Genomic DNA, 72,089 nt, shown 5'->3' with positions numbered 1-72,089 from the left:
TGCAAAACTTAATTTTGGTGTGTGTATGCCCTTATTGATGGTAGACAGCATAGAGATGACAAGAAACCAAAGACTGTCCCTGGCTGCATATGACAGAGGACATTGCAGTTCATGGATAGCACCACAATTTTTTTATCATTTTTTAAATGGTCTGATCGAACTGCTACCCGATCTAGTAAATAGGGTCAGTATAGGCCACAATTGTAATATGCGTTTCTATCTTTATTTGACAATATTCTCATTTATGGGAGGGTTGAGCTTCTTCTCATTCCGTGTGGCCTTCCCGTGCTGTTGCCGTAGACAGGCAGAGAGATGGATGAATCGGCTATTGTTTGGGGTGCACGTGGCATTTACGTCAGGGGACAGAGTAACTAGAGACAGACCCTCTCCACATCCCCACCAGGGATCTGAGCCAGAGAAACTCTAGTCACGTTCAAATAAATTCTTTCCTGTCCAAATTGACACCCTTCCGTTGCCATGGTGTGGCTTTGGTTTAGTTTACAGTAATTTGGAGTCTGGGTGGCACAGGAATGTGGTGCGGGACAGAGGCTTATGTAGCACTTAAGACATGCTCCAATTATGGGGTGGGTTTCCCAACACTTATCACTTTTCACAGATACAGAAGAGGTTTACCTGCTGCTAGAAAGAAGCAAGTAATTATTTAAAAAATAAATGTCAACAAAGCCATACTCTTGCTCTTTTGAAATTGAAATCTCTCCTTGTTCTCTCTCTGTAATAAAGGCTTAACTATTCATCACTCTGTCAAGATAATCACTGACCCATTGATCCCTTTTTCTTCATCAGTGCCAATGTTAGTATGTGTTGGTTAAATGACAGATGCTTCTTTTTTTCCCTAACACCTCAGACACACTGCCATTTAGTTGGACCAAAGTGGCATATAATGACCAACTTTAAGGTTAACTGAAGATGCTAACCTCATGTGAAACGTACTATTTTGTATCCAATATCAAGCAGATCCTATTTGAAGCTCCCTCAAAGCTCGACTACACCCATTCCCAGACAATGCATTTGTAACTAAAAATCAATAATCAACCTCACCACACCAAAAGTATTCAGCACTGGATAGTTTGTGCCAGCTACAGTATCGACAGCCCCACAGCAAGAGGGAACGCTCACATACCCATGAACAGTAAAGCAGGCCGACTCAATTTCAAACAATGATAGACCAACATGTGGTGCATTCTTCATTTCCAATAAGCAAGATCTAATAAGTGTCCGATGTACACAAGGAAGACAGACACATGGTGTTCATAAGCGACATAATGTCCTCCCTGCTGAAAGGTAATAGAATCCCTACTGCAAAGAGAAATGAAATACACATATGGATACATGCAGACATCTACAGCCAGATAGCGTCTCTTTTACTCACTGTCTGTTTCCTTGTCTCTTCCACACTTCTCTCCTGTCATATACTCATAATCTAGATCTTCAGCAGTCGATGCAAATTCCTGTTTTAATGTAAAGACCTTCATTCGGTGGTGTCTGGAATACACAGCTCTTATTTAACTCAGCATCCATCTTTCCTGCTATATTTAAAGAGAGGGCAAGTAAGGACCATCAGCACAGCATCCCTACAAATGACATTCACATACAAATGCAGGAAGCAGTATGCGCTAGCTGTAGTGAGGCAGAAAGTGAAGGTGTGAAGGCCAGGGTGGATTATGGGGAGGTAGCACGTCTTACTCTCATGCAGGGGACAAGAGTTAACATCTTGTCACAAACATGCAATGAACATTCACCTTTTTAGCAAGTGTAACCAACCGTAACAGTAACAAAGTGTTTTAGTTGCCACGCATATATATATATATATATATATATATATATATATATATATATATATATATTTTTTTTTTTTTTTTTTTTTTTTTTTTTGGCCATAATTTAGATTTTTCCCAAATTGCCAAATATTAAAAATTTTGTCTGGCAATAGGGTTTGAACAAACCCACTCATACATGGTTAGAAACACATGAAGATATGAGATATGTCCTTGTTTAGCAAGGCAGTGGGGAATGGACCAAGCATTTCCCTTCAGTATAGTCTATTGCAAATCGAGAGTTCTGCAGTGCAATGCAGTGGTTATGTTTTCCAGTCACATATTACTGTGGAAATGAAAGCAGTCTGACTTCACGCTCAAAAACCCTATGTAGCTGGGGAACAAGCAGAGGCCAGCTATACTTCAGTCAGCCGCTAACCCCAAACTGTTTCCAATGTCTGGAGGGAGGCTCCCAATGGAAGAGCTCATCAAAAAACAGCGTTCTCCAGATGAGAACTTTTTCTCTACAATCCAAACCATCCTCCATCTCCAACTGTGGAGCGCTGATGATGTCTGCAACACGGGCCACTGAGGGTTCCTATTGGTTTTAATAAGAGACTAGGCTGAATGTCGGTGTTTATAAAAGGAGGCCTATTATCATTATTACCATTGCGTATTTCCATATGTAGCTGCCCTGGCCATGACCGCTTTCAACCTGATTATTGTAATAAATCTCTCCAGAAACAAGACGCAGAGCAGTTAGTTTCTTTATGGCCATTGCTTGTCTTTCCAAGGCTAATCCCCACATAGAACAAAAGATCAAATGTGTAGCAAACGCAAGGCCATGACAGTTAATCTCTCTATTTGAAAGAGAGAAAAACTTCCCAAGTCACTAAAACACTAAAGAAATGAAGTGTGGAGTTTACAGTGTGCCAGTGGAACAATCCAGTCTTGCAGTGTGTGACAACATGGCCGGGTTACATGAAGCAAAGCTGGACGACTCTGAAAGATGCCAGCAGGAAGAAACACACAGTGCTGCTGGGAGATGAAGTGCCAAAGGAACAAGGCTGTTGTTTTTGTCTCTGCAGTCTTGAAGAGAAAAATGGGGTATAATCCGAAGACGTGTGGAAACTTGCCGTTTTCTTTACATTCTCCTTCAGAGTCGTTTTTATACAACCTCAAAGCTTAATACTCTACGCATCGATTCAAGTGGAGACACCCAATCGAGAAATTCCAAGGTAGCGGCATTAAATCAACTCTGCAGACAATCTTCAAACACACGCAGGGTGTTCGGAGGTCATGTTCACACAGTTCTGCAGGGGACAAAATAATCTGGGATCTCATGCAGTCTTTAAAATATATTGTTCAGGTCACTTTCAGATTCTCTAGTCTAGACTTGACTGCACAAAATTGCTACATTTATCAAAAATAAATTGCAAGTGCAACAATAGATGTATTTTTCACTTTGTCCCTCACTATCTGATTCTTTCTCTTTGGTGAATACTTGATTCATCTTTTTTGACTGGCAGAATGAGGATAGCGCCGGCTAATGTGTTGTGGGTGCAGTGGGAAGTTAACAAAGAGTAGAGGCCAGTAAAACAGCAGACGTTATTAAAACAGTTTTAATAGATCACAAAAAAAAAACGACCTGGCATTGGAGAAGATTTATATCTCCTCTCCTCTCCTGGAAGACTGCTCCAAAATGACACAAGGCTGAGAGTGGGCGCATTGAACTGTGTGCAGATTTGCATTTTTGCACACGGTTTGAGTTAATGACAATGTGTGTATCATTTTTATCTTGAGCCATTGCCTGAGTCTTTTGTGATGGTGGGTGGGAGCCAAGGCCTGGCTCCACTACTCCATGTGGGATCTGGCTCTGTTTACCTAGTCCTGATCGAGTCCAGATGGGCTTCCTATGACTCCTCTCTCCTTTACAGGCTTGCCGAGTCTGGACCGCTGATTCCAGCAGCCGGGCAGAGTTTGGAGGATCGTCTCGGGATGGGTGATGAAGAGGGTTCTTAATTGGGAGGCAAGAGACGGTTGATGTTCCATCATGGCAAAGCTAGATATACATTGTTTTGTCCAGCTAGGGATGGAGTGATATTATTCACCACAGGAAGTGACGCAAATAACTGGGCTTCGTTCCTTTGTGGGGTGAAGTTACATTGGTGGAGAACTGGTGGCTTACCTCAGTTCCATTAATAATGCAAATAACTTAAGTTTGACTGATACATGTAATGCATAAAATAATCCTTTTTTCACAGACCCTAAGGTGGCATTTTCTTTTCAGACTACACCAGACTTCTTCAGGCCAGGTTTCACACTCTTTACGGTTAGCCTCAAAAGCAAACCAGGCCTTCCTCTCCATGGAGAAGACAGGGAGCTTCAGGGGGAAAAAAAGCCCCTGGGCATAATGCAAAGCCCAGTTTCTCTCTGGAATAGCACTCCTAAGCCTTCAGTGTAATAGCTTCCATGTGCAGAGCCCCAATACTCCAAACAAAACTGTGATAACATGAAGAAAGATTCCATGCATGTTCTGATCTTCAAAGGCTGACACTTCAGCTTGTCTGAGAGATGCACCTCTGAGGCTATAATGTTACATCTGATTAGACAGGTCACCCAAAGCCTCTCATTACTCTCTCTTATATACATATGTCACAATCACTCATACTGTATGAGTAAAGCACAGCAAGCAACATATATGGTATAGCTGTAAGCCATCATGACCATTAAACATATATAGAATGAAAAATCCACCTCAGAAAATCTACATTTCCTTTATGGAAACTGTCATCGATATGCATGCATAACCATACAATGGAAGTGATTCTAAATTATTCATGACACAGGTCATCCTGCACAAAAAGGTACAGTACATAATGTATGTATCCTAACCTGACTGACCTTTATAGTAAAGTATGCACATAAACCTAACTGTCAAAAAAACTCCCTGTGATTACAAGCTGAAAGCTGGAATGACTACCCGAGTTCCGTAACAAATACAAGCTCGTCCTCTATTACAGGTATAATGGAATTGACACGATTCCAAATAAAACAAAAACACACCCTACCTTTGATACGACAAGTCCTCATTTTCCACCCAACCTATTTCTTTGCCACAGGCTGTTACTGTTGCTGATGTCTAAACTATACGAGCTATTGACATCAACTATAGAACACACCTTCACGAACGCATGCTTACATCAGTTGTGTACACAGAGCATCAGGGACTGTGTTAGTACATACACATACAGAGCAGAAAGTTCACCCCGGACACACACATTTTATTTTGAAATCCAATTATCTTGGCCTCGAAATCTGAGATTGTTGGGTCAGTAGGTAAAAATGTACAAATATGTACATGCATGTGTGCTCTATTAAATATCACTTATTGCACTCCCCTGCTTCCTCAGACACCTCTCGGCTCAGCTCTGTGCTCAGCATGATTTATCCACACTTTCACAAGCCACAACAACAAAGACCATGCTGACAGTAATCCAGATCACACTGGCCTGAGCCAGGTCAGTGTGCAGAGCGGCCTCCACATACATGAAGCTTGTCAGCAGGATCTGCGAAGGCTTGCAGTTGAAAATAGTTGTGACACTAGATTCCTGAAAGCAACAGTCAAACCTCTGGGTTGAATGTTGGCCTGTGAGCTTTGTGCCTTGCAACACAGAGCTGAGAATGAGTGCAGCCTCAGTTTGGCTCTGTATCATACAATAGAATTGGAGACAGACAATGGTGCTTATTGCATTCATGTGGTGACAGACACCGCCTTTATTTGTGTTTGTGCTGAATATATACATGATGTGCATATTAAGTGCATGTGCCACACAACTGTCCAGACCCTGCATTTAATTAACGAGCATGTTATTCATTTATGACACTATGCGGTTCACAGAGAACATTAACTGTTTCGATGACAACGATTACTTTGACCTCTTTATCCCCAAAGAGGTCCTTACATGTGGCAGCACTTCCAGCACACCCAGACTTGCACCCATGTCAAAAGAGCACTATTAAAGGGTCATTGTTTTAAGACCAACCAGAAGTAAGAACTGGCATGAGTTGATAGTTTGTGGGCTCGATGGAGGCAGTGTTGCAGATGGCTTATTAATCTGTCAGGCCCAATCATAACAAAAGACAATTTGTTGTTGTCACTTCATTTTCCTGAACAGATGATGTCAGAGTGCAGTCCACTGCCCTGCAAAAGCCACATCTGTGACCTCATAAGGCATCCAGCTCCAATGTCCCTCATCACTCCTCTCCTCTGAGCCGGTCTTCACCAGCCGACTCCCTCCCTAGTCATAAAGTCAAAGTGACAGACAGCCTGAGCACGAGTCATGCCCAAGACTTAAGGAAGGAACAAAACCAATAAAAATAATTGAAAAGGCATTCCACAATTTAATTGCATACATGGACGTTTATATATCTCAGTATTTAAGCCAGTTGGAGAAAGTAGGCAAGTGGTGCTGACACTTTCCATGAGTTCCCGCCACTACTTGACACCCATGTCCCGAGACGTTTACTCCGAACTCACTGGACTGGCCTGCAGGAGAGTCGCTGCCCAGGTATTTATACGAATGACGGGTAAATGGATATCCGCTCCTAATGCTCAACAGTTGCATGAGCAAACACAGTCTGGAGCGGTCCTTCTCACATATTAATGTCCCTGTTGAATCCTGTCTATTTTATTTTTTCTTTCAATTTCCTTTTGCTTTGCTTCATGCAAAAAAAATGAAAAGATTTGGCCTGAATCTGTGCCAAAGTTTGACATAAGTGATTGTTATTACAAAATCTGACAGATGACAAAAAAATACTGCACTCACTCAACCAACCCACCCACCTGCAGTTTTATGGCATGGATATTTCTGCACTGGCAAGTATATATTCCTTGTGGCCACCTCTACATCTACCGCTTACATAACCCGCTGTCATGTTGCTCCAGGAATATTTGTGAAAAATACTGCGAGACATTGGCTTACTGTAGCTGTGGAATGAGCAGAGTATCCAGGTGCACTCAGTCACCCTTCTGTTTTCAAGAACAACGACATCCCCATCCTTTCCCCAGATAATAATAGAATGATTGGATCTTCCTGAGCCACCAACCTGACTCCAAATTCCATCTGCAGGAGAATAGAGAATGTTTTCTTCTTTTAACACTCCAAAACAAACAGAGTAGGCGTTTTTCTTTATACAAAAAGGTCATTCTCTTTCAATTTGACCTCAGCAAGAAGGCCACTCTCCCTCTTCCTGAATGATATATTCTCTCTCTTGCACTGTCCCTGCATTTCTATTTCCTTTAAACGCTACCCCCTCCTTCACATCTTCTCTTTCATTTTGCTCTGAAATAACAACAGCTCTGAGTGGTTTAACACACCCAGGTCAAGTTCAAGCAACACCCAGTGTTTGCTGGTGACCTTCACAACAGCTGCAAATGCAAGTGCTTCAACAAACGGCAGGGTCAAAGATGCACTGACTGCCTAATCCCAGCTATCAGTGAGGAAGAGAACACATGCACATGTATGCAAACACACATGGCAAGTCATCTGGGTTGATCCAGCACCGAGAGGCAAACAACATATAGTCATATATGATGAGTTCGCCACACGCCCATCTCTGAAAATACAATCTACACCACATTTCTGACAGGTAGTAAGAGCTCTGTCAAAGTCCAGATGTTAATGTGAAAAGGGATTATTTTTCTACCTAACTGAGATCATGTTATAAAAGAATCTTAAAATGGGGACCATGAATGGAAAAGCTGAGTGAAATAGGAATTGCACCCGTCCAGGCCTTTTGATGTGTGAATCAGTGGAGCTTGAATCTGAAAATGGAGTTCAGCAAGTTCAAACACGAATGAAGACGGATCAAACTTATGACAAACATACAAGCGTGCCTTTACAGTAAAAAAAAAAAATGCAAACTCAAACAAGTATGATACACTGCTATGTCTCGTTGGTTAAATATAATGGCGTTTTATTCATGGTTACGAAATCAGCAAATGTAGAGGCCTGGGAACAGAACATTCCACAGTGTGTGTTTTTTTAGGTAAGCACGTGTCTCGAGATAATCATAAGTAGCTTCATATAATGATGTTGAGAAAAAAGGTCAAAGCAGGTCACCTCCGAATCAACAAATGGAGATTTTTATAGCAACTCTAAATGACAGATAGGGTAATTATTGCCGGTATTGGTGAAGGATCTTATTGGAGTATTTTCATTAGAGATTTGTTTGTAAGAGATTTACAGTTCCACCTTAATACACTGTGAGAAATGACCCTAGTTTGAACTTTTAGTCCGGTGTACTCACAGTACAATCCTGCCAACACAAGCAATAGAAGCCAATATATATCCCTTGAGAGTCAAAGTTGAAAAGTGTGACAATGGACCGTCAGTAGGAAACAATGGAAGAACTGTGGTTCTAGAAACAATAGGAGGAAAACATGTTGGGATAATACACAATGCAGAGATATGACTGCGGTGGTGTGGTGGGATCTTGGAGAAGGGATAATCATAGGGAGAAAACCAAAGACAGAAGCTGTGCAGTGTGTCTGAATATGTTGGAGTGTGATTATCAAGCTGAGTGATGGGGAAAGGCAGGGCTCTATAAATCTGCAGACACATCCAGAGGACATCAGAAAGCCCAGGTGTGCCCTGCACCCACACAGAGGCTTTTTGACATTGACCTACAGCAGATCATACAAAGCTCTTTATATGACATATCATGGCACGTGTTAACCGCATTTGTGATAGATTCTTGGAAAACATAACAGTATATAAAATTGGTGCGTGCAACCGTGTGTGTGTGTGTGTCTTCCAATAAGAAGGACATTAAACACAAACTGTTTATGATGGAACCTTATGATGCTGGCAACATTCAGATACAAATAATACTGTGAAATTCCAAACACTAATCCCCCGCTGTTGAGACTCACTCATCTACTTAAGATGTTGACTTCACTATTATCATTATTTACCATTACGGCTTGTGAAAATATTGGCGCAATTGGACAAAATTGAATGAAGGAACTCAAATGTGGATATATTTACCTCTACTACAAAATGGCTGATAAAGACATAATGCTTGCATGAACACAATTAATGAAGTAAAGATATTAATAAAAAAAGTTTTGAGAGTCATAACGGCTGGTCTTCTCAAGATGTGTATAACATTGTGAAAGTCCAACTTAATCCCAAACTTCCCTTCCTGCTGTCATGCTGTATTAGTGCATTTGGCTGTGGGAAGCTGCAAGCTGTTACTAATCAATCTCCTTTTCACTCTGCCATTTATTTTCCAATCTATCCTGAAAGACATTTGTCACACTCATCTTTTTTAAGGAGTCTGTTACTTCGTGGTTTGAAGTGGAACGACTGAAGAAATTACCAAGAAACCGTGCAGTTGATGGGCTAATAACTAGGTCCTTACAGGTAATGACCGGGGCCTCTTGAGTTTCACCTCCTCCCTCTCACAATGTGTTGTGCTTAAGTGCAGTTTGGGGTAGTGAGGGGTGTGACGGTGCATCTTTTCCTTTTGTGTTTAGGAGTGAAACCAAAACACAGCATGAAGACAGTCAGCTGAATCACATTCAGAGAATGTCCCTGGTCACTTGCTGAAACTGATCCAAGGCTTTGACAGTGAAAGAAAGCACCATATATGCGCTGAATGCCTACCCCCTTGTGGTCAAAAGGCATATTGCTCAGCATTGTAAAGTTTGCACATGAACAAAAACATGTTCAATCTGATGCAGGGCAATATAAAAAAGACAATGACATTTATTTATTTTATTCCAAACTAAATTCTATTTGATGTTAAAATATACAAATAGGCAAAGATGCAGAGGTGCAGTTGGTTTAACATGAATGCCAAAGTATGTTAATCCTCCAATCCCTACTTCTGCTCTCACTGGTTTTGTGAATACAACAACAGGTAAGGTACACTTTCATCATCCCAAGATAAACCTGTGGTTTGACTGTTCGTGCCAAGCAGCATTGCAAAGCTGTGAAGGCTGCCAAGTCCAAGCCCTACGGGCCCTCCTGTAAGCAGAGCAGCAATGTGTAATGAACCTGCTAACCTTCCGCTGCAAAAAGGAATAATCCCATTTATATCAATGTCACCACAATGCTCTATCTTAATGCATGCTATTCCAAGCATAGCAGAAGTGCCAACCCTCTCTCTTTCACACCAGCACACGTACGCTGTTTTCTTCATACACCTCTTACTCCCATCGGTCGAACTGAGAGTGAGGTTGGCAGAAAAAAACTCCACCAGGGAAAAAGGAGATCGGAAACGAGATTGCTCTAAAACCAATCCAGAACTTGGATAGGTCCAGACAGAGAAAGATAAAGTCCAGTAGAAACCAGACTAGACAGACATATGCTGTTTAGAACATCACACGGCTGTATGTAGGAGCGAAAGTGTTTGGATGCCTTTGGCAATGTGGTCAAAATCTGATACTGATCTTCAGAGCTGCTGCTTACAGTGACTTACTATAGCACAAACTTGGCATGGTTGAGCCATTAAACCAAGGCATTCTCTTGGCACATTTTCTACTCTGCCAGGATGCATTTGATTTGGGTATTCATTCTTTAAAACAGATGAACGATTCTTCAGTCAACCCAGTTAAATCTACTGTTGTAACGCACATCTCCAAACAGCTAATAATGCACATGGAGACCCAAATAAGTAAAAGTGAATAATAATTAAGTAAAAAAAGAAAGTGTTGCATACACAAGCCGTCCTTTAATAATGAATGTAGGGAGCAGTTTAAGTGTGTGGTTGATGGAGTATTCTAAAATAGACTTCATTCACACCATATTGTGACATATGCTAAGAACCATCTTGTGCTTCAGCATCTTGCTTTAATCAGAGACAGACAGATTCCAATCATTTGCCATTAAAATCCTCTCTTGGGACAGATGTGAAAGTGGTGTGCCATTTATCATGCAGACAAATTACATATTGGTCATTCTTAGAGCTCTTTGAAATCATTTTTGTTAATCATATTCATTTGTAATTTCTCTGGATGGAGGTTAATAGTAAAATGCATTACAGGCCAGGCATTGACGTTTCTTAAGAGACAAAAAATAAAAGAATAAACAAAGAAGGGCTCAAATAAAACTAAATATCCAGGCAGGTGTGGCCAGACATTAAGATCAAACATCATTCAAATGATAATTATTCGCAACCGTGAAAAAATGTGGATGTAGCTTCAAGGCAATGCAAAATAGAGATCATTTGTAAAACATAAGAGAAACCCTGTATGGATGAAGTAACCAACATGTGTATGAGCCCTAGAGTCTACATATGTGTGGATGTTTATGTAGCTGTATCTGTGTAATGACACTATGGATATCCGTGACAGTGCTGTGAACCCCATCACGCCACTGGCACGGAAAACAGGCGTCCCCAGGGAACCGGGCCCCGCCAGACCTCACATCAACTTTGAAAGCAAAACACATAAATAACAACAAGAACAATTACCCTCACCATCCCCAGTTTGCAGCAACCACAACAAAGGAAAAGTGGGATCTGGGGATCCTGGAGCAAATCCAAACCTACACTCTCTTTCCTGGGACGGTCCCAAGGCCTTGGTTATCTGCCTTCAAACCAGTATGATTCATCAGCAGTGGATGTTGATGTTGGCTGCGGGAAAAGTTCTTCATGTAACCCAGAAGTCCAGCAGAGATAGATGCCTTTCACATGACCGTACCTCAAACCCCATGTATGAGCAGTATTTGTGTTGATCATCTCATAACAGCTTGAGCAGGTGGAGCCCTCTCATTCTCCTTACTGAAGGAGCTTTACGTCAGACATAAAGGGATGACGCCACCACCAAACACACACAAAGAATGCCACTAGCTGTCAATCATTTTAACTGACCCGACCTCTCATATACCACAAACACAATCATCAGTGATCGTCAGTCGGAAGATCTGTAAAGCCTGGTGTTTAACCCGTCTAGACAGACTGGGGGACTGGCAGCCATGGGCATCTGAAGAGAGTATTGCACTCAGTTTAACCACAGATGAGAGCTCCACTGTCATTTAACACCGTAAATCAGCCCCTCGCACACAAAAAGTTGGGGTGTTGAGAAACCAATTTGAAGAGTAATCTGAAAACGAGGTTTCAAAGGATAAGAAGCTTGGCGAAGGAATTCCCTTTTGATCAAACACATTAGCGCACACCTGATTCCTGAGGCTAAACTGTGCCATGCAATAAATCATCAAGATGAAGCTAAAGTATAGTCTCTGTGGTTTCCATACCATGTTGGGAAAACAAGCTTCATGAATAGAATAAGACAGGGAAGAATTGAAGGTGAACTGAACTCCATCAATCCTGTTCCCCACCAGCAAACATTCCACCAAGGTGAACAGAACTACATTTTGACATGGTTATCTGGCGAATAAGAATAGTTCTTTCTGCGGGTAATGCACTCTTCTCTCCAAAACACAAATATTATTTCCCCCTTTTTAACTCACTCAGCACTGACAGAGGCATACTGTACTCTGCCTCTCCTCAGTGTTTCCAGCTGAAACCTCACTCAGACCTCAATTTAACATGGCACACAGTGATGCCTGGAAAAAATTATGCCACCACACATATTATCATATTAATTACCACAGTGTATTTTTGCTCACCAGGATGAGAAAGAATTCCAAAATAAAGAATCACAAAAATGAAAATGCTGTCTAGCCAGAGGAACTTGTTTACGCAGAGGTTATGAGGAAGGAGGGGAAACAGCAGAGAAACAGTCTTAAACATTAAAAAAAGATGTATTAAATACTACATTTTGCAAGATGGGCTTCAGAAAAAATAAAAGACTAATTGCAACATCAAGCTTGAACATCTGTTGGAAGATGGAGTAACACGCTGAGCTATGTGGGTGCTTTTCAAGAACACCAGACTTCTCCTGAATATACGGCTGTGACTGTACATTTGGGGTTCTACAATTGTAGATGAAGACACTGGGGGGAGGAATAACCTTCTGCACAGCTGTGACAAATCCACTAAACAGTGTGGCGGCTGTTGCTATGATGTGAACTGATAGCATCCATCCCGTCCAAAGCACTTCCACTGGATCCACTGCCATATCACTGGAAGGAAGTGGGCCTGTTATTGTTATGACCTAAAAGGCTTTGGGTGGTCCACATTCAGATGCATACAAATATGAAGAGAGAGAGAGAGAGAGAGAGAGAGAGAGAGACGAGACAGCAGGCACACGCAAATGTAACGATCCAAAACACTGATAGAGGCTCTCTCTAAACATCTGCAATTTCCGGTAACAGCACATACGTCGCTTCTTTCGTCCACATTTTCATTATTCAAAATGAATATCTGCAATGCTCTTTTTCCTTGGAAGCAATGCAAACTATTTACATTAAAAACATCTACACAGGCAACTTATCCAGTGATGATGCATATTACTTATAAACACATGCACACTGGTCCACAGGAAGATATCTACATTAGTCACAGGCTTATATAGTTTTCCACAGTATTCTGTCAGTGTGTGTGGCAGAGATTCATCATGGCCAGAGTACAACACAGACCTGTCCAAGCAATAACATGTTCAACCTCGCCCGAGAAAAGCAGCATCTCCACACAAAAGTCTCAAAGCTGAGCCCATCAGCACTACAAATCTGAGAAAACACCGAGGTGGTGCTCTTAGCAGGGCTTTGTTCAGCCTTTGGTTCTTTTTCTATTTAGGATTTCAGCTAATATCAGTACAATTGGTAACTTGGTTAAGTGTGTGTGGTGACATTTCAGTGACGCACTCAAAGTTGTTTCGTTTTAGAGTTCACATTGCTCTGTCTAAAATACTATCCATCAGCACCCAGCAGAGAGAAACATTACTGTATCCAGTTACCAGGAGAACAACTTTAGACTTGAGAGGACACGGGTCTCACACATGCAGACGGAAAAACACTCAGCCACCGGCAGGCCGACTGAAAGAGACACGCTCACATTGGCTTCAACAAACCAGCAGTCCCGTGCCCACGCACGCACGCACGCACGCACGCACACGCACACACACACACACACACACACACACACACAAACACACATGCACATATAGACAAATGGTGGCAATCAGTTGGTGGATGTCAGCCCCCAGACAGGAACTGCTCCCAGCATTTGTAACGCAGCTCATAAATCACTGTACACATTGGGGTAATGATCCATTGAGCAAGAGAGGTGTAACTCGCCTGTCAAACACATTGCCCCATTTTAAGACCACACCGCAGCATCCACAGCTCTGCTTTCATTAAAATGACTATCACTGTGAGCAGCTTTGATAAAACCTCAACACACAGAAGCAAAGCACAGATATACCAGATTGGACAAAGGTTGCAATACTTGCGTCGCTTCAGTGGCAGCTTTGTTGCCCTTTGCCGTACATTTACCATCAGTTATTCAAACGGTTAACTTTCAACATTGGAGCTTTTTGCACTGGTATATCTTATCAAACTCGTATTTTTAGATTATGTGCCAAAGGAAAACGTATATTTACAATGAAAATATGGTCTGAAAGTATGGACAAAATTACCATATAATGGAAAAGTATCCTTGGGTTTCAAAACTTTGTCTCAACATTTCATTCGGTTCATCTGCCATCCATTTAGCCTGTTATAACACAGCCTGATATAACACACTATTGAAGGTATTTTAAGTGCGTTTCCTTATTTTAAAACATTTCTGCAATGACTAACCGACTTCAATGAATTCCAAATGCATCAAAATTCAGTTCAGGGAAAAACTCCCTCCAGAGGAAAATATTTTGTTGCATTATATTCAACTGGGCACCGTTGTTGATACTGTGCTCTGTAAACTGTGTGAGACAGACCTTGAGGCTCGGAGGAAGTAGATCCCAAAACTGATCTGTTCATATTCTGCGGATCTCCTCCACGTTAATTTCATCAATTATGTATTCAACTGTAATCTGCAGGCTATCTGTTTTTCACAGCAGAAGAGGGGCACATCCTACCTGGTAGCAATTTAGACATTCAGATTTATGCAAACAGCTCTTTGAGGGCTAATCATAAAATCGGATTCAAGGGTGAAGTTCAACAAGAGACTAGTTACTCATGAGAGCAAATCGATGATTGTTTGATGATGTGTAGTAGCTAAAACATATACTATTACCTTTAAGTAGATCATCATCCATCTATGTATCTAAACTATTTCACCACATCACCTCTACTATACCACTGCCCCCCAGTGGCTGGACCTGATCACAGACCAGTGGGGAATATACTGGCCTGCTCTCCTCCAGTGGCACCTCAGCTCACCAGTTTCCACTGAATAGAGCACTCACGAGAGGGATGCTGACAGTGTGTGAAGCTGTCTGGTGATAAACGCTTAAACTTAAACACGTAGTCATTTCATACATGAAATTTGTTTTCTGCATTTAACCCATCCATATCAATTTCGACATGCAAACTATGGGGAGACTAAGGATCGAACCGGCTATCTTGTGGTTGCAAGACGACCACTCTCCCCATGAGCTACAGCTTCACAACAATCCTTTTGGCACATTCTGAGTGACACATTTCGAGTGACTTAGGCCAGAGTAGGAATGGAAAAGAGCTTGTTTTCCTGAACCAAAATTATGAGCAAGATTCACAGACACTGGGCTTTGACAGTTACTGTGAGGTCATATATTCTGTTATCTTTATCAGGCCAAAAAGTCATCATCTTTCCAAGAAGACTCACATCAGCTTCTACCCAGTTAATATTATATTCTCTGCTCACTCTGAACACTCAAGATGTGTCCTCTCTCCTTAGCTTTATTATCATTTATGAGTAAGCCATGGTGATCATAGAGTGTATACCTGTTCACAAATACTGCCAAGCTGAAGGCACTTTCACACTATTTTACATGAAAAGGGCAGGTGCTTAAAAACAAATAGCTTTATTCAGGAAATACTCTCCAGTTTTGATATAACTGATGTTGCAGCATCTACACCAACCTCTTCAGGAGTTGTTTTGAACGTTTTTTGTCTCCTTTCTGCGACATCCTGCACACACCTAAGCCATGGCTGTAGCTGCCAGTAGTTCCTCACAGGGCGCTGATTGGACACAAATGTATTACTTGAAGCCTGACCAGATGGATTTTCATGCGATATGTGATTCTGCAAGATCTCAATAAATTGCCAGAATCCAGCTGCCGTGCAAGGCCATTGTAAATAGACTGTGGACATTAAACGCATTACTGGTGTTACAGTACATCAGCCTGTGGCAGAATCTCACATGCTGGATACTTATTGAACGCTATACGTGGAAGTCAACCCAACTTCTGATGCCAAAATATATTTATAGAATCTGGCATGTAACACATTCTGAGGACCTTCCGACAGCTAAACTGTAGGTCAAAACAAAGTAGGCATCAGGGAATACGTATTAACGTTTTGCGTAATACTGTTTGCTATCAGCGGCAGACTATTGCACATAGTATTTGTGTTGTGTCCAGTCCAGCAAGACTCAGCATCAAACCTTAGGCGGCAAAACTTCTTCCTTCACCCTTTAATCATATGTTCAGTCTGGTCCAGACACACTAATACTTTCCTGTCACGCTTTTGACTCCTCATAAATCTGAAGCTGTGGCATATATAGAATATTTAACAGTTTATGGTAAAACAATGATTGTTTGGAACAGGCAGGATCAACAGTGCAGAAGTGGATCATTAGGATCAGTGAACGTTGAGAAGTTTTTTATGGACATATGGATATATACATGTTTTGACATGATTCTGCCATGACTAGAATAACTTATGACTGATTTTCAGATGACTAGAGCTTCCGTACTTCCAAAGACGTGAGCTGCAAACCTCAGAGCCACTTTTCAGGCACACAGTATTATTATTATGTATTTGATACTAAAAAGGTACATATGTGAGTGTCCCTCTACCACATGATACAGAAGGCTGTGTTTGTGTTTCTCAAGAACCTTTTCCATCACACTGAACCCCAGGAGAGATAATGATCTTTCTCCCCTGCTACCTGGCCATTTAAAACTGGTCAAATCTGCTGATACTGCCAAACATATATAATACACAAACTAATGAGCATGTCTCTGGTAAACACAAGATTTAAAGTGGTGCATTTGTGTGATTCTTTGGGGAGAAACTCAGTTTTACAGATCTGTCGATTAAATCAACTAATCGTTAAATCGACAAAATGTGTGCTAGTCGACGAAGAATTTCTTTAGTCGAGGACAGCCACTTGTATTGAGACTTCCTTCTCTCTGTATATTGGTGATGCATGCATGCAACATAAAAACACATACACAACATAATAACGATAGAGATCAAACATCCATCCATCCATCCATTATCAGCCGCTTATCCGGGGTCGGGTCGCGGTGGCAGCAGGTTCAGCAGGCCGACCCAGGCTTCCCTCTCACCCGCAACACTTTCCAGCTCATTCTGGGGGACCCCGAGGCGTTCCAAGGCCAGCCGGGAGATATAATCCCTCCAGCGTGTCCTCGGTCTTCCCCGGGGTCTCCTACCAGTTGGACGTGCCTGGAAAACCTCTAATGGGAGGCGTCCAGGAGGCATCCTGACTAGATGCCCGAACCACCTCAGCTGACTCCTTTCGACACGAAGGAGCAGCGACTCGACTCCAAGCTCCCTCCTGATGTCCGAGCTCCTTACCCTATCTCTAAGGGTGAGCCCGGCCACCCTGCGGAGGAAGCTCTTCGAGATCTCGTTCTTTCGGTCACGACCCAGAGTTCGTGACCATAGGTGAGGGTTGGAACATAGACCGACCAGTAAATGGAGAGCTTCGCCTTCCGGCTCAGCTCCCTCTTCACCAGGACGGACCGGTACAGCGCCTGTTTTATTGCTGCAGCCCGCACCGATCCGTCTGTCGATCTCCCGCTCCACCTTACCCTCACTCGTGAACAAGACCCCGAGATACTTGAACTCCTTCGCTTGGGGTAGGCAGTTTGTCCCCACCTGGAGGGAGCAATCCACCGGTTTCCGGCAGAGCACCATGGCCTCAGATTTGGAGGCGCTAACTCTCATCCCTGCCGCTTCACACTCGGCTGCAAAACGCCCCAGTGAATGCTGGAGGTCACAATCCGAGGAGGCAAACAGACCACATCATCCGCGAACAGCAGAGAGGCGATCCCGAGACTCCCGAACCGGATCCTCTCCGCCCCCTGGCTGCGCCTAGATATCCTGTCCATGAAAGTCACGAACAGGACCGGTGATAAAGGGCAGCCCTGGCGGAGGCCAACACCCACCGGGAACGTGTCTGACTTACTACCGAGGATACGAACACAGCTCCTACTGCAGGCGTACAAAGACCGGATAGCCCGTGCCAACGGGTCCGGCACCCCATACTCCCCGCAGCACCCCCCCACAAAAACCCCCGAGGGACCCGGTCGAAAGCCTTCTCCAAGTCCACCAAAGCACATGTAGACTGGTTGGGCAAACTCCCAGGACCCCTCCAGTAGTCTTGCAAGGGTAAAGAGCTGGTCCACTGTTCCACGACCGGGACGGAATCCGCACTGCTCGTCTTGAATCTGAGGTTCGACAAGCGGTCGGAGCCTCCCTTCCAGCACCCTGGCATAAGCTTTTCCCGGGAGGCTGAGCAGTGTGATGCCACGATAGGTTTGAGCACACTCTCCGGTCCCCCTTCTTGTAGATGGGAACCACCACCCCCGGTCTGCCAGTCCATGGGCACTGTTCCCGACCCCCATGCGACACTGAAAAGGCGTGTCAACCAAGACAGCCCAACAATGTCCAGCGCTTTCAGCATCTCAGGGCGGATCTCATCCACCCCTGGCGCCTTGCCACCAAGGAGCTTTTTGACTACCATAGCGACCTCTGCCAGGGATATGGGAGAAACCCACCCCAAAATCTTCCGGCGCTGCCCCCTCTCCGGGGGACATGTTAGCCGGGTTTAGGAGTTCCTCAAAGTGCTCTTTCCACCGCCCGACGATGTCCCCAGTCCGGGTCAGCAGTTCCCCCCCCCTGCTGAGAACAGCCTGGGGTAGGCCCTGCTTTCCCCTTCCTGAGCCGTCGGATGGTTTGCCAGAACTTCCTTGAGGCCAACCGAAAGTCCTTCTCCATGGCCTCCCCCGAACTCCTCCCATGCCCGAGTTTTAGCATTCCGCGACCATCGCAGCTGCAGCCCTTCTGGCCTGCCGGGTACCCGTCAGCTGCTTCAGGAGACCCCTGGGCCAGCCAGGCCCGAAAGGCCTCCTTCTTCAGTTTGACGGCTTCCCTCACCCCCGGTGTCCACCACCGGGTTCTCCGGGTTGCCGCCCACGACAGGCACCGATGACCTTCTGGCCACAGCTCCGAGCAGCCGCGTCCACAATAGAGGCTTTGAACATGGTCCACTCGGGTTCCATGTCCCCAGCCTCCCTCGGGATTTGTGAGAAGTTCTTCCGGAGGTGGGAGTTGAAGACCTCCCGGACAGGGTCCTCCGCCAGACGTTCCCAGTTCACCCTCACTACACGTTTGGGCTTGCCAGGTCTTTCTAGCCGACTCCCCCCGCCATCTGATCCAACTCACCACCAGGTGGTGATCAGTTGACAGCTCTGCTCCTCTCTTCACCCGAGTGTCCAAGACATACGGCCGCAGATCAGATGATACGACTACAAAGTCGATCATTGATCTCCGGCCTAAGGTGTTCTGGTACCAGGTACACTTATGAGCCACCTTATGCTCGAACATGGTGTTCGTTATGGACAAACTGTGGCTAGCACAGAAGTCCAACAACAAAACACCATTCGGGTTCAGATCGGGCAAGCCGTTCCTCCCAATCACGCCCCCGCCAGGTTTCTCTGTCATTGCCCACGTGAGCGTTGAAGTCTCCCCAGGAGAACTATGGAGTCGGCAGGCGGCGCCCTTTCCAGGACCCCTCCCACCGACTCCAAGAAGGCCGGATACTCCGAACTGCTGTTCGGTGCATAAGCACAGACAACAGTCAGAGCCTTACTCCCTGCAACCCGTAGGCGCAGGGAGGCGACCCTCTCGTTCTCCGGGGAAAACTCCAACATAGCGGCGCTCAGCCGGGGGCTCGTGAGTATCCCCACTCCCGCCCGGCGCCTCTCACCCTGGGCAACTCCAGAAAAGGACAAAGTCCAACCCTTCTCCAGGAGCTTGGTTCCAGAGCCCATGCTGTGCGTGGAGGTGAGCCCAACTAAATCTAGCTGGTACCGCTCCACCTCCTGCACCAGCTCCGGCTCTTTCCCCGCTAGCGAGGTGACGTTCCACGTCCCTAGAGCTAGTCTATGCTGCCGGCGATCGGCTCGCCCAGGTCTCCTGCCTGGCCCGCCGCCCGGTCTGCATAGCACCCGACCCCGATAATTCTCCCCGCGGGTGGTGGGTCCACGGGGTGACTGCTGCTCCATGTTGTTTCTTCGGGCTGAGCCCGACCGGGCCCCATGGGCGAAAGCCCGGCCACCAGACGCTCGCCGACGAGCTCCCCTCCTGGGTCTGGCTCCGGGAGGGTGCCCCGGTTTCCCTTGTCCGGGCGAGGTAACTTTAGTCCGTGGGCTGCAATTCATCAGGGTTTTTTGAATCGCTCTTAGTCTGGGCTCTCCCCCGAGACCTGTTTGCCTTGGGAGACCCTACCAGGGGCTGACGCCCCGGACAACATAGCTCCCAGGATCACTGAGCCACTCAAACTCCTCCACCACGTTAAGGTGGCGATTCATTGGAGGAGCAAATCATGCATCAAACTGATCAAACATGCAGTAGAAAATAATAATTAGTCATAACACATACTTCTATAATTCTGCACTTACTGTTTGAGTTTCTGTCAGAGTTGTATCTCTTTCTGCGGTTGCTCTCTGCTGCTTGGTCACGCTCTTCTATAAGAGACAATAATAGAAAAAAAAAAATTGTGTTTTTTTACCACTTTGGATGAAGGAATTGCGCACTACTGGCTCAATTAAGCACTCATAATAATAAGTCTGATACGTAAATTAAAAAAAAAAAGGTAGAGAAGCAAGGGTACCCACATACATCTGAATGAAAGACAAATACACACATCATTTATTAATAAATAATCACTGAGAAGATCCCAACAAAGCAACTCCCCTCAACTCCATGAGACAGCTTCTTGGACACACTTCAATAGTGGAATGAAAACCCTGAATATCTCTGGCAAGATAAACAATGCAGCAATGCAAACATAACACAAATCAATCAGGAAAATGACAACGCAATAGCCTGGCCCATTCATTGCAGTGATAGGAAACAGTATGCCGAACACTGGGTTCACTGTTCAGTCACAAAAAAGACCTGTGTGGACATGCTAAATGCATAGCAACGGCTAACAATTAACTCAAACATAAATATGATTTCAATGACCAACATCGATTTAAAAGCAAAACATTAGAATGTTTAGTAATGATGCATGAAACGATGGCAATCACACGAGTCAATCAAAATCAAGAGTTTCAAAAAGTGGGAGGGTGCCAATGAAAACAGTGGCTTTCACTGTTTACTTTGAATCTGTGCCCGCTCTATCAACCTGGAAATGTGTTCTTAAGAAGGGCTCCAATCGGGGTTCATTTATTCATGGGTTTACTTCGGGACAGTAACATATACAGTTGAGTAATACAAGACAATATGATAACAGATGCCAGTGTTTTAAAGCTCACTAAAACAGCTAAATATTTGGTAGGAGTCAGCTTTACTAAATAGAAGACAGCAGGATTATGAGATTTGGAAACTAGTAAGAAACGCATTGACACAGCTGCTTGTGAGAGCTTGCAAGGACCTTTAACTCGGCTTTGGTCTGAGGAACACAAAACGTATCTCGCCTGCAAACAGTAAAGAGTGATATATTCGTGGAAATGCTTCAACTTCTTTCCAACGGGACTCAGCCCAGCTGGATAGTGACAATCCGATTTCTCTCTGGTTGATTCTAAGAAAATTAAATCAAAACTTTAAAAAATAAAATGAAATTCAAATGATAAACCTGAAACCTAGATGCTTGGCACAGTGATGTGGCTGGTGGAATAATAAATCAGAGCAGTTTATTTATTTTTTCCAGGGGAGTCTTTATTAAACTGGATCAACACTGGCTCAACATAAATCTTTTTGGTCATAAAATCAACGACAGTGTCATGACAATGTCAATGCAGCGCCATACCACCTACTGAGTGTCGACTGGCAACATATCAGTCTTTCCTAATTATGGACAGAGTTGCTATATCTGTGCACAGCAAGGAAGACATGGCGCAGTCAACGGGATGCTTATGGTCAGGAGGCGACTCTTGAACATCGGTTTCTCAGACAATCCTGAGGAGAAAGCTATGATGGTAACAACTCCCACATATGGAAGACATTGTGGCCAATTACAGTACAGTAGTTGGGACACGCTATGCAATATGTACACAGTAAAGCCACAGCGGGCATTTAAGTTTAAAAGAGGACAGGGGCTCTATGAATGCTGGTAAACAAGGGTGAGGGTAAAACATGTGTCTCTGTGTCGTTAGCCAGAACTGGATAGCCTGAGCGATAGGGAAACACGGAACATAGATCAGCAACAGGGGAAGATGATGACGCAATATGAAGTGGCTTTACTACCCATACAGATTTGTTGTTGAGGACTATAGCCAATAGAGTGTTTCACTGATGCAAAGTGTATGTGTGGTGGATGGACAGTGGCACATGGTACATCACTTCTACAGTGTCATGTGTTTTGCACTCAGTCATATATAATCAGATTGTCTACAACAGGTTTGTACATCGGAACAAACAGCATATGTTTGTTTCCAACAATTGTGGTTTTGCCATCTAAATATTCATAGAGGCAAATAGGTCCCCCTCTGTAAAACAAGAGCTTTCGAGTCAGACCCTCGGGCCACACTGATTGAATCTAAATTCATTATGACAAGACAACTGCACATGCCACATAACAGACACTATTCTTTATAGACTGTGTTCTGAAAAAGCATTATCCTGTTTCATGCACATGGTTTGAATCAAGGTTGGATTGGCTGCTCAGTGTGTAGTTTTGGAAAGTTGTTATTTTCAAAGGCCCACGGGCCTCTTTTTTCCAGGTCCATGTACTGCACAATGTAACTTTCCCTGTCCAAACACAGGGATGTATCTCAAACAGACAGAATAGATTGGGTTCAGCAGAAACACTCGCTGCACATTAGAATACCCCGCTGCTCTCTAGCACCGTGCCAATGCAAAAATAGTGACACTCAAGCCAAAGAAACACTGCCAAAGCCTGTGTTGCACTTGGTTCTTATCAAACCACTGTGAACATTATTCTCAGGTTACCATGAACCGTGGAAGCAGAAAGCTATAGCCCCCAGATATGTGTTTTTTTTTCACACCCAAGAAACCAAATATCTTTAGCCTCTTTCAGTCAATTTGGGCGACGGTGTTCACACGCCTGACTTGGCTGGTCCGGTCATTTTTGAGCATTGTTATCTGAGAATGGAGCTTCTCACTGAGCGGAACGTTTTCTGAGGAATTGCAATCAAAAATATATGTGATATTCCCAGGGTTAACTGTATAACCTGATGAAATGGTAACAGGCAAAACAAAAAAGCTGTGCCAACAAATGTTCTGAATTATGAGAGAAAAAAGGATTACAACAAAAAAAGCACTGATTGCGGATTATGGCTTGGGTATGTAATGTTTTTTTGCACATCTGACACTTTCCATTATCCCGTGTGTAATTGTGTATGAATGATAAACAAAACAAAAAAGTCCAACTGGCTCAGGAAACTCAAAACAGTTTTGTAAAAAAAAAAAAAAAAACACTCCCAGATGCAAAGAAAGGATGCAACAAATGAAAATATGATGATGATTCAAATGAGTCTCTTGTAGGCCGGTTGTTCTCATTGTCCTCAGAAGTTTAGTCCTTCACCACAGTCAGGTCAGCTAGCCTGGGAGACGAGCAGAGCACATCAACAAACAGCTTATCCGTCATATGATAATACTGCCGGCCATTTTCAGTGGAAAATGGTGGTGTGACAGTTTTTGTGTGTTCAAAAACAGCCACAGCTGTTTTCCCCATTTCTCCTGTGCTTTTCCCAACACAGATCATTTGGGCAGATGTACACTCCACCTGAGGTAGAACTGACAACCAAAGCTCCCTTGTGCTTATTATGGATATATGAAACATTTCCGGTCTGTAAGAACTATTAGGTGAAGGCTGAATTCACTTGAGCAACATCTTGGCATCAAACACACTCTAATCACTGAGTGATCCACCTTTCCTCGAAGCTAAACACAAACATATACATTGTTAATTGGAAACACCCATACTAACAATACCTCTAGTGTGTATGTAGCAGATGTTTACATATACATGTGGTGATCTAGCTGGAAGCATCTGTTCCGTTCATCCCCATGATCAAAATTTCTTTCATCAGTACCAAGCAAGCCCAAGGATGTGTCTGCCCAAATCCCCTTCTTTCCTCAATCCTCCCTGCTTGTCCCTCTTTTCTCCCCAAGCATCCCTCATGTTGTCCCACTACACACCAACCCACCTCCTCATCAGCAGGCTTCTGTGTCCCCTCTACTGATGCATCCAGAGGGACTGTGTCTCCAGTCTAAGCCCATTATAGGGGCTCCTGAACACTCACACACAGCCACAGATACTGCAGCCCGGTGTGGGCCTGGGGCCTGACATGTGGAAGCAATCTCAGCAGAGAGAGATGAAATGATACACAGAACTAATAGAAAGATGGATCAGTAATGACCGAGATCAAATGTCAAATCAAAATACCCTCACTCAGCACAAGCAGTGACTTCTTGGGTGTGGGTGCTTGTCTCAGAGTGGAGGCCCGGGTCAGTAACGACCTGGATCATATATCTTATCATAACACAAAGATGCGAGTGCCTCCGTTATAAATATTAGTCAAAACTACTGTTCACTCAGAAACTCTCAACACCACAATGATGCCATCCTGCTAACCTATGAAGCATTTGAAAGGGGTTTAATAGAATAAATTGTATTTTTCTAGCTGAACCATTAGCTGGGCCGCTCTCAGTTAAATCACAATGAGTGAACAGAACCACTCTCATGTCAGGTCTACTCTTCAGAATGACTCCTCTGTGGGAGAAGTGTTCCGCTGAGTCTAATGCTCAAAATTACAGATCATTATACTGAGGTACACAGGGTTGGATTGTGATAGCTTGCTCCATTTTTGTTTGGTTTCCAGGTGTGTAAAGTTTTACGCTCTGTAACTGACAATTCTTTATCTTCTCTTTCTTTTTTATTATTATTAATTATTTATTATTATTATTATTATTATTATTATTATTTACTTATTATTTATAGCAAAAGAGCCTTGCACCAAACATTCAGACAGTTCACATAAATACTGGAGCAAAAATGTAATCCATCTGAAAAAAAAACAACTCAGGAATGCTTTATTTTGATTTGGCCTTCTAACTAAATGCTAGTTATAAAACACATGTTGTTGAAAGTTAAAGGAAAAGTTCCATTCTAGGAAATGTGCCGTTTTATTTTCGTTCCAAGAGTTAAATGAATGGATCAAGACCACTCGTATAGTTGTAGTATGAATAGGACACTGCAGTCACAAGGTGGTTCACGTAACTTAGCATGCTAGACTAGAAACAGGGGAAACAGTGAGCTGGGTCTGTCCAAAGAGAACTATATCCACCTACCTCTGTGTAAAAAGGACAAATGGTGAGGCTATGTGCCGGATTAGTTCTTGGCCAGGGGCAGTGACTTCCTGCGTTTTGCCATCCCTGTGAGGCTGCCAGGTCGCCAAAATCTCCAGATTGATATTGCACCCAGCTAAGAAGCAGCCCACAAGCCCGGAAAACCACAAGTAGATGTTTTTATGAATGCATTGAAGAAAATACGATACTTTGTTTGATTATTGAGCTTAGGTAGGTGAGGATTGTGTTACTTTTGGATGGAGCCAGGCCGTTCCCCCCCAGTTTCCAGTCTTTATGCTAAACTGCCCTGCAGCTAGCTGTAGCTTTATAGATAAGGGACAGACATGAGAGGGCCATCATTCTTCTCATCTCTTGGTATGAAAGCAAATACGTGTATTTCTCAAAATATTAAACTATACCGTTAAACCTAAATACTGACAACTGCAACTACAACGACCAACAATCAGATATCAATGTCAGATACATACGTAATAAGATTAGTAATGATAATGTAGAGAAATAGGTAAAATTGTCTGTATTTTGCATGGACGTCCCACTCATGTCTCTGACTTAGAATAAAGCCTAATATTCAAAATCAGAAATCTATCAGCCCACAGTGCTAGCAATAGTTGGATGTACATCTGACCACACAAATTTGGTCATACTTCACATCAGTTAGTCCTCATCCTCAAGACCAGCTCTTTACAACAATGCAAAAGCTTTTCCTTATTCACATGTTGTGAACATGGCGCATGGAATAGGAAGATGCTACGTTTTTGCATGGGACATGCTGCTTTTAATGATAATACCTTTTTTTTGGTAAAGTGCTCAAAGGCACTTTACATGGTAAAAACAGAAGCAATACAAGCAAATACAGTATGCACAAGAGAGATGACATAACAGTAAGAAACAAAACAAAAGCTGTCCATATACAACACATGTTTACTGGGTTATTGTGTTCGGAACAGTCAGCTGGAAACTGAGTTTACCACAACCAACAACAAAGTCAGCTAATTATCTTACCGTAGCTGACTGCAGGTGATACAATCTGCTTGTGACAATGGTCATTTCTGCCAACAAAATTGATGGCATGTGGCTATAAATGCAAAGCCTAGTTTTGTTTATTTAGCTTTGAAATCAGTCAAACAGAGTTTTTAAATCAGACAAACTTCAGGCACAGAAGCCATTATCTTATTCGCTTTCTCACAAAAATGCAGTACTTTCAATATGTAAAGAAATTATGTAAAATGGCAAAGACAGAATAACAGACAATGTATACCTCCATCACACGCTGACGTGCACACACACACACACACACACACACACACACACACACACACACACACATACACACACACATTCTTAGGAGTCCAATGTCAGGTTTCTGTCAATGTATCTTCAGGTAGCGCTCTCTGCATCGTAAACTAGGAATGTTTCTGAGCCAAAAGACAAAGAGACAGCCAGCTCAGTAGTCTTCACTCCTCATTCATCTCCCACACACGTGCCATCATCTCTTCGTCAGCAATTGATCCTTTCACGACATCAAAAACAGCTTTTTGACAAAATTTGTATAAATGTGTTCAGTAATCACAACCTAAGCAAACAATTTACCACACTCTGGTTCCACTATATATACTATATATGCATCCTAACTTTGATAGTTTGTTAATCACTCACGTTTTTGTGCATGTGTGTAGAGCCGTGTTGGGGAGTAGAGAAGAAGAGTGATGAGAGATGGTCCGTGCTGCATGTGGTACCTAAGTTGGAAATATTAATTTGATGTTTGAGGTTTAATTGAGAATATCTTTAATAAATCACATATGATAAAGCCTCTCCCGAGTGACATGCTAAATCAACATGACTCTACATAAATCTCACCTATCCATGGTGTTGTGCAATGTGAATTCGTTCTGTAAATTGAACAGGTTAATAACATCTCACAAATAATTGGTTGGGATAAATTGTTGATGGCGATATTTAATGTTTGTCAAGTAAAGAGTGGAGAAAGTGCTTCAACCATTATTACTTTAAAAAAAGATCTAAGGAAATAACACATACACGAAAACAGGAAATCTTAAACGTGACATTTAAGAATGTGTCTGTGTTTGTATTGTAACCAAACTCCTCTACCCACTGATCATGTGATCAAGAAGAGCTGAACCAGATGGTGAAGTCTTAAGTCTCTCTCACACACACACACTCGTGCGTGCACACACATACACACACACACGTTTGATAATCAATACTATATTCTCTTTATATTTCACAAATATACAATCCAAATGGATTCTCTTCACAGATGCAGGTTTACAACAACAGTGTGTGACCATTATGCACTGGACCTTATCAAACTCACTGATGCTCCACTGCCTCTTGCCCTTACAACACACTGGCTGCCTCTGATGTTGTGTTAATGCCTGTGAGTTCACTCAGTTCATGCTCTGGAGTTTTGTTAATCCTTCAAGTTTACATCAGATTTGTCCTCGGTGCCTTCTAAGGGCCACTGCCAGCCCCACTCACTTCATCATGTTGCTCAGCAGTGACAACACGGCCTTTGGGTGTTTCCTGATCTGGTCTCTCACTCTCTAATTGCACTAAACTATTGCCGAGCCAAGACACAGCTGGGTACAACAACATTCACCTCATGTTCCTGGACTGAGTGTGGTCAAGCTGAGTGGTGCAGGCAGGGCGGATTCTTGAAATAAAAAGGTTCTTGTTCAGCGCTGATTGCAGAGATAATTGTCAGAACTGGAAGCCAAAGAAGCTCTCTGCCTTTTCTTCACTCTCCTCCTCCATGTTCCTGTCTTCACTTGCGTCATAACCTGCACAAACCTGAGCCACTGTCCTGATTGGACCTAAAGACCAACGGCTCAACCAGAAAACAGCCAGAGCTGAGAAGTTCACACCGCATCCTCCTCACTGTGTCTCCTGTGTTCTCCACCTAAATCAGTGCATGTGATTTATTTCAGTGTGAGAGATGAGGATCTGCTTCTTGTTTGTTCTTCTTTAGGTTTTGCCGCACGCTTTCTGGAGGCCATGATGGGAAAAACAAGAGAATGACTTAACGGGCTGCAGAAGAGACATGAAGCTGCTGAGGAATGGACAGTATGTGTTGGGTACAAGTCACAGAAACCTGACTGACTGAGAGTTTAATGTAAGGGTCCTCAACAATTTTGTATGAATAAACCATAACCTGGTAAATGAAAGCGGTTACATTTGATGTTAAAACATCCAATGTCAAGAACATAGTAATTAGCATGAGCAATGAGAGTCACCACAAATAGGCTGACCAAAACCTTCAACATAAAATCCAAAGGAAAAAATGATTGCTTATGTTTACTGTGAAATTGCCTCTGTTAAACTATGAGCCAAAAAACACAGCATTTGATGCGATTTATCAAAGATTTTGAAAAAGACAACATTTCAAAACAACCTGAAATAGATTATTTCTACAATAGTGCTTTACGGGGCTTTCAGAACCTAAATTAATCCATAATCTCCATCGATCCTAAAGTGCTACCACACCAAGTTAAACAATTAAAATGTCCAATGAAATTATCCCAGTACGGCAGTGCTCATGTCTACTGAAGGTGCTTCAGACAGCAGCTCATTACTGCCATGTAGGTGTTCTGAAGAGGTTACATTAAATACTAACGACCTGTATCACACAGTACAGGTTGCAAACATAAAACACATATATACACACACACACACACACACACACACACACACACACACACACACACACACACACACACACACACACACACACACACACACACACACACACACACACGACACAGTATAACATGTTCAGCTAATATTGCATATCATAATAGCTACTATCATTCACACTGTTCATTCCACTAGAACCAATGAACTCAACTTCATTCTTTTTTTTGTCCAGGTAACTAGATAGTTGTAAAAATGTCTGCAGTTGTCATGGTTACAGGGCTGCGGTAATGTCCCTGTCTTCACAAATGAGGTGAACCGCATGACATACTTTCAAAGTTTTTAAACGGTAGACATGTCCTGGCAGGAAAAGCAGAGTTGCAATTGGTGACTTTAAAAACATCTACATTGCATTGAAGTGAACTAATTCCAGGGTCCTGGTATTGTGCATGCTGGCTAACTGACTAGCTAGACTTGCAGGGATACTCAAGCCATCTTTAACAAAATGTGTCACGTCAAAGTGTCTGATGTGAGAAAGGCCCATAGACCTTTTCTCAGCTGACACAAGAGTAAATAATATAATTAATGAGGGCTGAATTCCATTTGGCTGCTCTGGTTTTAGGTTGTTGGTATTGTGCAAGCTTGCTCACTTTCCCTGCAACACTTGAATAGAACAGAGCCATTGTTAGTATTATTAGTAACACCTGTTCTTATACTACTATGATGAGTCATGCTGGGACAAGGGCCTATAGAGTGCTGCAGGGATGATTTATTTTTCAACACGGAAATTAGCATTGATATGGTTTCCTGGACAAAAAGGCCAATGGGATTTCATCGTTGGATTTGGGATTATTGCATCAGATCTGTGAAAAACAAATGTTTATGATACTTGCAAGATAACCTTCACTAATGAACACCACTTTAATGAAATGTTAACCGTCAATGCAATCGCCAGTAAGAAGCTAATATTAAGCTATGAACTAACTGCTGCACGGTCCATGACTTCCACGTCACCACAACGAGCCTGTGAAGACCGTGTTAGATGTGATGACGTTTAATATTCCCAAAACATCTAGTCTCAATGAGCCACTTGTCAGCAATCACCTTTTATAAAAGACACATGAAGCCTTCAAAAATTCACAAAAAGCGTTATTAACTGACATAATTCATGTTGTGGAATGTTGTTGTGTGACTAACATTATGCCACATCATGCTTGTGTTAGCCGCAGAGCTGACCGTATTTCAGGAATCTACCCAAAAACCCATGAGGGAAACAGTGCAAAAATGCTAGGTTATGTTTAACGGTTTCATTTGACATATTTTTAACTTACTTCTGAAATAAGAAACAAGAAACACTGTTTTCTAAAAAGATATTCCGTGGTTAACATAATTTGACTAAAGAGATTAGTGTGCAACCTATTTCTGCCATAAAGATGCTACCAGCAGAAAACTACAAGAACGGCCAAAAACATTCCAGTTTCCAGATAAAACCGAGTTTACTGGAGATTAAAAGACCGAAACTTGCTCGCCTAGCAATGTTAAAGCTACAAACAAACCATAATACAACATTCTTAAAGAAACCAGATATCGGAGCTGGTATTCGCACCACTAAGAGTGATGTCTACTCCTTATAATACAAAGTATGACCCCACTTTTTCAAACATAATTGAAATAGAAAGACACTTTATCAGACCAATGCAATATGTAACAAATAGAACCAGACTTCCTTCTTGTGAGCATACTCAAATTTCTCATTTTTATCTCCTGCTCCCACTCTCCTGCCCATCTCTCCTCTCACTTTCCACTTGACACTATGACAAAAGATAAGAAACAATTCATTTATAAAAAAGCACACTGAGCTGGCCCATAGATACGAGTTAAGATGCAGAAAATGATCCTTTCAATTGATCATGTCGATGGCAACCCAAGGGAAAATCCCATCAACGGATGAATAAATGATTTTCCAGCTTGCATTTTCTATGTTAGTTAGCTGACAATGACTGTGGCGGCATTAGTTTGACAGAGAATTGTAGTAGTTAACTTGCTCTTATGAAAGTATTTATATGCTAAACATCTGTCAACTGTTAAGCAAACACCTGTCATCAGTGGTATACACACAAGATGTGTGATGGTTGCTGGAAACTGGAAATCAAGTTGTAATCTTAACCTGTCCTCCTCCTTATCTCCTTGTGTATTTCTTTTACCCCATTAAAATCTGTCTCAACCCATCTTTCCATCCAAACATTCTCTAGTACACTCCCTAAACCACCTCAACGTCAGAAAAAGGGTCTTTATCATATCCCAACACTTGAGTGCTTGAGTCGTACGTGCTGACTCAGTCCCATCGTGCTGGTCTCTCCGTGTCTGGGCTTTATGAATGTAAAAACTCATCATCTCTTCATGCTGCTGTCATTCAGCCTGTCTAGCCAGAGACGTGTTTAAATACTAAACAGGGCTTAGTCTCTTGTCCTCTCGTGACTTTGGTAGCAGGCTGTCTCTTGCAGGCTGGCATCAGGGGAGCTAGCAAATGGCTTGACCTGATACTCTGCACAAAGTACAGGGCACATACCCCAGAATCAGACAAGCAGAGTCTCTGCTGTATGCTAATGTAACAATAAGAGGCCAGGAGCTCATTTTATGAAGCCTCGTAAATACAATAAAACACAGATGTCCATACACTCAAACAAACTTAAATAAATGTTAGCCAGTCAGCCTTTGCACACAGATGCTCTTGAATTCGGATATTGTATGAATATAACCAGAGATGGTGGGATGCAGTATCAGACACTGGTGTTCAACAGATCCAGAAACCTCTGAGTCCTTGTTTTCCTGGGCTGACCTTCTGGTACGGTTGGCCTGGAGGAAAACATGCCCCGAGTTATCAACCGTTTATGGCTCCAGACAAAGCCTTGTACCGCATGCCACATCTGGCATAATTATATTTATAACCATAACAAAGATAAGAGGAGGTAAATCAAACACAGCCTGTCTCAGAGCACTTACACTTAGGCTCAATAAAAAGAAAATTGGAGTTCCCTTTCATCACGTGAGAGCTTTCTGGCGTTAACAAACAAGCAGTCGTTCTCCCATGGAATAAGGCTCGGCCTCGGTCCAAACGGGACGGCCTCTCTTCGCTCCCCAAATGTCTCTGAAAACAAAAAGGGCCATTCTGGCAGGTTAAAGCTCACAAAGTGTGAACAAAAATACACTGCAAGATGCAGTCATGTCCGTCACTGACCTTTACTGTGCAAACAATACATGTCTTTTAAACTAAGTCATCCTTACCCTGATGCATATTTACACAGACGTTATCAATCTGGATTTTTCAGTGAGTTGCCATCTGCCATTTGCCAAAAAGCATTCCACGATAAGGACATAACTGAGGAAAAAGATGCACACTGTATTCCAGGTATTGACAATCAAGTCAGTGTGCTTCCTGCAGATGTAGCTTGCTATTCATCATCAAGCTGCAGAGGTATTAATGTCTTCCCACGAGTCTCGTCAAATGGAAAGAGGCGGTGGTGATCTTATTAAGCTCCCTGCAGCGGACAGTAAACCGTTGACTCTCAATAACTTATTATGGGATTGAATGCTAACAAAATATGTGACAGTCACTTGTTCAAACAGACCCCAGTATACGTTGTAAACATGCCTCTGGTTTAGACACCTAATATCTGCAAGTGCGATTGATGTTGATGGGACCTAGGCTACAAAAAGAGCATGGCCACGTATCTAAGACATACACTCTAAACCCTCCCACATTTACACAACAGACAGTGGTTAATACACCCTTCAAATAAATCAGATTATGTCTTGTTTGGAAGTTTACAAAAAAGTTAGGCTCCCATACCTCTTAAGCTTTGTGTAGGTAGTGTTTCCCAAACGAGGGCCACAGTCAATGACGTTGCATGGAAAACAGGAACTAATACGGTGACTTTTCCGCCTCATTGCCTGTAAGATATGAAGTGTGCTCTTCAAACACGTCTATGTATATTACCACGTGGTTAAGGGTCCTTCTTGGCATGATGCACCTGCTTCATTCTTCGCATTGAGACTTTTGGTAAGCTGTCACATTGTGAGCAGGAGGACTGTGCAAAGTCTGCCAAAACTTTAGGACTCAGTCGGAATGGTTTAAAGGCGCAAATGCAAAAGAAAACGTCGTGGAGAGCGCGTCAGAGATCAGGAAGCACCTCGTGACGTCTTAAGGTCACCTCCAGTTCATCGACGTAATGCGCTTTTACAGACGGACAATAACATGGTCAACTTACCCTTCGACGCCAAATTAGAAGCATTCAATCAAAAGGTCCGAGCTGTCAACTTAAACCGTTTGTTTGTTATCAAACTCGTTGACCAGGAAGCGTTTCGGAGCCGCAGTCTGGATGAGTTTGTCCCCCTCCTCTCACATCTGGTCCCGACACTGAGGGAGAACCTCCTCCCATCCACGCAGCTTCAGCTGCACTCCGCGAAGGCTGTCCTCACGTTTTAATACTTCTCGAGTCAAGGAATTCCCTGCTGGTTCCGATTTAATTATCATTTATATATTTGAAGCCTCGGTTAAAAGACTCTAAATGGAAATTTAGATAAGTCTCGCTGCGTTTTCCAGATGATATTATTAACAATATTGAGCGCATGCATGGGTCTTTAAACGCCTCGCGCTAGATGATACAGGGCCAATGTCACAGGTAATGGAAATTACGAGGGAGCTAATGAGGAGAGGATATCATGTATTTACACAAATAGTTATTGCAGCAGATATAAGATACGTAAATATTAGTACATAATGTACAGTATTTTACACCCTTGTACTCTTCTGCCTCTGTTTTTTGAACCATTTACTTATGTGGGTGATAACTAATACAGTTACTTAAAATAGTAGTTAGAGTAAGCTTCTCTGTCAAAATAAAGAAGATACTTTCCAAGTATTTTAAGTTTAAAGTTTTAGTCAAATACTCAAAAGGAGTCTTAATTGTGTGTGTGTGTTTTTTGGGGGGAGAGCTAAACATTCTTGTTTGCTGATTTATGCATTTGGAAGAAATACATATATTACCGCCTTGTGATTGCATTACATCGTTACTGTCCAGAATTATAACACAAATGTTGTAAAGACTTTGAAGGAAGTAAATAAAATGTTTTATTTTCATTGTTAGATGAAATGGAAGTTATCACTATATCGACATGCATGGTTGCTGAGAATCATTTACAGTGAGAAACATGCTGTTTTCACTTGAGAACTGGTGAGCTTTTTTCACATGGTGCAACAATCAAGAGCAAAGGCACTGAGCTTGTGGTGGACTACCAGAGGAACAGGAGGACCCCTGTCCTGGTTGTCATCCAGGACGAGGAAATGAAGAGGGTGGACTCATGCAAGTATCTTGAGGACAAAATCAATAAAGAACTGGACTGGTACCTCAACACTGACGCCCTCTTCACGAAGGGACAGAAGACGTTTGAACCAAATCTTTTAGGCAATCCGGAGATATAGTGAAGCGACCTCGACCTTTGACCAACAAAATCTAATCAGTTCATCCTTGAATACCAAATTTGAAGAAATTGCCTCTATGGATGCCTGTGAAAGATCTTCTAAGTAGCTTGTCATTGTTTATTGCATAACCCAGACGACAGTTAAATTATTGATCGTATAAAGCTACAATTTTTGGACTTTCAACATCCAGCACTCCCTTTCCATTTTACGATGCATGAAACAGCCAAGTAGCGAGGCTTCACCTTACTTGCTGCGGTCTAATTTAAGAATGGAGCCAAACATACATCGAGAATCCCATCACTTTCTTTCTATAAAGCTACAGGAAACAGGAAACAATCAGACAACAGAGATGTTTCTTCAAAGTTTGCATGCCTCTATTGTGACCTTTTCAAACATTCAGTAAATAAGAAGGAAAAACAAAGTTTACACTAACTGACATCACTGTTCTGGTGTAGTCTTTCAGCTGCTATACGTGACAAATAAAATCTGGCTGTCGCGAGCTTTGTTTCCCCGAGATTAACAATTGCTGATTTATGATCCAAGAGAGTTGCATGTTTGGACATTTTTGCTACAACAGATATGTTCACTCATCTTTTACACATCCTGAGATAACTCCGCCAGCCTTGTTTAAAAAAAAAAGCAGGGGAGATCTTGCAGCCAAAGGAAAAAGCCGGGCGAGTAGCAGAGGTTGGTGCTGGCATTTTGAAGCAGATGCCAGCTGAGCAGGAGAACACAGAGCTGCTGAGAGAAGGAAAGATACACCGTCTGGTCTCTGTCCATCACTCCACTCCTTCTCCTCAAACAAGCAGCCCGCTTCCAAACAATCTCATCTCTCCATCTATCCCTCATTTCTGTTTTCACCAGGTTATCTCAGAGGCAGCCAGAGACTGGGGCCGTCACCATGGTAACCACTTCAGCTCCTGGATGGAGCCCAGGGTTGTAAAAGTGAAGAGTCGGCTCCTTTCCAAGTCCATGATTTAATAGACGGGTCACTGGGGGGAGAGACCGTTGTCCGAGCCAACATTTCTTTAACAAGATTATTTTTTTAAAGGATGGACCCAACGCTCTATCCCAGTAAATTTCAGCCCAACTAAGTGTATAATAATAAAGGGAATTTAAATGGACACAGCTTCCCAAGGAGAAAGAGGAAAACACAAGTTGAGTGGGAGAAGAGGAGTACGTAAGAGAGCCGGAGAGGGACAAGAGGAAGCAGCCAAGACTGTGGATGTTGTTCTATCAAGTTCATTTTGTCGCCCGGTTCCTTCCCCTCAACTCCAAAATACACCATTACATCACACCGAGCATGGGAACCTTCCCCAAACCAGCACAGCCTCAGAGTGTCTCGCTTATCTCTTTTACTGTGGACTGCAGGGATATTCATCATCAGCGGAGTATCACAACATGTGTTTTTACTGACAGAAAAAACATAACCATGCAGAGTGGATTTTGAAGAAATGTAATTACAGTACAGACATTTCTATAATGAGGCTAACATATTCATATGTCTTTTGAAGAAAACCTTGTGGAGACCATGTAAAAGCTTAGCTTACATGATTGCTGACTGTACAGTAGGCTAATCCTGTGGTTATTGCAGTTGACATGATACATATAACAATAAATTAGCTCAACATGTAACAAGACCTCAAAACCAAACTGTCAATCCACGCTCTCTTCAATTGTCTATTTGTAGTGGATGACAGCAAATTCATGTCTTAGACATTTTTGACTACGGTTGACGAGAAAATACAGAGAGAAAATAAAATAAAAACAAACTTTTATGGCAAACACAAACATGTTTTATTCACAATAATGTATCTTTCACAGAGACAAAACTGGGGGTGAATAAACAACTTCAAGGTTTCCTTGGTTTTCTACAAGCAACTTGTCCTGCCTGCCACTGGCACCAGCTCTTCTATTACATGGTCTTCTACCTCCAAAATTAAAGCTCCCCAAACATGTCAGCATGTTACAATTAGATAAATGAAACAAACAAACAATGCTGTGTGGCTAAAGCAATATGAAAACAAGAAGAGCAAAGTAAAGGAAGGCAAGGCTGACAGCTGGGAGATAAGAGTATGGACTGAATCAAGGGGAGTGACAGGAAACCAAATTAATCACAACCAAGAGAAGCCGTGCTCAGCTACATCTACTTTCCACTGCAGTCCACGTGACAAGACACGACGAGAAAGGGAGTGCAGTACTGGTTGTGAGGGGTGGGATTCAGGGATTCCAAAAAGCCCTCATGGGGGTTTTGGGATTCGACAAGCGGCTCATCTCCACTATTTTTCAAGTTGATGTAAACAAGCATGTGTGATGAAGTGGCAGGCTGATGGTCTGCGTAAGTAGCATCCTCCGTGGATAGACAAGAATCCCGCTGTGTCTCCTGCAGTGGGCCATGACCTTCTGGTGATGCAAACACCGGTAAAACCACAATGGATTTTGGATTATCATAGTCTTTTCAAGTTTCTGCGAACAGTTCCACATTGAGACATCTGGTTGGCAATGGACTGAGGAGATTGCAGGAGAAAACAAAAAGCCAGAAAAATTCTTCCCCGTTTTTTTTTTTTATCAGTAACCTTCAGTACTTATTAAAAATGCTTTCTGACTCAATTGCTTGTCAGACTGTGTGCATTTGTCGACCTCTGAGACTCATCGGGCCATGCTGTGGAGCAGAGTTCTGGGTTGTGTTGAACCAGTAGGGGCTCTCAGGTGGCCACAGAGGTGACGATCTGGACCACTTCGCCGTTCTCTCCCTGGATGGTCCCCTGGATGGCCTCTTTCACCTCCATGTCCGCCTGCAGGGCCGGGGCCAGCTCTGCAGCCTGCAACACATGGAAAAGAGGAGAGGGAAAAGGTGATAATTGGGAAGACTTTGAGATCTGACGTTGCATCCTGCTGCAGCTAATCAGAGTCATTTTGAAAAGACTGCAATACAAGTGTGTTTCCTGTGAAGTAACAGATGCAGAGGACCCATACTATAGCACCTTGTGTCATTGGGGGAGATGACCACAGTGGACGGACAAAAGATAGAAGGGGCGCAAAGGAATGACAAGAGAGATTAGGGGAGAGATGTATCAGAGAGAAGAAAGAGGAAGACAGTCGGTGGAAAGAACGAGAAAAGAGGTTGAGTGACAGGTGAGGAGAGACTTGACAAGCGATGAGCTATTTGTATTTTAATGCTCTCTGGCTGTCTCTGTAGTCGGTGTCAGACAGAGCGAGGTATTGTGTTGGTAAAAAACCCTCAAAAGATGAGAGGTTCATGACTCAGTCCTGGATGATGACCATGAAGAATGACTCACTCCTTCCTCAAATGCACGCCAGAGGTTCCCTCAAACACACCTGCAGAATGTAATCCTCCCTCGCAGAATGGAGCATTGAACAGCATTGAATGGAGCACAGCTGCACAGCAGCCGCACAACGCAACAACACATGAGGCTGACACACTGTGACCACCGGCGGTAAAGAGGCTAAGTAAAACACATACTCGATCAATGTTTTTCATTGAGAACTTGAAACATTGGACATATGGAACTGTCAAGTCTAGTTCCCCATTTGTAAATACTTGTAGATAATAGATCCATTGCTTTGTGGTTGGACCAGGCTGTTAGGGCTCTGTGACCCTAACTTTAGACCTGAGCTGGCGATAAACAAAGTTGCATCTAAAGATTAGCACCAACTCGCAGAAATCCCCAATGGGATGCCAAAATATCCTTACATGTGTTGCCCCCTACTTCATCTACTTTGGGTAATGAAAACTATTAAATAAAGAATGAAAAAAATGCAGAGATAAATACATACAAAAGCCTAAGTAATTTGTCAAGAACTTGTATAAATGCTACCATATGTATGGAAACAGATGAGAGCAATTCACATGATTCAACGCTTTTCAGAAAAGGGAGAAAAAGAACAGCGCTAACCTTCCTTTGAACTTTGAACTGAAAGCCAGCAACGTGTACACTTAGGGACATTGAAACCCAACTGTGATAATAACCCACCCTGTACCAGACGGGCCACATAGGCTACTAAATGCTGCGTCTTCATTTTCACCCCCACTCCAATCCATTACATGTTTTAATTGTTTGCAAACATATGTTGTTGATGTATTGATTATTGCTGGGATTGATCAAGGTAAAGTTTACTCTGTTAAGTCCTTTAAGGCAAATTAAAAGAAAAGTCTCCTTGAACATACTGGATGCATCTATGCACTCAACATCATTTTGGCACTGAAATCTGCTTTTGATGAGTTTAAATATAGTTTGAGCAATAAACACCATGTTGTTAACAAGTGGTTTCATTCTGTCCTTGAGCATGTCCCAGCGCCCTTTCTGAAACTCCAACCCAAACTCCATTGAACAGAATGCTGATGAGTGATCAGACTTCTGCCTACTTTGTTGATTTCTGTCAAGATCAGAGCACAATCAAACTTTAGGAGGAGGAAAAAAAAACATTCTCACGAATCAGTTGTGTAAACAAACAGCCTGATTGCTCGCTGCGCTGAGAAACATGGAGAACAGACCTTGGAATGCAGTGTATGGGGCGGCAATCATTTTGCATGTTTGCTGGAGTTTATCAGTTTGTGTATGATCCACACACAATAAAATGTATCAATATAGGATGCTTTAATCACCTCTGCGCTCACAGGGGCAGAGAACCAATTACCTAGACAACTACAGACAACAGAAGGACAACAAGACCGCGTCTCACTGAGAGAGCTACGTTTCAACTTGAAAATCCCCAAACCTAGTGCTTGACTGTCTGCAGGGAGATCCAGTTCAGGAGACATGTACGGCTGGTATTTTACACAGCTAAAATCATTTAAAGTTTATATGATAACAACACAACAAAGACTCACATCAGGACTAGAGGGTAAGAAAATGTGATATGTAATATATTTTGGGGGAAACAAGAAGATACAACAATGGAAGAGGGTGGTTCTTTTATATTCCTTGCAGTTAAAGCGACCACTTCAAAGACCACGACGCCGTGTGTCTGTGCTCCAACCTGATTCCACACGTGGCGTGTTTCTCAAAAAGCTCAATCATGAAGGGATTTTAGGCATATCTGACAATTACTACTCTTCTCCTTTTAACACTCCACTTTATTTTGTTAAATTACTGTTTTTCTAAACACTCATCATAATGACTGAAAGCTGAGTGTATTTGATTTGAGCACAATTCCGACAACAGGGGAAAAGCAGACCCATAATACCTGCAAGTAGTTCAGCTAAATTGCACGCATATTTCCATTATAACATTACAGTAATTATGAATGAAATATTACAGGATATATTCTGCCTCATTATAAAGCTGATGAAACCAGTATGGCACGAAAGAAGGCAGGTGTCAGCCCAAATAACCAGAAACCTTTGGCTGCCAGTCAGCCCTTCATTTCTCAAAAAGAGAAATTATACAAGGGAAGAAAACATGTGTACTGTAAATATATACTTTTTCATACTTTAGGTCACGAGTGGCCACTCTGTTGTGCTTTTTTCAACTGTAAAAGAATTTATTTTTCACTAAATCAGCCGTTCTATGTCATGGACATGATACTCTTCTGGTTGAGTCATTAATACAAACAATTGTTGGGGAAAAGACTATTATATATTATTATATATATTGTTTATATGAATAAAAGGACATTTTCCTGAGTAGAACCCATAACACTGAGTGTACAGTTCAGTTTCTCTCTGTTACTTCTACAAACCAGAGTGTGAATAAAACCCTGACATCCTGGGACTTGTATCTTCTGGGTGTAGAGCACAGATGGTATCACTGAAGGACTGATTCCTGATCTACAGTATGTATTACAGACTGAGGGAAAGAAGTGGGGACCCGTTATTTATTATGGACTGCTTAAAAAACAAACTGCTGGACTGATTTAGTACCATGGTCTGTTTTAGCTCAGACAATAGATGCATACTCTGGCACTTGGAACGCTACCCAGTTACAAACATATGTGTACACGTGTGCCAGAGCCTGGAAGAGTTTGCATTTGTGTGTGTTGCTTTACCTGTTCGGCAGCTGTGTGATCTGCGACGGGGGCTAGTTGGACGTACTGCACTTGGATGTCAGGAGGAAGGGGGGAGCCCTCTACGGCTGTGGCCCCGCCATCAGCTGATGCCACCGCTATGAGCTGAGCCCCACGTAGCACCTAGGACAGATAAGAGAGGACAAAAGAATAGTCAACCAAAACTGATGTTTTCAGTCCATTCTCAAAAAGATCAATCAATCAATCAATCAATCTGTTCACGTTTCCACATAAAAGTGTAATATTTACAAATGAGACCCCCCCTCATTAGTTTCATCCAGCTAAGTTAAAGAAGCTTCAATCAGGCTGGCTCTGCCATGATCTCCAGCACACCCCCGTGGAAACAAGAAGATAAAAACAAACAGCAGAAAGGCTTATTTATGTCCCATCTGATCTGTGTTTATTGTTCTTTTATTGATTACAGCCATCAGTGTCTCACAAACACACCAAGACACTTTGTGGCAAGGAAAGAGTCATGTGGCGGTATCTCAGTGACGTAAATAAAAATGTCAGTCCTGCTGTTTCGCTACTTCTCATCCCGTCCGCTCTTCCTATATCGAGTTGGAGGAACTTCATGGTCCATTCAATTCAATTATCATTTTACAAGATTTTTTTCCTCGGCTCCATAACATGATACGCTAGCTAGGATTCATTTTTATTTGGATTCATTTAGTTTCAGTCCTATTTAGGCAAAAAGGAAAATAAATTGGCGGAGAACGGAGAGTGAGACCTCGCAGGGGACCCTAATCTCCCGAAGTGTTGAAAGTCAGCCAGGCGACATTAGGGCTCTGTGGTTCTGACGGACTAATTACAGAGAAGTGCAGTGCAGCTGCAGAGTGTTGTAGGTTATTCCTATAGTTTGTTAAGGCTATTCCTATCGATAGACTACAACCACAAACACACAAAGGGCACCATGTGTGTGACCTTGTACAAGTGTATGCACACACACATGCTCTGGGATTAGCGAGTACTGCTATTACTTTGGACAGCATAACTTCCATTTGACAACAAACATGCACATGAACATACAATCCCCCTGTCAACACAGACAAAGATGAAAGGAGGGAAACATTCAGTCAGTCTTGTGCTTTTTGCTTGCACTGATTGTGAAATTCTGTTTAAAATAACAATTTGGCCTTTGTCAGATGCAGATGTTGTCATTGAATTAGTTTTTGTTATCTATTCTCCTTCTTTTGAAAGAGAAACAAAGACATCTTCATTATAAAACTAACTCTCTGCAATATTTTAAAGTAATTTAACATCTCATTACAAATTAAAAAACAATAATAAATATACATATAAAATTATAATATTACTATTTTTTAAGAGATTTTTCAGTACTTGTTTAGCGCTCAAAAACAGAGGGTTTTGTGAAACCTAAATAAAACGTACACAAAAAGTAGGTCCACACTGCTTGAAATGTAGGGAAGGTGCTCTTTGGCAGGGAACATTAATATTAAAAAAAAAAAAAGAGGGAAGAACCGAGGCACTCTTTTTGCAAAAAGTTTAAAAGCCTTTAATCAGATGGCTTTTTCAATTATATAGAAGAAATTATTAAAAACAGACAATGTTGATTAAGATCTCACTGGTTTACAACCCAGGCGTAGCTGCACAAACTGCCTGTTATAACCAACATGTACGAGCATTGACCTTAAAACAATATAACCTTGAAATATAATCAAATGTAAAAGATATTAGAAAAATAATTAGAGCTGAGCTACCTTTCACCTCTTGTGTTTTTCATACAGAATACAACATTATTCTCTGATCTTTCTCCAAGACCTTGTAATACTCCCTCACTGCTGACATTTTCTTTCACTAATTTGTCAACCATGTGGGCACAACACCTATCGACCCGATTCGTGTCCAGCCAGTGGCTTCTTCTCCGTTTCATTAGCTGCATTAGTCGCATTATGCTCGCTGCTGTTTTCTGAGCTTCACAGCACGGCCTCATTCATATTTTTTCCCAGTTTCAAGGCCTTGGACTGAACACAGGCCTCTTTCATTGTCTTCTGTCTGGCAGGTTTCATATACATGTTGTCTTTGTGTGCTTTCTTTGCAATGTCATATGAGGTCTCCAGCTCAGTCCTCTTCCAGCTGCAGTTGGTACTGGGACCGGCTGGGACACGCTCAACAGACATTAACATTCAAGGGAGAATATGCAAGCCTGCAGAAAAACCCAAACCTCACAAACCTCAATTACAGATGTTGTTTGTTGCCCCCTAACCCTTACAATCCCAGAATCCCACACTGCATCCCAACCCCCAGCCCAACCTTTGCTTTGAAGTTCTGAGTTGCTGACGGGACCCAAAGGTTTAGTTAACCCCCCCCTCAACCCGCCGACTTGACTCGTCATCGAAGAGGCTTTACCAGTTTGACCACAAAATCTGCCGCCTCATCGCCAGAATGTGCCAGGCCCGGTCGGCCCGATGGAAGCGATTAGTGTTAGAAGTCTGCCACCGGGACTCTTCAAGCACAGACATGGATTGAGGCTGAGTGAGCTAGACTCTTAACACAGCAAAAGACTGTTTGTGCTCGGTTAAATGAATCACTGTTTGAGTTGAGGACCCATGAAACATTCCTGATCATTTAGAACATTAGCCTGGAGGGTTAATAAGAAAAGTTCAATGTAGTCGGGGAAAAACAGTTTATTTGCTTTCATCCAGAAAGTTAAAAAGAGAAGACTGATACCACTCTTATGTATGAAGCTGGAGCCAGTTAGCTCAATTTAGCATAAAGACATGGAGCAGGCCGAAACAGCTAACTGCGCTAACTATCCCCTGGCAACAGTGAATACATGTAGTTCCCAAAATGTCAAACTATTGTATTTATACTTCAAAAAAAGGATCATCCCAAAGACCCTAAATCCATGAAAACAATGCTCAGTCAGTGAGAACCCAAATGTATTGCCAGCTGTCAAGTGTTTCTTCACGGCAGACATCCACAGAGATCCATCCTTATCCCCCACACTTCATCACACTGTTCTCTTATTAGGAGTTAAGCCCAGCTTTTGCCAAGTGTGCATCTGTCTGCAGTCGTGTGTATGTGAACATATGTGTGAAGAAACTCGAGCATGATCATGTGTCTGTACCCTAAGTGTACACTTTAAGAGATTCTATGTTTGATACTTGAGATCTTAAACACTTGTCTAATTCAATTAGATTCTCAACCTCCATTTGCGAGCGGTTTGCATTCTCAGCTGTGAGGAGCAGCGCACGAAGGCTCAGAAAAGCATTTACAGAGTTGGAACGGTGTGTGAGATCTCGACAGCAATTACACAGGAACTTCTCGGGTCCACATCCTGTCCCACGACTGGCTCGGTCAGAGCAACTCCTCTCCACTATTTGGATGTTTTACTGTCATGCTTGGAATTTAAGTGTGACTCAGTCAGAAACAATCTGAAGCTAAATCTACCCTCAATAAATGTACATCAATTTCACAGAAGATGCAAGGAAAGTTTACTCAGAAATAAATTCCAGTCTTGTAGTATAATGATTTCCTCTATAGATATAAATTCTTGATTTGTTGTCAATAATTGCGACAAGGTTAGAAGCTCAAACAAAACACTATTGAGTACCATTACATGATTGTGAGAGTAGTGATGGTAATTACTCCTCATCCAGCAAATACCACATAATCGACACAAAAAAATGACGTTTGGTAATGACGCAAAAACAAGAATAATCTCAGAATTACCCCGAGGAAATGTTTTATGAGGTACAAAGTTAGTCTGCTTGAACAGAACAAGATCGTTAGTAGAAAACTAATAAATTAGACAATAAGGTGGAAAAATGTTTGAGGGGCTTTTTCTTGGAGCAGACAAGTCCCCCGACATTAGGAAACTTTGCCTTGATCGCTTAAAAACGGGTATGACTCACATAAAATGCAGACCAATATATTAGATTCGACGTAGTGGGCTCAATTTGTCAGAAACGGCGCCTATCAGCAGATCTTAAGTGGATTAGTGACTGTTGATCTCAAAGTTTTAGGGACTGGGACCCTTAAATAATCAGCTCCGGCTGACTGGCCACCACAAGCAAGATTAAAGGGCTTTAATACTGCAGCACAGTATTGGAGAGAAGAGCGCTGAACAATCAAGAGTATCTTAAATTCTCTGCAGGATTTATATCTGCCATGGCCTTGAGAAAATAGGGAAAGAACAAAATAAATCTTTTGCTGATGCTGTAATGCTTTCAGTAATGGATCCAGGACACTAAGGAAACACAGCAATGTGAGAGCAAAGACACAAACATGAACAACAACAGCTGCATAATGCAAAAAAAGATTCTTAATTCCAAGACTGAAAGACAATAACCAACTGGATAAACGAGGCTTTGTTGCCCATACCTCGTCTGTGCTTGTCGAAAGATTTTTTTAAATGTACTTTCTCTCCTTTCACGTAAAACTAGTTAAACTTGAATAAAGAGGGCTTTAAGAAAGTATGGGTTGTTTGGAGATGCAACAATTGGTAACAGTCTCATTCATCAATCAGAAAATGTTTCCACAAAGCACATTCTATGTGTCTCAGTTTCACAGGAGGTCTCAGTTAAACTCAGCTGTGAATCGGATGATACTACGAGTGAACTGCTTAGTGTGCATGTGTGTGTTTGTGTCAGAATATGTTTTCAAAGATTTTGTTTCACCCTAGCTGCAATCAACGTACACTGGAATCCCCAATAACACAAGATCCTCCTTTTAGCCTTTTGAGTCAAGAATCCATACACAAAAGGCAGGGGTTTCTGTGCTCTACAAAAAGAGAGCCACACAAATATGGTTCCTATCATCCCCGGAGGAATAGCTCCTCTTCTATCAGATCTGAAAACAAAAAAAACAACCAAAACAGGGAAATGAAAAAAGAAACATTTGGACTATGGAGTGGCTGGAACTTCCTCTCAGCTTCACAGCCGGCAACAACATCTGCAACTGCCAACCGTGGACAGATGTCCAAGTAGAAACATTAGCTCTGGGTGGGTCGGTGGGATAGAGGAGGGAGGGGTGCTCCGGCTTGGCTGCGACTTGGCTGTAAAGATGCCCATAGACACAGTGGTGGACTGAGTGATGTTTAGTGTAGACTGGGAAAATGAACACATTGGCCTGAATATGTCTGACTGCAAGCATGAACTATTTTTATTTTACCTCCGAGTCTGAGGAATATTCTGCTTTCAGCTGGTCCTCAGCTCATAAGATGATTGAATAGACAAAAGTGGACTTGTGATACAAATCAAAATTTTGTCAGGAGCTGAAATAAAAGCCAAAAAGTATTTTGCTTTTTTTCCACTCATGATTTGTGAATTCTGTCACTTATTTGCAGTTGTAGGTCCGATTTCTGACAAGTGTAATAACCGTACATTACTGATATATCCATCTCCTGTCCACACACTATTCTTTGAAATACATCCGTATTAGGAATCCTTATGTCTTGCAAGACCCCTGACCTTGTAACCTGGCTAACTGCTTCCCATCTCCACCCACACGCTGACACTGTTACTACACCAGAGCTCAACACCTGCATCCACTCAAATCCTCCCTTGCATCCTTTGCTCTGCAACTCCCACCAGAACACTGGGAGTCCGATTCAGACAGGACTCAGGGATGTTTTATGACAAAACCAGCTTGACTTGAATTCTTATCCAGAACCAGCAAATCAAAAGGGGACTGATGACACAAATAACAGCCATTATAAAGAGTCAATCCCCCTTAAAATAAAGAAAAAAAAGGAACTTCTATTGAAGGTTTTTTGTGAACTTAGCCGGCCTAATTGACAACGAAATGTTGTACAATGTCTGTGATCTCCTGATTTAGAATGATGACTTTATCGTGTTTCCAATTAATTCTGTTTAATTTGATGGAGCCAGAGGAAATGATATACACATGTTGTAAACCTCAACTAAAAAAAAAAAAAAAAAAAAAAAAAAAAAGAAAATCACACTGCACAAAATACCCACCTGGACAAGTAATTTTATATATTGAGAAAGAAACTATACATGCACAATGACAAAGATATTTCTTAAATTAAATGCCATTTTACTGACACAACTGAAGTGAAAGGTCCGATTATATTCATGATTCTGGCACGTCCTTTTGAATATCCAAAACCAAAAGGAAGATGCTTTGGAAATTAGATTTCAAGACTTAACATGTACATGTGACCCAAGACTGACCTTTTAAGCACTCAAACTTCCAAACAATCTCCCTTGATGAGGACTCCGTGAGTCCGGAAATCGGCACCCTTGATACACAGCAGTCATGAACAGTTCTACATCAAGTCTCAGATACGCCTTGAAAGACATGTCAATGTCATCTTACATCAGCACATAGCACACTGGACTCTTTGACTGAGACATCACATCCGATAAAATCACTTTTACTGCTGCCTGTAAACTTGCCAGAACTGGTAAAATAGAAAAAACTAAAAACAAACTATTCAGAGGAGTCTCTCTCAAGAAGCTTCCATCTCAACCATCTGGCTTGTGCTTTCTCTGGCATAATTATTTAATAGTCATGTTAATGTTCAGAAGAATGTGTAGTCTAGATTTTACAAAACACCTTTGGTTGCAGTTGATTTAAGCCGTTTTATGGTTCCCCCATGCTCGCCCCCCCCCCAAACATACTAGGTTTCATTCACTTCACTCACATTTTTGTAGTGCATGTGCACACAAACATAATAATATGGAAATCAGAAATTGTACATGCCAGGAGTCATTGGAAAGACTGATGAGTAATCTTAATCAAATAATGTTTATTCATATTATGTATCAACTATTCTGATTAAATTGTTTACATGACAGATGTACTACCTTAACCAGGTTATAATTAACCCAGAAATCCACTAATTCTTGCTCTAAGAGTTCCTGCTGGAGTTGAAACTGATGGATAATGAGCACTGGGGTCCTCGGACTGAGAGAGGCAGGACTGCATCCCGTCCGTGCCGGTGGTGAGTCACGTTGAAACTCTTCTGTAACATCTGTTCCCTCTTACTCACACACCCCAGCAACCCATGGCTCTGCCCACAAAGAAAAAAGACAACACCACTGGGGGTACCCTCCTCTGCACTGCTCTAAAATGCTGAGTTATAAACACATACGCACACACACTCAGAACAGTTTCCCTGATCTGTGGCCCTTTATCTCCGGGCCACGGTGACACAAGGACACAAAGCAGACCACTACTCCTTTGAAACAGGATCCACCACGAGACCTCTAAATCCTTGACTGCTTACGTACATCTCACTTACTGTAAACATTGGTCATAAAACATCTCGTTTGTATCTTTTCATCTCATTTTACCCTCCTCTCAAATGACAGGAATCCCAACAACCCCCGTCCATATTGGAAACCCCATTCTTGAGCAGAGAGCGAAAAAGGACAACTGAGTAACTCGGGCTACGGGCCAGCAATGCGATTCCAGGACAAATCACACCCTGATTCTGAGGTTAACCTTACGGATTGTTCCAGCATCTGCTTTTTGTGTACGCGACAATTTGAGAGATACTGCTGTAGAACACCGGACGTTGACAAAGGCTAACCAACAACAGACATTGAAAAGTAGATGTCTCTCATTAATCCATTTCCTCTTCATCTTTATTACCTCACTCAATTCTCTCCCTTTTCTTTTTCCTCATCCTCTCCTTCGTCAACTCATTGACATGTCCTTCTCCCTCGGTGCACCATCACTCTTACATAATATACTGCCTGTATTTATCCTGCTTCTGGACTGGATCTGTGGACACAGTTCCCACACCGACCATAAAGATGCCCCATAGGAGTGTCCGACAGATGCACCACAGCATGTGTTGACAGGAAGGGGTGGCAGAGGTTCAATTTAGGAAAGGAAGTGAAGTGGGAGGGGAGGACTGTCTTCAGATTCTTGACAATCACATCTAAAGCCCCCAGATGAGGGGCTTGAGGCCCTTATTGATTCATGACGCAGTCAGATGACACGATCAGTAAGTTTGGCATGGCTTTATAGCGGTCTCTTGAGATTTGCTGGATTTCTCGGACTGACACAACAATTGGTTTACAGTTAACTGACAGGGAGAGTTCTGTGAAAACTGTGAGCTCACTCAACAGTGGATTTGTCAATCCTATGGAGGTTGTATTTTTACATTATTTTAGCTTCTTTTCTGTTTTCACATATTTACAAAGAAGAGTGACAGCAAAGATGGGTCAGGGAAAAGGGGAGGCATCAGAGGCCATTGTTGGCACGTGAGCTAGTAAAGGGCACCGCCACCTAACGAGACAAAACATCTCTTCCAGACCGTGTCCCTTTTTGGCTTTCCTCTCCCCCGCCTTTTTTTCTATCTACCCTCCTCCTCATCAGTCACTCCTTTCATCTTCCAATCCTCCATTTGGTCTGCATCATTGCAGGGTGGGATCCCAACACAGAGAGAATGGCACTAGATAAGAGGCTATGACAGACAGGGAGTTCAGTAAAAGACTTATTATGTTATAGTTTCTTGAGTTTGCCTTCTCTTATGTCTGCATGAAAGTGGTTTTATAAGCTTTCGGAAAAGGTTTGGATCCAATTTTGTTCAGATTTTCAGCTGGCACAGCTGCACTAAGTTCAGGGCTAAGTGGGCACAGGCTGACGTAGAAGTGAATACAGAAACATCTACAGCTGATCTACACAGATTTCATATGTGCATGAGCAGTTAGACAAACAAATAAAAGTGAATAGTGGGATGCATGAAGCACATTGCGCAGTTCACTGCATGCAGTAAATCTCTGGTGACAATATAGAGCATGATAGGTGGACAGAGAGCACACAGAAGGGTCAGTCAAGGAACATCTCACTACATGGGCTCAAGTTCATTCCTAATGCTAAGAAAAACAATTGTATGACTTTTTCTTGGGTTCATTCCCAATCTCCAGGTGACACACATCTCTTTATCATATAATGATAGAAGTATTGGTGTTTGATGGTTATATTTTTTGTCGTGGCATAATGTCTACCTAAGCGGAGATTGACGTCCCTCTCCTTCTGTGTGTGTTGTTATCTGAGCTCCTCCCCCCTGTGTTTACATAGCTGGCCCGGCCACACGTGCTTTTACTACATGTGAGCGCATGTGAGCGTGGCCCCCCTGGTACGCTCATGGCCCGTCACTTTGCACTGCTCTCATGCGGCGGTGACAGCTGATAACGGCGTCCTAACTCGTGTTCCCCCTCAGGTTAACACGGTTAGCTCTGTCAACACTTTTGCCATTGTTTGTTTGCACTGTTAGCAAAATTAGCTGTGAGCTGCCAGCTCGCCATAATAATCTTGTTTTAAGTTAATTCTGGAGCATTATGCAATAGCAATCAAAGCTCGAGTATAACCAGTTAACTTACTGGACAGCATGATTTACTCATACACTGACACACAACTAATGAGCTGTGAGCAAAAGAATGAAGACTATCACTTTCAGTTTTTTCCTTAATGAGTGATTTCAAAATGTATTTATTTCCTGATGAAACAAGCACACAGGGACAAAATTTAGAAATGCATTCTAGTCCGTGCAGCACTAATTGTAATTATAATGCATGACAACACCCCATTTGTTTCCATCAAAAATAAGGTCTTAATGCTGAGTGTATTGCCAAAAAACACAATTAATTGTATAATCAGAAATGTAATCAAAGAGAAAATACCACACTTCTGATTACATAAAAAAGCACCATAAGAGTAACATGGAACAGACCTGTGAACACATTATAGAGAATTGAACACAGCAAGTGGCAGCCTTATAAAAAATATCAAATTATATTTTCCAGCATCCAAAGCCATTCTTGTTGAGGAAAAGTAGCATATGTATACGGGACAGTCTGTTTCTACTCTGTTGACAATGTAATGACAGCTTTGAGAGGAAGACTCACACTATGCGTTTAGTTTTTTTTTAAAGGCATGTACACAAGTAATTAAACGATTAATGTCCCGTACCCAAGTAAAGAAAATCAGTGGAGGGAATTACTAATCTGCTTCCATAATGAAGATTCTAGATTTAGACTTATCTTCTCAATGACACCATAATTGGAGATTTTGTCCAGGAAATGAGAGGTCACACAATAACAATGCCATATTACAAAATCTGTGACATCATACATAACCTATTTATCCATTAGACATGTAAGAAAACACACATCAGGTTTAAGTGAACTGTTATGTCTTTGTCTGAGGTTCCTAACCAATGCTGCTCCAAGATACACTACACCAATCACGATAGAGACATAATATGGCATTTGTGTGTGACCATATCTGGTCAAAGTGATTTATCTCATTAAATAAGTGCTATTACTAACATCATACTTGTTTAGGCCCCAGTTCCCTCAAGTGTCTGCGTGCAAGTTCTGGGGTTCATCAGATTTAAGAGCCGACGGAAGAAGCGGCCGCGCTCTGCTCCATGAGAATATACAAATGAGGAGACGCTGCCACTGTAGTGTATTGCTGCATGTGTGTGAAAAGCTTGACCTGTAACATAAAGTTTAAAGAATAAGTCACTGTGTTTGTTTAGGCAATGCACTCATATCATTTTACAGACCCAATCAAAATATGAGCTAAAAAGAAAAGAGTTTTTATTGGACTAGGCTCCTAAACACCACCGAGGGAATAGAGGCCTTCGTGCTGCTTTTTGTTCTTGCATCCTTTGGTCTCTATCTGAAAGGAACTAATGCCCATACGAATTCCACACTGCGGTTTCAAGTAGCATACCTTATACCAGTGGTTCTCAAACTGTGGGGCACGACCCTCTAGTGGGGCGCGGAGGTAATACAGGTGGGGCGCGGGGTGATGCTGTTTTTTTTATATATATAAAATTAAAAAATATATATATTTTTATAATTTTTTTATTTTTATGTAATCCTTTATTAATATCACAGTGGGGAAATTATTCTCTGCATTTTACCCACCCGTAGTAATTAAGGAGCAGTGTGCTGCTGTGAAGCTCTGGGGCTTCAGTGTCTTGCTCAAGGACACTTCAACATGAAACTATGGGGAGAACAGGGATGAACCGGCTACCTTGTGGTTTCAGGACGAACACTCTCCATGAACATCATAACTTTACATAGTACAAATGTACAAAGTAACACGGACATAACACGTCATTAATAAATACATGGAGAAATGCCTGTACTTTCATGGAAATTTTTACGTTATGCCGTTAACAGGTTACGATTGCGCGACACGCCGATTCTTGGCGTTTTGCTAAAAGCCTTTTCTGCTGCTGCGTCTCTCAAAACAGAATACAGGTCTAAGCTCAACATTGAGCATGAATTAAGAGCCGTATCAAATCTACCATCTCATTTAAAAAGCATTTGTAGAGGAAAGCAGCTCACTGCAGCCACTAATACTGATACAACCTGATGCTCACACATCTGCACTCATTTTGTTTTGCACAGGTTGAACGTTATTGTTATTATCTTGAAAATATATTCAGTGCAAAACAGGTTATTTGGAGCTACAATAAGTATTTTTTTTGCCAAATATTAGTTATTTTTTGCACAGATAGAACAATGCAAATAAAGTTCTAACAAAGTGATTGCACATGGTATTAGTTTTTGTCTGATGGAGCGATCTGGTTTACATGAAAGGGATTGTAATTTTCTTTATTCTACTATTTGAAAAAGCACAGAGGGAGGAGTCACAAAAAGTTGGACCATTTTGTTACAATTTTGTTGGGGCGGTGGGGCCCGAACGTTTTTCTTCCTCCAAAGTGGGGCCCGACAGAAAAAGTTTGAGAACCATTGCCTTATACCATAAAGCACCGCTAGAAGTGATGAAGTTGTACTCTTATGTACTCTGAACTGATAAGAATATAATCTAAACCCAACTCTTGTCAAAATCCTAGAGAGACTGAGAGGAACGCTGCCATCAGGCTAAGCGAGTGGGTCATTCAAGGATACAAGCAGGCATGTGTGTGACAGAGTGTGAGACAGAGAAGCAGCGGGGGTATGTGTGGTGACTACCTCAATTAAGTGAACACACACACACACACACACACACACACACACACACACACACACACACACACACTAACAAAAACTCATATAAAGCAGATGCATTCACACATCTCCAGCGTGCCAGAACACCAGGGGCCTCGTTAGGCCTTTTTAGGGGGCTAACATGCTACATATGTGCGTGCATTCTGGTTTGTATATTTTCTCAACCTTCAAATTACAATCCAAGAGCCTATCATCATGCTTAATGACATAAACGTGGGCACTAGGACCTTGGGGAGGCTGCTGCGCTGGCTTTCTCACTCTGCCAAGGAACGTCTCTCGTCAATGACAGCAGGATTATAGCCGAGGAGTTTAGCTCAACGTACATGATGCACGAAGGGAATGTAAGTACAGGTAGTTAGAGAATGTGGCTATCTGTAGTTGTTAACGATTGTTACCTGCTTACATTTAGGGTTACTTGAGGCAAAAGAAGGGGAACATTGTAGTGGGCTATGTTAACACTAAGCTAGCTATTTTTGTGTATTTTTGTATCTGCCTCCAATGCCTATGTCCTATAGTGTTTTTCTCTGTACATTGCAATCACAGTTTTACTTGATTATAGTGAATGCCTTGGGTGCCTTCCATTTCAGCCCATCATACAATATTTATCATTCGATAATTAAGATGTACTTGAAATGAGTTTTTTAATTTTTGTTATTCATGTTTTGTTTTTTTTACTTCTATTGAATGGTATATTTGACACTTAACTAGTTCAAGCAGGAACATTATTTCTCTCTTTACTTGAGAAAAGTTCATATTTGTGTTGTCAAAGTTCACTATGACCATGAAATTCTGTCTCTTGTTTTATCATATACTGAATGCAAGCAAAACTACAGAGCAAAATCACACTCTTTCTGATTGAACCAATCTATGAACTGTCTGAAACAATGGATTTTGAATCCTAGAAATGCCCCTGCAGCACACATATAGCCTGCAATGCTTTTACCAATGAGTGAATTGGATGATTGAAATCTTAATCAGATTATGAAATATAGTGTTGATCACTTGATTCCCGACGGTGAGTGGTTAATAACTCCTTCTCCAAACCAAATGTTGACATACTGCATAGAAGGGGTGACGATTATTTTTTCAAGTGCAGGGATGGAGGTCCAGTAATTTCTTATGAAGTAAAGTAATTGTAATCACTTTACTGTCGATATGTGAACAAAGTACGCCATTACTTCATGAGTATTGTTTCATGGTATACCGGAGCAGGTCACGTTTTTTCACGAAAATTACAGATTTACCGATGCGTCATTATATCTTAATCCGTCCAAAAATCTCCTGTATTTCGACACATAACCCACCAAAAAGCATGTTCAAGTATTATATGACCATCTGTCTCAGCAACATTAAACGGAAGGAAAAGAAAAGTAGTCGATCGGTTTGAGTGACAGTCTCTTCACAAACACCGCTTCGACACTACACGGCGCATTCAAGGGCATCTTCCTGGTTTCAGCAAGTTTTAAGGTCATCAAACTTCTCACAGATCTGAATCTAAGTGTTTGTTTTGGAAGCCCCTCACCGTCTCCCGTGCTGCAAAACCACTCTCCGCGTACTAAACAGATGCCTCTCTATGACTCACATAAGTAATAAAGATCATCAGCCAGAAGATTGGCTATTTCTATATAGCTTTTCTTACTAATGTCATCGGTGCCATGAGGTGAAAGACCGTCACCTTGTTAATACAAGAAACGAAAGTTCCTTGTAGCAACTATACAAAATAATTAATTTCTTTAAGAGAAAAAAAAAATCTGTTTAGATATCTCCAAATTGGCACTGTGGCTGCAGAAAAAACAAACAGCTTTGGTCGTGGGTCCTTAACATTTCAAAATCAAAACAAGATTGAAGTACGGACGTCAAAGCAGTTTGACGCCCCTCATAGCGCTTTAACGTGCAGTCATTTAAGTCAATACATGCCCTTAAAAACACACGCAACAGTCGCTTTTATTGTGTTCGGGGCTTATTAAATCTGGTCTGATTAAGAGCTCATTAAACCCCGTTTAATGAATGCTATCTGGTTGCAAATAGAAAGTAAACTATCAAAGAAATCCCATAAACGCTTGCATAGGGAATATCAGATTACTGATTACCATGTACGTTTTTAATGAGTAGATTTTTTTTTTATTCTTAAAAGAAAATGTTCCATGTTGTGTAATTCCTGATGTATCAAAGTCATAATTTTGGTATCTTGACAAAACTATTACTGAGGGAAAAAATAGATTGTTACTTCACTCTTAAGCCTCTTTAGTCTCCTAACTGGAATAATAGCTATGACAAAATTGCATTCTTCTTATTCTGCCTCGAATTCATGCCAGACATTTCTTAAGCCTAGTTTATGGTTCTCCGTCAGGTCGACGGCGTTCAACATTTGCAATATAAGCATTTGCTCTTCAATATTGATGAGCTCCAACTTTAATGCAGCCGCTCCAACTTGGTCGCCATTGTTTACTGTGACCGGAATTCGGCTGTAACTCCTGTAACCACACAGCCACACAGACACACCCCCCTGGCGGCATGGCGGTTAATTGCAGAGCAACGCGGTCCCTCGACGCAGAAATTCGAATGCTCAACGACGGCGTCACGTCGACGGCGTAGGTACGCCGTCGACGTGACGGAGAACCATAAACTAGGCTTTAATTATGAGTGGAGTACATGTGACTGAGCTAACAAGGTGGCAAATATAACTCATAAAGTCTGTATTTGAGGCTGTAGACTTATTTTGACCAATTTGCGACCATTTTTACTCCAAGAGTTGGACACAAGAAGTAATGTGATCTTACTGTGTCTTCAAACTCAAGGGTGGTGGAGGCCTGATGTTTAAGGAACTAGTGAGACTATGAAATAAGAGAGTTTTACAGCTCTGGAAAAGAATCATGGCGACAATCATTGTATGCACTGTTTCGACAATCGGAGTAGAATGGTTCAAAGTACAATACCTGGAATGAAAGGTTGAAAGTATTTGATTGGCCAATGCCATGCCTTGCGAGAACCACAATTGTTTAAGGGTAATAAATAAGTCATATAATAAATATTGTCGGTAAGTTTCTTAGGGTGTCATGTAGAATTAATCAACTTTAAAAGAAAAATAATACTGTGTAGTACTTATAATGACCCCAACAATAAATACGTGTAGCCTCCATTCATATATTAGAAGGAGAGAAAAAAACTCTCCTGGCTGTTACATAAAAACACCTGTCCTAACAAAATAACACAAAACAGTTTAACCACCAGATGGGCAGCGTGAGAAATAACTTCCTTCCCTAAAGTCTTGCTTTTTGACAAACATGATGAATTCATGAATGTGAAATTATGTGTTGGTCTGCAGGCGTCCATATGCGGTCATACAGGCCGGCTCTGCTTTGATCGAGACTCGCTTGGATATCAGCGGAAAGAACAGAGAAACAGGAAGGGCCCTTGGTCCAAAACATCCAAGAAAGAGATGAAGGAGGGGAGAAAACTGGACAGAGACATCGACACTTGGAGGACACAAAACCATTGAGTGTCGGCTGTGAGGTTGCATGTTTCTAATTATTTGCTGGTGTACAATGTATTATTTTAATAATAAATAAGAATTAAATGAATGTATATCTCTGTATTTATTTGTTATATTAATTTCTTAAGTTGAACTTAAAGTAAAGTCTGATTCAGATCCACCTAGAAGCATACAGCCTATTAATTAATCAGATCTGTACTCAGTAAGTATCGGACAATACTCAAAACAGCTAAAAAAGAAGAAATTGTAGAATCACGGTGCCAACAGATTCAGCAAAAAAGTAAGTCACGTGTTTTTTCCCAGAACCACAACTTTAAGGTTGTAAGGTATGAAGAGAGGCAAAGAAACAGTATCACTACAGTTTCGTAAAATAATTAATATTCTGATATTGAAACATAAATAAGTGGCTGATATTCTGTGTCACAAAACAACACACATCGACCATTGCTGCTATCCTGCCTTTGTTTTTGAAGTATTTGTTTTACTTAAAGCACATATTTGCATCACTTTTGTGCTTAATCATCTACAGCGGGGGTCGGCTATCCAAATGCTGTGTGCTTGTTCTGGAAGTTTCTTTCAAAATTCAATTTCTCACCACATATCAAGCATACAGGCAAGCCAGCATCGCTGGCAGTGAAAGCAAATTAAATCCATGTCGAATTAAACTCTCTATTTTTCTCTGTGCCTTAAAAAAAAAGATCCATTGATATTACCTGCAGGGGAATACGCTTGACAGCGACTGCTTTATATAATAAAACTGCTTTCTTTCTTTATTTTTTGCGGCATCACAGGGGCTGGAAAGTTGCATGGGGCTCCGGAGCCGACCCCTGGTCTACAGCATGGATTAATTTATGTATTGTGACTCCTAATTAGTTAATTGTGAACGTGTTCTTACCTGTCCATCCTGACCAACATGTACCTGGTGGATCTGGAGATTTCCCTGAAATAGAGAGACAAGTCACGTCAAAGGCCTGATGCCATATAATATACACTGATACATATAATAATTTAGCCATTTCAACTACCAAACATCGAGTCTTAAAGATTATACATCTTGTCCATTTCTTTGCCCTCCTATTCACACTAATCTGCATGGGCAACAGATTAGTAAAAAACCTGCATTGTTCCAGTGTGACATCAGCCATTAAAAGGTGGTAAACTGAACTCTCTAAATCAAGTTTTTAAACATGATGACAAGAGTGAGAAGTGGAGGCAATGTCCTTGTATATTCGTCAACGATTGTGTAATTTCTAACTATAAAAATACTTTTGTAAACAACAATAGAAATCCATTCACAAAGGCACAAGCCTATCGCAGCCTAATTAAGATGCAATGACCATCGTAAAGACTTTGAACACCCACAGTGACGTTTACAAGACCACATAAGAGAGGGCATCGTATAAGCCATATTTAGACAACCCAAATTTTTAATTGTTTTCTCTTGTTAATTGTAATTCATGTATATATCAAATGCTGTCGGAGCTGCCATATGGCCAAAGAGCAGTGTATTCTCTAAACAAGCTCATTTCCTTTTAAAGCACGCTAAAACTGATGACTTTGATGAAAGAGGCCCGTTCCTCATGAAAACATATTGTAAGAGTGGCAGTTGGGAGAAGTGGGATTTTGTTGCTAAGCTTTGAACTCCAAAAAACAAACAATACCATGGAATAGGAAGGAGAGAGGAGAAAAAAAACTGGGCTCAAGCACAAAGAGCAGGAAAGGCTTTAGCGCTTTTCTGCCTCTAATTCACTCCTCCCTCACTCACTCGTGTATTTCTCCCTCTGAGTGTCCTTTAGCACCACTGAAGAGGAAATGAGAAAAACACTTGGGCAAGATGTCAATTGCTTTCGCCTATATGTCAAGCTGTCATGCATGTGTGGCACGTATCATAGAGAGTGATTAGAAGTGTATGTGTGTACATAGACCGGGGCCTTGTAATAAATCTCTCTTCCACATCCACAAAATATCACTAACAATGATGCTGATGTGGAAATTCCTCTTCAGCAGTCGGTGTGAGTTGGAATTTGATTTAGATTTTAACTGGCAGGCTTAGTGTGCATTCAAAGTGCATGTCTAGTGGGGGAGATGAGACATCTGGGCATTATGTGGAAACAAAAGTCATAACCCCACGCAAAAGCAAGCGGATATATAAACATTATGGGACATCTGCTTTTGTTAAAATTCACTAATGACTTAAATGTTGTCAGGTATTACTTGGGTGCATTATGCTTCACTGGGATGACCATTTGCATAGGCAAACCGAAACATACAGGGCTGAAAAGTAACAAATGTTTATTGATTCTTAACAAACCTATTTGACAAATGAAAAATATAAGTTTGCTCTATAATACGGCTCTTCCTATTCTTTCTTTTAGAAGTAAACTAGCTTTGATTATACAAAATGTGAGCTTTACAATCAAACATTTGATCAATCATTGGTAAACGGGTTTAGCTCAAAATTTGAATAATTATTCTTCCACACTGATGGAGGATCAACCCTATATTTGTGAAGAAACACTTGGCAAGCTTTCAACATGGCAGAGAGCCTCATTAAAAGAACTGTAACTTTATAGAATAATGCATGGGGAGCAGTTTTTGTTACAGAACCAAATAATGTATGAGAAACCTTTCAGCACAATTGTAGTGTATCCATGCTAAATGATTTATCTTTAAGCATCCCTGTGTTTGTGATAGTTGATTACGGTTCTCAACAAAAAGCTTGTTCACACAAATTTGCATTAATTGCGAGCTTAATAAAAAGTCTTTGTGTCTGTAAAGTCCTGTAGAAATTGCACAGGGCAATTACTTTATCGCTCACACAGATAGAGTGGACTGTCATCAGCTAGCCTGAACTCGATCAAATTAAAAACCAGACTTAGATCACAATATTGGCATTCCCACACTAAAGTAGACAACATTATTTTTGTAAAGTTCAGTAAACCACTTCTTTCTCAAGCATGAATTTACTGTAACAGTTTTATTCTATCTGGAGACAAATTCCCCAGACCAACGCGTTTGACTTGAGAATGACTCAAGAAAAGGAGTGGCTGATTGTTTCTCTCTCGTTGTCACAAACACACACAGATACTTGCCTCACTGTCCTGTGTGATCTGCACCTCCTCTCCTTGTGGCACCTGGGCAATGTGCAGCTGACCCTGAGGAATCTGAGAGACAAGGATGAAGGAGGAAAGAGCTGAAACTGGATAAATTACACAAATAATTTTGCCAGGAAATTGTAATCCTCAATGTAATTTTCTACTGCAAATAAATCTATGAATGATTATCATACACTTACAAATTGTGGTTAAATGACAAGTCCACACATTTTCAAGTCTGTCTTTAAACAATAGTCAGGCCGCCCACATACAGATTAAAATGTATTTTATATTTTTTTAAGATTAAAATATACAGTCGTTGTTTTGTGCAAAAATGTATTCTTAATTTTTTAGTTTAGTCTGGATTTAGTTTAAGTGGATTAAACGTACATTCAAATCACAGGAAAGGAGCTTTGTATCACTGTCATTACAGCGGGTGTACCAATGACTCGATATGGAGGCTCACAGCAGAATGTTCATGTAGTATCATCAGATCATGTGTAATAATTACTATTATATCTTTTAGTTAGTAACACTGACTTTGCTACTCACACACGTGCACTTAATTCCCCACACAAAAAACACCCTGGCAAACATTGTCTCACAGCTTGAGTGTATCTGTCACCAGTTGTTTGAATACACAACATTAAACAAGACTGGTCCAAAATGCTCGCACTCAATAAATAACTGTAAACGCAATGATAAACCTTGGAGTAATACATGGCACTTAATCAATTTGATCAATTGCACAGACAGTGTAACTTAAAAACTCGGATATAATTAAGACCTTAAACAGGCAATAGAGTTTATTGAAGTGGTCCATCGCTTGTTGAAATTAGGTATTTGTGGGGATTTCAGAACACAAGAGGGACAAGATAGGAACGGTCAAGTCACTTCCTTCCTGTCAGCCCACATAAGCTGCTCTGTATTTCTGCAGAATGCTCCATGTGTCACTCTGGTGGGTGGAATGATCTTTCCCCCTGCACTATAAACCCTGCTCTATCGGACACCCATATGACAGCAGTGAGGCTCATACTCTTGCTGTTAGAGAATACGTTGTTGTGTGCTCGTCAATAAATAAAAATGTTTTTTTATGGATGGATTCAGAGAAAGATTGAAGGATGAAATGTCTGATACTCACCACCTGAACTTGTCCATCCTCCCCGATCCGGTGGAACTGGACTTGTTGATTGGCCAGTGTGTAGTGCAAGGTCTGCTGGGTGGCCGTCTCAATTTGGCCCGTTTCTTCTGACATGCCTCCCTCTGATTAGAAGGACAAACAGCTTGGTCAAATGTGCATTCATTTGAACAGTGGAAGTAGGTCATGATTACAATGCAAATGATTCATCAGAAATAGGGATGAAGTCTCTAAGACACAGACACACAAACCAACAAACACCCATACATCAGACAGGGGCCCTTAGCAACATCTTGTTAAAAAACTGGCTAATTCCCCAGCCATCTGCTGCATGATGCTGTGTTTATACTTTATCAAACGCCTAAATACACAACAAGGGCTCTCCAGCTAGCCATCCAAACACATTCATTGTCTCAGCCAAACACAAACGCCAGGCCTCAGTCTAAACACCCGCTATCACATCAGCAGTTTGAAACCCCTGCGTGGACCTGTCGCATCACCCAATGCAGCTCTAAAACACACGAGACACCTTTAAGCAATCAAAGACAGCAAAGTGCTCATTGACAATGGAGCTTGAATCAAATGCCAGAAACTAAACAAAACCGCACCTTCTCTGTAAGATGTCAAAATGTGCAGCAACAAAAAGAACATTTGGGAGAAGTGAGGACGGAAAGGATTTTAGGTCATTTCTGGGAAACAGACCTTGCAGCAATTAACAGCGCAGAGGAATGGCAGTCAGACTACTTTCTTGATCATGGAAAAAGGAATATAGCTTTAAACAATACAAAGATACAGCACATAGTGCATACAAATACACAATTCTGTTTTGTGTTGTGCTGCTTTGAAAAGTAAGGCTCTCTTTGGTTATTACTGCTATGCACTGTATTGTGTAAATAATCCTCAGGACTTCTGTTTGCCAGACGATGAAGGGAGAGCCAGGTGGCTTGTGAAAACTAAAGTTTTGGTCTGAGCTCCCCTTGCTGGTTCACCGATAAATAATAGTTTTCAAAGCAGAATAATTGAGTAATCAGAGTAAGGAAGGAATAACTGTTTGGTGTGTGTCTTTGCATGTTTGTCCATGCACCATCTGACCTAGTATTTGTTTTGTACGCTATGGGGTGTGTGTGGCCTGAAAAGGAAGGGCCTGACAACCCTGAGCACTCACAGGATATTTGGGTTTTCCCTGCAGTCTAGAGGTGAGAGGTGATGGCTCACAGGGAGGGAAGGACAGCAGGCATTGTGTGCAGATTACAACCATCTGCAGCAAAACGCACTGCATCTGCGTTTGGGTTAATGTCTTAAAATACCTTTAATATAGTTTACTGTGTTTGACTTTTTGTTGACTATTTACAAGTTTATAAGTTATAAAACAGGCACTGAGAGAACAAAGGAAATCTGTAATCCTTTGTCTTTTGGTGTAAAACAGCCAACGAGTGAAAAAAGGGTGCATGTAAATGTACCTCGGTAGTTCACTGGTCATGCCAACATTGATAGTACCAAATCTATTCAGACTAGTGTCAAACTAATAGAAAGCCTCTCGGTGGACAAACCAGGAACATTTGAAAGAAATCCATTGGTGGCTATACATAGTAAATAATATTAGAAAGCCATAGCTATCAAGATGATACAATTAAAGAGGCTGACTAAGCTTAGAACCTCCATCAAGTATTTATTTTAAAAATAGTTGAGCACCAGTTCAAATCCACAGATTAAAATTAAAAATTTACTCCATGAACACCAGCCCATACTAACAACCAGTGATGGTGTCACTGGCCCGTGACCAATAGAAACAGCAGCAGATGTCTCTTTTTTTGTCTGTAGTTGATTCTCACAACTGTGCAACTTGTTTGATTAGAAAACAGACCGCAACACGTAGCAACGTTATCAGCAGATAAAGACTTAAAGAGAGTAGAGCCAGGTATGTATTATTTTTCTCAGAACATAGAGATAAATGTCAATGTGCTCACTCCCAAAGCATTTCACAAGAAAGGTGGCAGAAGGTTCTAAATACTTTATTTTTCTAACATAACTAAAAAGATCCTCATGCTTTAAAAGCTGACTTCAAAAGGATTTTTGAATCTGGTCCAGTGTTTCAGTCATGTCTCTGATTCTGTTTCAAATAAATTTACTTCAAAAAGTAACACTTAAACATGTTTTTAAGCTGTAAACTAAATTGTTTGACTGTACTGTGATGAAACACATCAATGCTGGTGTAAATATTGTTATTTCTAATATATTAAATCAACTAATCTACTGTTTAAGAGCAGCCCTGATGTGGCAATGAAAATTCTGAGATATAGTTGATAGTTTGGGATTAATCTATGTCATGAAAATAAAAGAATGTTAACAACCTCTAATCAGACCCCCCTCCTAGTGGCCAGCGGCAGCGCGGGGTCTAAAGGTCCCTTCTCCGAGCGGCAAGTGGCAACATAGTCTCTGTGAATTAGGCTCCCAGCAGCAGGGAGTGTGGCAGTGGGTCTGCGAGCTAATTCTTGTCTCGTTTGGGGTCTAAGGAACAGTAAATTCATCAGAATCATTGCCCCATGCCATATCCCTATTTTCCATGTTATATTTGGCCATGCTGCGTCGGGGCTTTTGTCATACAAAGTGACCATGGTTTCAACTCTCAGCCCCCTGCCCATGTTTTAGCTTTTTTTTATTGAGCAGTGGGTGGCTCAGACCTGGGAGTGAAGTTACACTTTGATATTTTGTGATTTGCCGTACTTTCTTGCTTATGCTGATCTGTTCTCTGTTAAGTTTTTTCTAGACGTTTTTTTTCGAGACATGTTTGGATAAAGAGTGACACAGTAAATAACAAACTGTACATATTCTGGAAACTACCAGCAGAAAAGGAAGGTGGTCTTTGATTAGAGAACCACATCATTTTCTAAATGGATTGAACACTGTTTCTCTGACGGTGTCTCTCGTTCGAATTGGCTGTCACATAACATATAGGCAGTCTTTATACAACTTCTGAATCTAACAGCATATTTCGTAGTTTAAAGAAAATCAATTGTCCTTCGTATGCATGAAGGCCAAGTGGACAAATAATAAGGGTACGTGTGGTGTGAATATGAAGTTGCTATTATGTCTTTTTCTCAAGTTATTGTGTTTACATATAAACAACAACACACACACACACACACACACACACACACACACACGGACAACGAGACAACATCCTATATGATATGATCCATGGTCATGATGCCCAGAAAGTTATACAAATCCATCTTTACAGCCCCCGGATGATCATCTGTACTTTACCTCCGGATGTACCGCGAGGTGTGCGTTTGGAGAAGCTCTTGACAGCGAGACTTTGGCCACGCTGCTTGCGTCTCCAGGCAGTGCGACACTTTGAGTCAATGCTTTGCTTGATGCGGTACCAGTCTGACTCAGTGATACCAAATTTGTGGAACAAGTGGCCTGTTCGGACACAGAGAGGTCAAAAGTAATCACGTGCTGTGTGAATAATACAATACTGTTGGGTTGGTTGTGTATCATATCTCAAAATGTGTCTATGCCGAGGTTATGTTTTTTTTTTCTGTTGTTTCAATGTTTATTTTTGTCTCTAAAATTCTTACTAAATAGTCTCCTTTGAGCTTTAGTGAAGTGAAGTTAAACTCAAAACACCTTTAGAGCAGGGCAGTGCGATTTCAGGACAAGTACATCACATCTTTTAAAACAATAACAACACTTTATTAATTCAAAGCACCTCCTTATCATCAAACTCTTCCTTAATTTTTTTCAGATGGATGATTAACAACTGTTTATGAATCAATTATTGTTGCAGCTGGGCTGCTTATTAGGAACATCAACCACAGCACTCCTGCGGCACTATTGATCTGAACAAAAAAATCTTGTTTTACAATTAAATCAGTATTTTGAATCTTAGCATGAAGATGTGTATGCCGTAGGCTTGTAGGGACACTTAATCCTAAATTTTCAACAATGTCAGCATTCAGTCGTATAGTCTACATGCGACTAACATGAGCTGGCAATCAGTCTTTGCAAACACTTGATTGCCAGCTCTCACAGTAAAATAAAGCAACAGACGGCTGCAATATAATTGATATAGGCATGTGATTAAGCTGTCTGATTGGCTATAGGGCAAGGTGTTTGTGAGGGCCACTTTATGTGCAATCAATGTACAAATGTATGAAAACTGATGAAAATTCCCTGTTGCTTCTTTATATATTTTATCTTTTATCACTGTTGCTTCTTTATATATTTTATCTTTTATCTTGTGTGTTTGTATTTCAAGCGGTAAGGTGCTACTGATGACGACAAAAAAATTTCCCCTTGGGGATTAATAAAGTATATATTCATTCATTCATTCGAAAATACCTGTCAGGATTCTGTTTACTACTGCTCCACTTACTCTTTGAAAAGCCTAATGACTGTCCCCCATCCTTCCCTCCCTAGTAAAACTGGATGCAGCTGTATTTAGTGGCTGTCTATCTCTGTGTTATGATGTGTTTAAAGGGAGTGAGCCGCTTGACAGCTCATTTCTATATAAATTAAAAACGAAGCTACAGCCTGAGGAGAGAAAATGAGACAGACGGGGAGCTGAGGGGTATCTATGGATGAGGAGATGGCAGTGCACGGAAGCCCTTTCACACTTGATGGGTCCTGCACAGGCAGGCAGGGCACTTGTGCCTCCATTCCTTTTCACTTTTTAATGGAGGCAGAATGAGTCACCCAAAAGTCACTTGGCCCTGCTCCAGCCTCTGCATGTCTCATATGTGCCATGGGGGATATTTACTAAAGCCTCCTGAAGGGGGCAGAAGCTGCACTCTGAAGGAAAGGCTAAAGCTAACATATTCCCTCTTTGCACAGCAATGTGAACCATATACATATAGTATATTGCCACATGACTTTTATAAACTTCCATCTGTTTACCCTCATAGCCCTAACTCTGCTTCTTCAGGAATCAAAGAGTTGACTGAATTGAGGGTGACTCCAGTAGGAGCCTTCTACCAGACATGTGCTTGTCATTTACAGTCTGGTATGTTATACAATGTTTTGCATATTAATGCTAGTGTGAAATGAGGAATGCATGTTGTTGTAACCCGCATTGGGAATAGAGACTGCAGTCTATTTCTGGGTTAAATGCAGTGCCGCTTTGTAATGGGACGAAGATGAAATGTGGGAAGGTCTCAGAGAGTTTATGTGTTGCTGGAAAGGGGTAAGGATTAAAACCCTGGAGAGATGTATTAGCATAAATGAAACAATGCCGAATTGATGTCGTAATTACATTACATTAGATAAACAGTGGTTACTAGACACCACCTTAGAGGTTACAAGTGGGTCATTTGACCAATTAGATATAGTACATAATAATAAGTGCAGTAGATACTCCTTTTTGTAAACTGTGTTGTCATGGAATAATGTTAACCACCAGGTCCCCCTTGACGTTGTTAAAATGCACAAAGCGAAGCGGGTGGCATGAAATGTATACACTGTCAATACTAGATGATTGTGATGTCAACGTAAGGGGACTCACAGCGAATGCCATAGATCATGAGCGGGTCCAGCTGCTTCTTGCCGTGTTTTCCTTGCCCAGAGAGGTTCGACATGGCCTGGACCTCTCGATGGAACAGGTAATCTAACAGCGTCAGTGCCATTTTCTCCGCTGTGCGACAGTTTGTGGTGATATGGAGCATGTCAGCTGGAGAAACTGGGGAACGAACTCGCATCTCCGGGTTGTTCTCGTCTCCCAACCAGGTGCCCACTGGATAATCATCTAGAGAAAACAGGTAAAGGAACAGTTATTCAAACACTGTTACACAACTCTGGGGCAGTATGTACATTCTACCTAGTTTTCCTTCACAGGCTGACAAAAACTACACTGGTACAGATCCATTGATATACTTCATATAATACAATAGCACACCCATGTGGCAGTAAATGAGAAGTAGATGAATTGTGGGCAAAATTGTGTTATCGCAGATATTACAAAGCTGAATATGTGGCTTGGCTGCTTGCTCACAGCTTATGTTAGCTGTTAAATCCACCACACACACACAAACACACAAACAAACAAAGCATGAGACACTTTTCTGGACACCACATGGGTACCATCTAGCTAATGATGACTAACAGTTGTATCATGGTAACCCACAGCTGCAAATAAAAAAATAATAGTTTAATAGTTTGCGTTTGAAGATAACCAAAAACTTCTTAAATCCACTGATTAATCAGAGCATTTATCAACGCAGGCTGAGCCAGAAACACGAGGCATTAACATGACACGTCGGCAAAGTTTCTTTCAATATGGACACCATCTGAAAGAGCCACGTTGAATAAATCAAATCTGAACAAAACAATCAAAGCAATTATTGAGGGCAGCTGTGGCTCAGGAGGCCAAAGTGTCCTCGGGCCTGATGATCGGACCAGAAACTTCATGGAAGCTCCATGCCATCATGAGTGAATGAGGCAAATTGTGAAGCAAACTTCTGTAAACGCAGCAAAAGTTACATTTTGAAACCAGTAAGTGTTGTTTTCCTTGCTGCTGCTCAACCTATGATGGTACAATTAAATTGTAGTGCTGGTTTTACTTATATAAGATCCTCAGAGAAAATCAGTTAGGATATCCTAAAAAAACAATCTTGTCTCTAACATTGGCAATATAGGCGAGGCAAAGCAAGTATATTTCTAGAGCAAATTTTAGACACAAAGGCAATTCAAAGTGCTTAACACTACTGACAATATCAGGAATACAGTTAATGCTGTTAGAGCTGCTGGACTAGGGCCATAATTAATAATTAATGTCATTAATCCAGCATCTCAGAAAGCAATGGCAGTGCAGCAGATCTCTCGCCTTCCAGAAAAGAGCAGAGAGATTGTGACCTTCTTTCACAGAAGCAGAGCCTGTGTGTTGAAGACAAAACAGGGGTTGCTGCAGTAATTTTGTGAACCGCTACACCCCTAATTAGCAGGATCTAATATGTGATAATCGAGGCACACTTAAAGATCAATTATAAAACAAACAGTATAGAAAATATGCTAATTTCTATCTACCGACTACAAGGGAATAAAAGCAATAACATACATGGAAATGCCCTTTCTATGCTTTACAAATAGCCTCTCAATTACCCATTCACAAATACACTGATGGCTGCAATGCAAGGCTTTGGCCCATCAGGACTTGGGGCTTGTTGTTCAGTGTCCGCTTTATCTTCTGGACCACAGCCACCCCACCTATGTGTGTTTTTTGTGTCTAGATGAGCAGTGTTAGGTCATACCTTCTGAATTGAGTGTGATGAGTGTGACATTTTGGCCATTTTGTGCATTGCTGGAATGGCCACCATTCGAAACAGTGTCACTGGCCTCTGAGCCGCTGTCTTGTTCTTCCTGACTCTCCTCAGGGCCCGGCACCTTTACCAAGATTGTGTTCTGACGCTTCCTGGTCACCGTACTGAAAAGAAACACAAAATTGTAATCATTATATCTAACATCAAGACGGATACTGGCAGCAGCCACCTTGTATCAGGAATTCAGATTATTTTCAATGCTCAATTGCGTGGACTGAAAAACTGGGGGGCGATATTACGGTAAGGATAAATACAGGGTATTTAGAAATCCAAATGGTATGATCTTTAATACCGTCATAAATTCAGACGCTACACTTTCTATGATGCCTCATTGATTTGATGCATTGTAGTGCACAGCAAGCACCACCAGAGGTCAGTCTCTACTGCTCTACTGAAAAATATGGCAACTACAAGTGGAAGGGATAACTTCACAGAGCATGTTGGGGGTACTTTGGGTTTAGTCTTTTCCCAACTAGCTGGTAAAAATGTGAGTGTTTTTTGCCCTTTACAGCTATTGCAACTGCTGTTTGGTCAATTAAAAGACCAGGCTTAAATATAATCTCTATACATTTATTTTACAACCACTAGAACAAGAAAAAAAACTGTCACAAGGTAATTTTAATTTAGCTTGTCATATTCAGTGAGCTTTTGGCCATGTGATAAGCAGTGTAATTAAGAATAGCTATAAACAGCACTTTGTTTAATGACATCATAAGAAACATAGGTCATTTTTTTTATAAATGTCTAAACCATTGTCTCATGAAGTAGTCTTGTGTTCTAAAACAAATCCAAAAACAAATTGTTTAATTAAATTGAACAGGAGCGGTTTTAGAAATTACACAGAGGAACAAAAGATATCCTTTTGAAAAAACAAGAAACAGATTAAAGCTGATTCTGATTATACTGGGGACTCTCTTTGTACTGACAGCCATAAGCGAATAATAAGTAACTCTAGGATTACATTCAAAGGCTGTCACTTGTAATGTTTCTACATATTACTCTCAGGCTGAGCGAGTGTTTATCTGATCTCACCTGGCTGCCGTTGCCTTGATCAAGTTTTAACAAAAGAAATGTTTTTCTACCTAAAGAGAAATATGGATATTTCTGTAAAATATAGTGGAGAATGTGTGAGGTAAGGATGCACATATAGTCAATACAGCACACTAAACTTTTATCAACTCCACAACATACACTTTTCCCACGAGGCGTCAGTGGGCTGCATAGCATGGGTCCCTCATGACAGAGAGTAGGCTACAGGAGAAATTGACATTATCCCTTCACACAGGATTACTTTACTGAGGTAGTTACTGACATTAAAAGGTGCATTTAGACAGGGCTGCAAAAATCACGTAGGTCATCTATTTTGTAATCAAAACAGCAAATTTGGAAGAAAAGTGACATGTTTGCGCGTCTGTGTTTTCCAATATCAACCCAAACATTGGTTATGTGACGCTGTGTTGGGAAAGATTTTCACATTTCTGACCACTAGGCATATAGTGTGAATGTGAGCCACTCACTTGCTTAGCAGATTCTCCAGAGGGGTGTCTTCTTGGTGAGTTCCCTTCGGGTGTTCACTGCTCACTATGACATTTGTTTGTGGAACAACACTAAGCGAGAAGTTCAAAACACATTGGTTAACTGGCACATGTATGCACGCTTTGCAGTCTGTTTTTAGGTGATGTGGTTCTGCTGGCTCTTGTAAGCTTGTATCAGCTTTGTAAAATGACTAAAAACTGCATCTGACTATAGTGGGCAACACTAGTATCTTACCATCGCACTTTATTCCAAGTTTGAGTGGCCCCCTGAGGAGACCCTGCAACCATAGGGACCTGGATAGGACTCTTTGCACATGGCACCATGCTGTCTAGTTTGCGTCCAAGGGCTTTGCATGTAGCATCGAGAGAATATAATTTGGATTCGATTCCCTCCAGTCGCTGACTGATTGATGCGGTAAATGAGACCAACAGATTCTGGAAACAATAAGATTTTGAAAGTGTAATTTAAGCAACAAGTAATTTCTTTATATTTTGAATATATAAAAACATATGAGCTATTGACAGAGTCTATTATACTGAGCTGTTACCTTTATCAAAGATATGTCTTGGTTGTTGTTGTTGTTATTCTCCTGGCTGCTGCTTAATTTCCTTTTTTTCTTCTGAAGCCTTTCATCTTCTTCTTCATGATTGTCCAGGATGTCTGGCATGAATTACAAATAAAGACACCCTCAAACCAACACAACAGCTTTCTATATAGATTTCACTATGGGATGCCCAGATTGAAATTCTGCTCCCGCTCCAATCTAAGCCATATTAATGAGTATCTGATGATACCAAATCTCCACTACATATAGTGTTTATCAAGCAAATTGTATACAGTTGTACAAAACATACGTAGTGTAAAGTAAACTGACACTAAAACTTCAGGTGGGTGAGAATTATTCAAATTGTTACTGATTGAATGTCCATGTTTGATTGTGCCGCACTTGCCTCATACAGACCTGACAATATCTTGTCAAAAAAGGGAGAGAATAAAAACTACATATTGATAAGAATATACATAAAATAATACGTTTTTACATTGTGTCACAAGAATCTTACCTGTCCGGTCATCCGGGTTAAAGTCCTCCACTGTTATTTGCACAATGTCATCCAACTCTTGTTCAGACATTGTTCACGACTGAAATAAGATAGGAGGAAAACTTGGAGAATTAAACAAGAAAGCAAAACATTTATTAACTGACAATCTATGATAAGGCGGAATATATTTCCTTTATGTTGCTGCCTCTGCATTAATGGGAAATATGCACTTTAAATTGCACTAGCTCTAATATATTGTTCACGAATTACTTTTTAAAAACATATTTATCAATTATTTCCTTACGCTGATCATTTGCTTTCCCATACGTACCATCTATTTCTGCCATCTCTAGACATGTTATATGTAATGTCAAATATTGTTATGCCATTCCAAGTCATTTCTAAATTGAGTTTAATATGAATTTTTAGATTTATTTGTGAGAAAAAAGATGACCAATGCATGCTTCAACATCAACCCTACAGAACAATAATACACCGACTAAAAACTTGACCTAAAACTTTATGAAGCACGTGTAAGGATACATTTAAACTTAATCAATCACTTAAACTCTTGATTCAATGAGGAACTACTTTATTGTAAAAGTGTACAGCATGCATGTGGCTTGTCTGCCACAGGAAGCATGGGAGAAAACCAGAGACAGACAGGAGTGACAGTTATGTTGTGTGTGTGTGTGAGAGGGAAAGCGAGGGTGACATTAGCCAGGTATCCTCAGACATTACATGCACGTCTTCTCCTGGGTTGATTCATCTTGACATGTCTGCACGCATTTCATTCATATATGAATACATGTAGACTGTCGCGATGATATTAACGATCATGTAACCTAATCGTGCATGAGAATAACTGTCTTGAACCCCTCGCATGTAAATAACAGCCAGCATTAGCTTCGTGAGAGCTAGTCGTTCAGGGGGTCGGAGGACGTTAAGTTACAGCTGTTTTCGTAAAGCCCTGCTTCTCGAAATAGCCCACTGACGTCTCGCCATTAAAATATAAAGTACACCAGCAAAGTATTGCTGGCCCCACTGAGTTAACAACGTTAACATTGCTAGCGCCACTTTTAACGTTAGCTAGCTAACTTAACAGCTAACTGGGCGGGGGTTTATTGACAGTTTAATTAAGTTAGCTATGGATAAAACAAACCGATGCAATCCAGTGTCAAACGTGACGTGTTAGCTGGCTACGCATCTAACATACTATAATTCAAGTGTGTGTATCCTAGGGTAAGTTGTTACTGCATTGCCCGCTAGATAGCAGATACACATAGCTCACGAGCTAATGCTAGCCAAGTTAGCACAACTCCAAACTCGGATTTGCGTGCTAACGTTAAAACCTAAGCGGAAGAACTGATATGGTGTCTAAGCTAGCGGGGTGGCTAGCATGCTACTGGGGCCTAAAGGCCGCTGAAATGTAAAGCAATAATCCTAAACTGTTCTAAAAAATAACAATTAAATATTATGTTGAATCCGCTTCTTTCCCCGGCTGCTGGGCGCACGACACATGTACCGTGTAAGATTGGGTTATATTACCGTGTGAATGATGAATTCTCGTGTTGTTTGTAGAGATTCCGATAACGACGTCGTTCCTCGCGAGAGATGAGCCCTTGCCTTCGTTTGTTGTTCCTCACATGTACGGCTCCTCACTCATTCAGGGGGAGCCCAGAGAGCAGCCGGTCGCTGTAAACCACAGCAGAAACCACATGCTAACTCATCTGAGGATTTAACATCAACAACTATTTGACTTATCCGTTCATTCAGTTCAGTGGCATTGGGATGGTTTATGCTGTTGTGCTAGTTAATTGTTTTTAAACGGTTTTGACTGAAACCATCGTACACACTTTCTGAAAAGAGGCAGTTTTATAATGTTGTGTGACTTTAGTTTAATATACTGGGGCCCTTGA

At 41.5% G+C, this 72,089-nt stretch overlaps 1 protein-coding gene across 1 annotated transcript; it reads right to left on the bottom strand.

Moving 5' to 3' along the window:
* Nucleotides 1-35,992: 35,992 nt before the first annotated feature.
* banp (BTG3 associated nuclear protein) lies at nt 35,993-70,507 on the bottom strand. Its single transcript, XM_079223282.1, has 12 exons — nt 70,192-70,507; nt 69,678-69,790; nt 69,365-69,564; nt 69,112-69,201; nt 67,526-67,698; nt 65,785-66,024; nt 63,546-63,704; nt 60,282-60,403; nt 59,138-59,209; nt 56,941-56,985; nt 40,563-40,703; nt 35,993-37,375 (listed from the first exon to the last, which is right to left on the bottom strand). The coding sequence occupies exons 1-12, from the start codon at nt 70,259-70,261 to the stop codon at nt 37,259-37,261; spliced, it is 1,542 nt and encodes a 513-aa protein (XP_079079408.1). The 5' UTR covers nt 70,262-70,507; the 3' UTR covers nt 35,993-37,258.
* Nucleotides 70,508-72,089: the final 1,582 nt, after the last annotated feature.

The sequence above is a fragment of the Taurulus bubalis genome, assembly GCF_910589615.1.
Source record: "Taurulus bubalis genome assembly, chromosome: 9".
Classification (NCBI taxonomy): Eukaryota; Metazoa; Chordata; class Actinopteri; order Perciformes; family Cottidae; genus Taurulus; species Taurulus bubalis.
This window is presented reverse-complemented; position numbering and strand designations above follow the sequence as displayed.

Coding starts and splice junctions, on each gene's coding strand:
- banp (XM_079223282.1), bottom strand. CDS start 70,261: ATGTCTGAACAAGAGTTGGATGACATTGTGCAAATAACAGTGGAGGAC. Junction 69,791..70,191: donor TAACCCGGATGACCGGACAG/GTAAGATTCTTG, acceptor AATTCATGCCAG/ACATCCTGGACAATCATGAA. Junction 60,404..63,545: donor ACCTCGCGGTACATCCGGAG/GTAAAGTACAGA, acceptor CCTTCTAATCAG/AGGGAGGCATGTCAGAAGAA.